The 72,089-nt window shown below is 38.5% G+C and overlaps 3 protein-coding genes and 1 non-coding gene across 4 annotated transcripts; all 4 read right to left on the reverse strand.

Annotated features, from left to right (window-relative positions):
* Window positions 1–8,840: 8,840 nt before the first annotated feature.
* Window positions 8,841–10,103, reverse strand: LOC149389647 (peptidyl-prolyl cis-trans isomerase-like). Its single transcript, XM_089622993.1, has 6 exons — window positions 9,899–10,103; window positions 9,679–9,814; window positions 9,499–9,587; window positions 9,371–9,425; window positions 9,204–9,289; window positions 8,841–9,121 (listed from the first exon to the last, which is right to left on the reverse strand). The coding sequence occupies exons 1-6, from the start codon at window positions 10,019–10,021 to the stop codon at window positions 8,975–8,977; spliced, it is 636 nt and encodes a 211-aa protein (XP_089479119.1). The 5' UTR covers window positions 10,022–10,103; the 3' UTR covers window positions 8,841–8,974.
* A 666-nt stretch (window positions 10,104–10,769) lies between these two features.
* Window positions 10,770–10,987, reverse strand: LOC149389648 (small nucleolar RNA U3). The gene has a single exon (XR_016301101.1). It is a non-coding gene; the product is annotated as a small nucleolar RNA U3 (small nucleolar RNA).
* A 1,138-nt stretch (window positions 10,988–12,125) lies between these two features.
* LOC149389649 (translocase of chloroplast 120, chloroplastic-like) lies at window positions 12,126–16,691 on the reverse strand. The gene is made up of 2 exons (XM_089622992.1): window positions 16,486–16,691; window positions 12,126–16,166 (listed from the first exon to the last, which is right to left on the reverse strand). The coding sequence occupies exon 2, from the start codon at window positions 16,135–16,137 to the stop codon at window positions 12,394–12,396; it is 3,744 nt and encodes a 1,247-aa protein (XP_089479118.1). The 5' UTR covers window positions 16,138–16,166; window positions 16,486–16,691; the 3' UTR covers window positions 12,126–12,393.
* Window positions 16,692–67,415: 50,724 nt separating this feature from the next.
* LOC149389650 (S-adenosylmethionine decarboxylase proenzyme-like) lies at window positions 67,416–68,810 on the reverse strand. Its single transcript, XM_089623467.1, has one exon. The coding sequence runs from the start codon at window positions 68,673–68,675 to the stop codon at window positions 67,593–67,595; it is 1,083 nt and encodes a 360-aa protein (XP_089479593.1). The 5' UTR covers window positions 68,676–68,810; the 3' UTR covers window positions 67,416–67,592.
* Between the last annotated feature and the right edge of the window lie 3,279 nt (window positions 68,811–72,089).

The raw sequence follows: 72,089 nt of genomic DNA on the forward strand, positions 1-72,089 counted from the left end.
CACTTTATATAATGACATCCGCCTCCATAATATCTCAGATATACATTTGTATTGTTTTTTGCTTTTTTCATATTAATTATTTTAGCGCTACGCAAAACAAACTCTTTCAAAACATGAAAAGTGTCTCTGACTTGAAAGCTGAAAATATATTTTGATGCTTCTAGAAATATGTAGTTTTTCGTTTGATATATATATATAATATTTCCTAGCACTTTTATTCTCTGATTTAATATTTAATTCTAATCTTATCAAATTTTTTTATGTAACAAAAAATCATAGATATTTTAGAACAATATATCAACACACATTTGAATATTATATTTAATATGCCTAATAATATTTTATAATTATTATGAATTACATTAAATATAAATCATGACAAATATATTACATCTTTATTTTTGTCAATTCTCGATCTTTTGACATTTTCTATATTCGTATCAATTTTACGATGAACCTGCTTTTACAAAAAATTACAATCATTTTTAAAAATAGTTTATCAAATGATATTATGTATAGAATTGCAGATTGGAAACACTTTTTCCACTAAGTTGTGCATATATATAAGATTTTTGAAAGTTCTTTTTAGGGAAGATTTTAGAAACTGATATTATATAAACTAGCGCGTTATCATATTATGTCGATATATATAATTTTAGTATGTTATAAAACTCTCTCGCTATATAACTGTAATCTAACTATTTTAGATACCTCAATAGACTAAGGCATAGAGGTTCTTCAATTGTGTTGGATCTCTTTGACATAATTAAGTTTGACAAAATAAATTATAACAATTGTTTAAGTTAAAATTGCAAGAAGTTGTTCAAACGAGTTAAAGACTCGTGTTACTTCAGTTACTTTCCTCATGCGCGAATGAAACTAGAATATCTTTTTAATTTCGATTTTTATGGACAGATAAATATCGGATATTTAATTATACTCCAACTTATCAAAATTTGAGAAAGATTAGGGATTGATCGAAAAAAAAAACTCACCTATGATTTATTTCGATAGTTGATTATTGAGATAGTGGATTGCTCTCCACCACACGTATTTGTCCCCCTGAGTAGGTGCTTTATCACCGAACACACTACTACAAATATAGGCATCGGGTGCGACGAAAGTCGCACCCGATACCCAGAATGTCGCACCCGAAAGTTTTTCGGGTGCGACTTTAGAACACATTGTTGCACCCAATAGTCCGTCGCTAAAGGCTTCGGGTGCGACATGTCGCACCTAAAAGTGTTGCATATTAGGTGCGACACTTTTAGGTGCAACCTGTCGCACCCGAAGTCGTACCTATTTGGCTTTAGAAAATATCAATAAACGAGTATTAGGTGCAACATGTCGCACCTAATACGTTATTTTAATTAAATATTTTTACAAATTAGAAGATGGAACCCTGAAACTACGCTGGTCTCAAGCCGCTCCGCCTCCGGGTTCTTCTTCTGGGTCTGGCGTGAAGAGGATGTTGGGGCCGTTCTTCTTCTGGGTCTGGCGTAAATTTTTACACGAAGATGGCTTCCGGTAAGAACTATTTTTTATTCCCGATGTTCATATCATAGTTTCATATTTACAGAGTTTCTTCATTTTCTTAGGAGAATGGTGGGCAATGTTTGGAATTCAAACCCCCACATTGAGAAAGTCGGCGATGAGAATCCTTTATCAGACCGCATCATCATCGGCATGCGAGCGAAATTGGAGCACGTTTGCACTTGTCCACACTGAGCAGCGAAACCGACTGGCGTATAAGAGACTTGAGGAACTCGTCCTTTGTAGCTACAACATGAAGCTGCAATTACGAGATATCCAAAGCGACGCCGTCGACAGGAAGGATCCGTTGGATATGATCCAAAGATCAATGGAGGTAATGGGCGACAATGTCTTGAGCGAAGACGTCGGTCACAGTTCGCGATGAAGACAGGAACCTCGACCCACGCGTCGCCTCACAGGCTCAGACGGAAGGTGTTGATGTCGACACCGTCTTGAGCGAAGACGTCGGTCACAGTTCGCATGGATCATCAAACGATGGACGTGGTCCTAACGACGGTGACGATGGTGGAGACGGTGGTGACTTTGGCGGTTATCCAGCTAGTCAAGACGTTGGTGGTGGTAGCCAACATTACGATCCGTGGACTATGGAGCAAGGTTATCAAGCCACGCAAGATTCTGATCACGGGTCACGACGTCAAAGATCTGACAGGTTAATGTATTCGCATTTATTCATGTCGGAGTTCACAAACAATGTACGTATGATGAATATGGAAAGTAATATATTACATGTTTAATAGACCCGGAGAGTACTTTGACTTTGAGACCAAATCGTATTACGGTGGTGGAACACAGAGAGCGCCCACGCATTACATGTCTTCTTGTAGTGATTACGACGGTGACTTCCAACAAAGATATGAAGCGTACATGTCCTCTGGCAGTGAATACGGCGTCGATCACTTGATGTCGCAGTTCGACACAATGTCATTCACTACGTCAGACACATAGAGTGACGGTTCATATACTTGTCCTTACCGTTATCCTAATCCGATAGGAGTGCCACAGCCACAGGTGAATCCGCAAGGACGTGGACGTCGTATGTACGGTGTACGCGTAGATCGGTTTGGTACCGAGCACATTATAGCATATACACAAGGATGTCCACTAATAAGTGAAGCTGTGGGGTACGATCAATCCGACTACGACAGACATGTTCAAAACTTCCGACAATCGTACCAGGGGAATTTCACTTGGTCTCAGTATTGCGAGCTTCAAGAAAGCCAACCGAGTTTTATCCAACTGTGACGTCCATCGGGATTCTATTGATACATTTATTTTATATTGTAACTATATGTTTGTATAACATTTTTATTTCATGAACAAATGGAACATTTATGCTAGATATGTATGATTTGAAGTGTTTTAAATTTGAACTACATTTAAAATATATATATATATATATATGTATGTGTTTGTTTCGCCACATTATTTCCGTTCGGTTTTCCGTCGGCACATCGGTTTTCCATCGAAAACGGAATTTGAAAACTGCATTTCACTTGCCAGTTTCCACAATTTTTCCGTTTGGTTTTCCATCGGCTTAACGATTTTCCGTAAATCAGGAGGCTCGAAACGATAACGAAAATGACATTTTTTCCCTTGAATCTCCATGTATGCCGTGGGTAATAAAATAATGGAGATAATCAACCTTTGATGACGTTAGTGAGAACTTCAGAGCAAGGAAGCTATTTGAAAACTGTATAGAACTTTTTCAAACTAATGAAAATAATCAAAAGAAAATAAATTAAGTAGACCTATATTAACTCAAGTATTGTTGGAGTTAATTGCTATTCACCAAGATTTCAAATATCAATATCGATACCTATACCGAGATTCTGATTTTACGGATATATCGAGTATTGACGGATATATTGACAGATATTCTATAACAATTTCAATATCGACTACTGATTATATCGATGATATATCGACTACTGACGAATATCGAAAAAAACTTATAACAAATAGATATTTTTAAATAAGAATATATATATATATATATATAAATATAAATCCAAATTATGAAAATACAAAATCAAATACTACAAAGTTCATGACAAGAATTAAACTTATAGTAGACAATACAAAACATAAAATAGTTCTCAAACGCTACTAATTAAAGAAGACTACAAACTTTGAAACGCCGAATCAGTTGTAAGTTGAGCGTCGAGGAGGTTGAAATGTATGAGGTTGCACCAGCTGACCTCGACAGTGTACGAGTCGCGATACGTATAATGAATAGTATTCCATGTAGGTCTTGGTGTGCATTTCGTAGTTGTACTGATCCAGGTCGATGAATAGGTTGATGATAGGAAACTGTTCGTAGTGAGCGTGAATTTTGGAATTTGATGTATTAGCCTCAGATCCCGAGACCAACATTGGATCAAATTGGGAAGAAATTTGATCAATATATTAGTACTCAAAGCACCAGTCATGGGAGATGCATATGTTGGGGAAGCGCCAAAAAAAATGTGGATAATTGATCTAACATGTCATTTGTACCAGTATCACCATCATTCGGCCAAAACCGCTAACATCGTCCGGAGAACCAAATTCTGGTCAGTAAAATAATGATTCTGGAAATTTTTCAACACGCCAGAAAAATAAAGGTCCGCCGTGAAAATGGGTGATAGGTCGCCGAAAAATTGAAAAACTCGTCGGAACTATAAAAATTGGGGATCCGAAAGATAATCAAGTATATCTCAAATATGCAAAAATTTCAATAAACGTGAGTTAAATAAATGTAAAAATGAAAAAAAAAAGTTGAAAAACATCAAAATCATATTTTCGGAGCTCACCATGCGTTCAACGTCGATATATCGGGGGTTATCGTTGTCATTGCATAAGATTTCTTCCACGGTCGGAGATTTCCCACGAAGAAGAAGGTGAAACGAAGAAGATCGCCGATATCGTATAAGAACTTCAACTGGAGCGGCGATTTTTCCTGGTAAGGTTCGAGCGATTTTTTTTTAAAATTTTGTCCGATATTTTGCTATTTAAAACGAAGCAAAATATCGCGATAATTCGAAAAATCGCCAATATATAGGGATTTTAACGATATTTTATAAAATGGTAACGTTTATTGATGATATTTTATCGAGACTTAAAAAAACTATATATATATAAGGAGATATCGTCGATATTTTGAATGTCGCTATAAGCTAAAAGCTACAATAGTTTTTTTTTTTTTTTTTTTTAAACAGTAGAACTTAAGATATTTGTAATATTAAATTGTAAAACGTCAAACGTAAGGAGATGAAATATAAAAGGAAATGGAAATATTGATGTGAAAATTTACAGTTTAGTAATCGAATAAAGATGCTATATGGAAGTTACCATATCAAAGTTTGGTAGTTGCCAATTTTGGAGTGTCCTTGTTTTCTGAAGAGCGTCTGATTTGACAAATTCTTCATTTTACTTAATAAAAAATTGGTTACTCTTTATTTAAACTCAAATGTCCAAACTAAATATTAGTAAGCAATTCATTTGATCACGTTACTTGAGAAACTTTCCATCTGTGTATGGTTGGTCTTTTTATTAGGATCAAAACCAGACTAGTCATGCAAATATTGTATTGACATTAAAAAGAGAAGATTTTATGCGCACATAACAAAATCTTGGTAATGAATGAGATCGGCACAGAATTATGTAGTCGGAAATTACCCAAATTCAGCTACACTTATCTAGGCCAGTGGAAACATAAATAAATCAAAGATCTCAATTTCAAATGAGCAGTGAGGAGATTAAAAAAAAAAAAAAAAAAACAGCGCGACCACCTATATTAAAATAAAGGGAAAATAATATAGATATCCTATGTTTTAGTAAAATGTCGAGTTTAACTTTTAATTTTTAAAAATATCAAGTTCATATCATCTGTTTAACTAAAATGAAGAAATTATACCCTGAAGTTAATAACAGTATCACAAATCTCCATTTCATTGATATTAATTCTTATATAAGAAAAACCGAATCAAGTCCAAATCAGTACCCTAACTTTCAAATTCCCAATTTTAAAATAAAAATAAACTTAAATTGAAATTAAATAATAAAATTCATCACATTCTCTTTTATGTATGTCCGGTATCTATCTGCCAAGAGATGACTTCATTCCGTGTTCGAATTGCAACTCTAAATCCTGGATTCTCTGTTCGAATATGTGATTTTGATGATTATCAACTATCGATTTTTACCCATTTCTCTTTTTGTGTTCTTCATGATTAAGAGACTGTTGTTTATCTTTTAGTTTTTAAATAAATTACATCTATGGTACGAATGAATAAAGATAATTTGTGTTTACATATAAATATTATAATCAACGTCAATGAAAAATCAATAAAAATTCAATAAAATAAGATTCGTGGTATTGTTTTCTATTTCAGGGTATAATTTCGTCATTTTAGTTAAACAGAGGGTATGAACTCAAATTTTTTGAAAATCAAAGGTTAAAACTCGACATTTCACTAAAACATAATGTATATATATATATATATATATATATATATCATTTTCTCTAAAATACAATCTCATCATCATCATCATCTCTCTCTCTCTCTCTATCTCTCTCCAAATCTATTCTTAGCAATTGAAGCGTCGTTTTTATCATAGAAAAACAAAGGTATAACATTAACCCACCGGTTTCACGTGCGACTTGTCATGCAGGAAATTTTGTAATCTTGTTGGCGCTCTTTCTTTCGCTTCCATTTAATCTGTATCTAGACCATTTATGTGTTCGTCTGGACCACGATGAGTCTGGTTTGAGCAATATGTGGTCGTGCTCCCGTGGACCGTGGACCACGAAAAAATTGACTTTGAGCTATTTTAAGGTCGTTGGAGTTTATTGACAAACATAATAAAGAAATGACAAGTCATAATTTTAACATAATAAAAGAAATGACACGTCATAATAAATCATGAAAAAAATATAATAAAATAAATGACAAGTCATAATTTTAGAATAAACAAGATTTTTATTGGGATTTCATTATATTTTAACAAGCAATACAAATATAAATAAATAAATGGGCTTATTACGTTTTGTTTCAAGTTCAAAAATTACCCAAATCTAGCTATATCTAAGCCATGGGGAAAAAAAAAAAGGAAACTAATAACAATAATCGTAATAAAATCAAAATATTGAATAGGTCAACAAATCTATACCGAGCTCTACTCCTGATCTCTCTACAAATCTATTATTCACCCACAACAGCAACACCGATGGCTCGTCGCTGCCTTTCAACCATCGTCATTGTTTTAATCTGCTCCCTCGGTCTGAGGGAGGCCGAGGCCAAGGTATATCCGGCCAAGGCAGGCTCAGCGCTTGCCACGTGGATCCCGGGCTCGTCACCATGCGAGTCCGGCTGGGACGGGGTGACGTGCATTAACGGCGTCATAACGGGACTCGACCTCACCGAGTTGGGCTTCGACACCGACGCCCTCCTCCAAATCCGGAAACTCCTTCTCCAGAGAGATCCAGCCACGGTCGCTCTGGCCGTGAAGGAGATCAAGAGCTATGATTTTAACTCAATGATGATACTGCTCGGCTTTTGTAGCCTGATTCTCCTTATTGTCACGCTCAAGGTTATCTCTAACAAATGTGCTCAAAGAAGCACCAGTAAGCGAGTCCATGACGTCGGCCAACACGAGGTTATTAGCGCTTAACTCTTCTTAAGCCTGTTAACCCTTGCTTAGTTTTTAAAATTTAATATATTGTCTTTTGGAACCTTGTTAATAAAGTGGTTTTTTTTTTTTTTTTTTTTTTTTTTTTTATACAGTGGAATTGTTTATGTTTGACTGTTGCTATTATAGTCATAGATAGCAAGCCCTTTTGACTATTTTGAATACGAGAGAATACACGAGAGTTCTTTTCCTCTGTTTTCCCTTCCTTCCAAACTTCTTTTTTCTTGTTTATCATCACATAATCAAGATTCAGAAATTCTCTATGGCCTGATCAATCCTGTCCCTTCGTCGCCATGGAAACTCAAGCAAAGCCACAAACAAATTGTCGCGTCAACTCCGGCGATAAAGATGTCCGATCAGTGATCCGATGAACGCCTATTACCCTCATCACAACGACTATCCAGGTGCCTTCCTTGTGTCAATTAGGGTTCATCGATGGTTCGATCCCTAAACCTTCGTCGGAGGACATGATCCTGTGTCGAATGCGTAAAAGAATAAAACAAACTAACACAGCTAATATAACTTAGCGTATATTACAAGTAAACAAATAATTCAATAAGTAAGCTAATCTGACTAAGCCCTAAACTCCATTAATATATTATCAATGATACTGCCTAATGCTTAAAAGAAAGTACACTGTACAGCGGCCGGTTCTGGGGGACACCGCCGTACATGTCGCCTGAGTCGATGATGGGGCGGTGCCCGTTTCAGCGAATCGGAAGAAGTCAGAGTTGCGTTGTCGAGCAACTTAACCATGTACTGGTCGAAAATCTCCCAAAAAGATTGAAAAAAACAATATTCTGCTTTCCAATCTCAACCATGTACCAGTTTTTTTATGTTCACTACCAGAAACTTCCCAGATTTTCGGTTTTCAAATTGAAACTGTAAATGGCATTTGTTATACATAAAATTGTATGAATAAATTAAGTAATTAATAAATGAAATAGTATCACTAAAAATTAATGCTCTACAAACATTAAGGAAAATTATTATCTTTTATGGGATTAAAACTTTTGGTTGAATATGAGGAATTAAGTTTGGAAAGCTTGTATGTCATGTAATTTCTTGTTTATCCTAGGTCCTACCTTGAAACAGAGAAGCAGCCCTTGCCTCAAAGAGATGAGGAAGAATTTCTAAGGAACGTTTATGTGCGAGCGAGAGAGAAGAAGCCATGGCAATTGCATCGAATTAGGAGAAGAAGAAGAAGAATTGTCATTATTGAATGCGCATGTTAGTTAGGAATCTCTATTACAAACAACTTTCATTACTTAGAGCTCCAATGCAAGCAACTAAAATTACTTTACGCATCATAAAAAATAATATTGTTTATTTATTTTTATCCACATCAATATTTGTGGTATCTTACATAAAAACACTTCAATGATGGTAACACCAAAAGTTGTTAAAAGTGGGTCTCACTCTATTCAAGACATTGATGTGTTTAGTATTTTATTATTTTTTTATATTAAAAAATAGTTGGTATTGGTGCCAAAATTGGCTACTTTGCCATAATCATTACAACTCATAATATTAATATGCAAAAATAAAAATGACATGGTATTGCCAAATAAGCAATAAAACAATTTTAGTTGCTTGCATTGGGGATGTTCTTATGCAGATGAACCAACCAGCACACCCACCTCCTCAACATACTTTTTATTAAAAGAAAAAAAAATCGGCATCATGTTATTAGAGTTGTGATTGCAATTGATACATTGAGATACAAAAATCAGAAAGAAGAATGATGAAATCAAGGCAGCTCGCCGCAGTTGAGGATACAGCAAGCCTTGCGTGGAGCGGCGGATCCGCTGGTCTCGGTGCCTTCCAGCTCGCGCACCACGTCCATTCCCTCCACAACTTGCCCGAACACAACGTGCTTGTTGTCCAACCACGGTGTCTGCATTATATAATATCATCATTTGAAAATAAAAAGAGATTAAAGTGATTAATTAACATTGGATAGGGACAGCGAGAGAGACCTTGACAGTGCAGATGAAGAACTGGCTGCCATTGGTATTAGGCCCAGCATTAGCCATGCTCAACACTCCTGGCCCCACATGCTTCACTGCCAAATTTATCATATCATCATTGACCACCACACCTAATAATCTCTCACTAATCACCCTTCTACTTTAGCACTACTTACAGTCGAAGTTCTCGTCCTCGAACTTGGAACCATAGATGCTCACTCCCCCAGTGCCCTGCCAGCCAACAGCAACACAAATAGTTTCATACACACTCATTATATCTATAGTTTCATAGACAGAGACGCACGTTTCCCTCGGTGAAATCGCCTCCTTGGATCATGAAATCCTTGATAATGCGGTGGAAATAGGATCCCTTGTAACCGTACCCTTTCGCCCCTGTGTTTGTACATAGCACATACATATGTATGTTGGTTTCATTTCATCTGTAAAATATTACATGTAAAACAGTGAGTGAGTGAGAGGAGACCAGTGCAGAGGATGCGGAAATTCTCGGTGGTCTTGGGGACCACATCGCCGTAGAGGCCGAATACGATGCGGCCGGCCTGCTTGCCACCGATGTCCACGTCGAAGAAGCACTTACTCGTCACCGTGGCTTGCAAATCCTGCTCAGAAGTTGATTACATAACAGGACATAAAACATAGATAAGAAGAAGAATGTGATGTAAATGTAATGAGAGTAATAGTACTTGATTGGCCGCACAGCATGAGACATTGCCGAAGATGACTCTACTCTTCCTTCCGCAACTCCGAGAAGGCAAGCGGAGGCCAGGGAATGTGGCAGTGGAGGCGGAGAGTGAGAGAGTCTGCATTCTTTTTTTTCCCTTTCTTAATTATCACACAACAAAAAATAAACCAAAGATATCTGAGTCTGCACCACCACCACCACCCTTATCATCATCTCCTCTCTTACTTTTGGGCTGGGCCGCCCTTATCTACTTTTGGGCCCACCCTTCAACGTGAATGGCTATTATCACCCGCCAAACATGGATGTAATAAATAGACTATCGGTAGGAAGTTATTGGCGCACATTGTCATGCATGTACAAACAGAATTTCAAGACTTTCTTCACATCATCTTTTTTTAAAGCTTTATTAATATTTTGAAACATAGTGTTTTTTTTTTTTTTTTTTTTTTTTTTTTTTTTATATATATATATATATTCAAACATATTGTGCATCATTGAAAACAATGAAGAATTACGTAATAAAAGTGTAACTCACGATTTTAATCAGAGTTCCAGAAGGATGAATTTCCACAATATTATAATGAAATGGTAACAAGAAATTTAATTTGATGGAAAAAAAAGGGAAGAGAAAAAAATGGGAGTATTATCAAATATCAAGGAAGTACCACTGTCAAAGGGGGAAAAAAAAAAAACCATCATGATGTGAAAAAGAACGAAATTATAAATTTAATTTGAGAAGAAAGAATAAGAAAACAAAAGAGCTATGAAGAAAGTCAAAACAAGGATTTACGCTGTCAAGAAAAAAAGAAAAAAGATATCATAACTTGCTAGCAAGTAAAATAAATTAGCAAAGGAAAAAGACTTGGGTTTTGCACCTGTCAGACAACCGTACGACCACCCCAGCCGAGCAGTTCGCTTGGCTGAGAACGATCCTCTACAGCACACGACCACCATGGTGGTCGTGAAGCCGTTAATCACGCTCTGATCGGACGGTGATGGTTCATCCACCAGGTTTGGGTTTCTGTCTCCTTAGAAATCAAGGATTCAGAGGTACGAGCCTATAGAACAGATCCTGTTCAAGTAAGGTCGTGCCCATTTGTGTTCACAATGACACTTATAAACACTCTCATATCTTACCACTTCATCAATGTGGGACTTTTTCAGCCATAATATAATATAATTTAGTATTGACGTTAGCTAAGCCAACACACGGTAATGAGTTTTACTACGGCAATAAATACAATAAAGTAATCGACTAAAAAGAGGCTATATTTTAATGGAATTGAAACCCCATATGATTTACAAGTACCACACGGAAATCAAAATTAGGACAAAAGCATTATCAAATTTCATACAGAGAGAACAAACACAATGGTAAAAACATGTAAATATATAAACTAAACTACTTATTATACGTTGGAAATAAGTGGAGGTCTATGGTTTCTGGTGATGAGAAGGTGAACGTGAATTCCTCTTTACAGTTAAAAAAAAAAAAAAAGGCTACAAGAGACACAAACTCTAAATTTACTAGTGCTTTACTTTGCAAAAGTGAGATTTGATTCTGCATTTGTAAGAAGCTTGTCATAGTAAACAATGAAGCTATGTGACAAATTAAAAATCTGGGGGCAATACGAGATAAGGCATAAGTGGAAGAGGGACAGGGTGTAGTTAATCAAAGTTTAATTTGAGTGAGATGGCTGCCTTTAGTTTTCCGGTTTCCCTTGAATTTTTTTTTTTTTTTTTTTTTTTTTTTTTTTTTTTCATATCCTCTCATTTGCACCTCGTAATTTGTTTAGGTCGTTCTTTTTATTACTATTATTATTTCGTCCACTATATTTTCTTTTAACAACAGTTCACTACTTCAGTCCCATAGCGAATTATTACTCAAGTCCCTGAACTTCTGATTTTCCAGAGTTTTATTTTTTACAAATTTATATTTGATTAGGGGTTATTCGTAATAAGCTTATTGTCCTAAATAGATATAACATGCTTCCACGGAAATATATGAGGCATTCAAATTGTAGTTGCAATCTGAGATAGGGACAATAGTTCTTCAAGGGTAACTTCACTCGAGTGAGATGATGGCCTTTATTTGCCATTTTCCCTCGATTTTAACTAAAGACTGTTCTTTTACTACCTTTCGGGAAGCACATAAATCAACATCATTTTCCAAAGTATCTATTTTATACTAAACAATGGCAGGTATTAAGAAATGCAAAAGAAATATATTTGATCCAAGGAGGAAATATATTTATATTAAAAAGGAAGAACCAACGTTGTAATTTAAGGCAAAGTAACCAATGTTGCAATATGAAACGGTTTCACCATGCAAGTGAGAAAGAAAAGGCCTAGTCGAACAAAATAGAAAGACCAAAACTTGGTTCAGTAGTTTACAGAAACAACAAAAAAAAAATCACCAAATGCAAAACTATTTGATAATCAGAAAATCTAAAAAATGACTAACAAATGAAAAACAAGTTCTTATAGCGAAGAACATTATTGGCCGAACTGTAGTTGTTGAGGATAAGCAAGCAGCCGTCTGATGAGAGGAAACAGAGCGACTAAAGCAATCTGCAACTGCTCGGAACTGTTCAGCCGGACGCTGACTTGCCCGGATCCTCGGTTGTTCAGATTGGCACGAGCGATCAAGTTTGTGTGACGTCCGATCGGGATCTGAGACTGAACATTGCATCCGACGGCCAGATCGCCGTGCCAGTCCATCACCGACAGCCCCAGAGTCGACAGCGACCGCCCGAACGGGTGGTCTCTGTCCCTCAGCGTCGCCTCGAGGCTCCCGCCGTAAGCCACCTCGCCGCGGCCCGTCATCGCGCCACCTGTCACCACGACCTGAAACCGCTTGTTGGCGATCAGCTTGTCCTCGACTTTGATCCCGCCGGAGAGAGCGTCTCCGAGGAGAGTGACACTGACTCCAGCGGTGGCCTTGTTCCTCCTGAAGTTGCTGAACCGGGTCTCGCTCCGCAGAGTGTAGGCCAAGTCCTTCCCGACGGTCTGGAGATCGAACCCGAACGAGGTGGCTTTTCCCTCGCCGTGCTTCAACGAGGTCGCCACTTCCATCTGGAGATTTGCGTCCTTCTTGTCCTTTGTGACCTGACCGGACACTGAGAGCGGTATCTTGTTTTTCACTGCAAACATTCGATCGACGTTTATTCCCTCGTAACCGACATCGTGATCCCATCCGTGAGTCTCCAGGACCGGCCTCACGAGCCACCTGTTGGAAGAGTCGAGGCAGCGGTATCGGTGTGTGGGATTGTCGGAGTCGAACGAAACGGGCAAGGACAGATCCGGCATGGGAACCATCGGAACCGACGGCTGGTTCTCTTCTCCTTCTTCTTCGGTGTAGTCACTAGGCATGTCCTTTGACTCGGCTGCCATTTTCTTCATCATCTTCCTCCGCCTCCTCTCCTCCTTCAACTGTTTGCTCATGAAAGCCTTTTCCCTGAACTCTATCTCGTCGAAATACGCCTTCCTCTGGGCTCTAGAAAGCTTTCCCACCTGGGCCTTGGTCAAGGGAGTGAACGGCGGCAACTCATCATACTCCGATTCCTCATCAGAATCCGATGATCCGTCGAGATCCTCCTCCAAACCATCATCGTCGCCATACTGCTCTTCGGGGAGTTTCACCTGTGGTCTCGACTGAAGCAGTGACGAGAGGAGATAGGGCAAAGGAGGAGCTCTAGACCGAGTTGTGAAAGGCTTGCCTGGTGGACTATCTTGCAGCTTCAGCAGCGCATTCGCTTCAGCCAAGATTTTCGACGCGAAAGAGAGCAGCAGCAAATGAGGCTTCCAGACCTGACCATTGGGCAGTACCCTCTGCCCCGCCCTATTGGTCCGACATGCAGAGTGATTCTCCACCAACGAGACTGGATTCATGAGCCTCATATCCGCAGCAGCTTGACGGATCGCTTGCTGAACAACATGAGAACGTTGAGTCACAAACATGTCGTAACTCGAGGCAGTCCCGTTCGGGCCATCGGGCGGCGCGGAAGCAGCGTGGGTGAGCACAACGATCGCGTTGCACCATATCGAAGGGCCAAAAATCTCTGTTATGGTTCGCAGCAACGGCATATCGCTGAAATCCCGACTCTGCATGTCCAGCCTGTCGAGGTACAACACGATATCCGGAGGAGTCTTGGAGATGAACTGCTTCACAGACTGTAGAATCTTTTCATTGTGGCGTTGGTCCGACCACGAAGGCAAGAGACCCGGCGTGTCGATAACCCGCACTTTGATCCCCTGGACTGTCCCCACGACATCCTGAACCTTCTTCGTGCCCATCTGAAAAGCGTCCGTGTTGAACTTCACTTCGTCGAATATCGAGTTGATGGTGGCACTTTTACCGACCCCAGTCTTGCCAAGGACCATGATAGTGCAAGAGAAATCGAGGGGTTCCTGCCCCGACGCCTCGAGCTGCTCTGCCTTGGCACTCGCGCGGTCGAAGCTAAATGCCCCAACTCGGCCCCCGTTTCTACCACGCAGTTGCTCCGCCAAACCAAGTCTGTACAGAACTTGAGCCACGACGACGTTGTGTGGTGTCTGCCCAAGTCTATGCGCAAGCCTCAAGAATTTCACCCTTATATTCTGGAGCTTTTCGCGAGTTTCATCGTACTCCTCTGAGTCTGCATTGACAGGCTCGTCGATCTGCTGGTTCTGCGCATGTGATGCAGAACCGTTGACTCGAGGCTGTTGAGTCAACCGAGAGACGGGTTCCAATAACGGGGCACCACGCCCCAGGCCAGCTGGACGAGCAGGGGAGGGGTTGGGAGCAGAAGCAGGAGTGGGAGCAGGGTTGTTGGTTGATTTTTCTGGAGATGGGGCCGGGTTGCTAGATTTTGTCAAAGAAGGTGCAGATTTGGAAGATTTTTGCGGAAACAGAGGAGGATTGATGGCTTTTGCTGGAGAGGGAGCGGGAACAGGGTTGGTTGGTTTTACGGGTAACGGGCTGTGTCCTTGAGCCAGCTGATTGTCTGCTCTAGTTATTTCCTGTGGTATCTCTTCTTTCTTTTCTGGAACGTTAGTTGTGCCATTATTTAAAACCACGTGTACATCCCTGACTTGTTCAGGTCGACTCTCGGTTCTTGACTCACTTGAACTAGCCTGGATCACCTCTTTCTCTATCGTAGCTTTATCAGCAAAGGGTGGTTTTACAGCTTCTGAAGTTACCTCCTTATCCTCTGAAGCTGTTTGTATATCTGCTAAACTTTTCATTGGCTCGGGAATTTCTTCACCACGCTCCGAAGGCACTTCAGCAGATAAGTCTTCCAAAGCATTTACTTCTGTTTGTACAAGAGAAACTTGAGGCTCAATCGCATCCTTAACATGATCAGAATCAGCATTACCAGTACCATTTTTTTGGTCGATAATATCTGGCCCCCGATATTCAATTTCCGTATTTTTTACATCCAATTGCACGTCTTCGCCACCCTGAAATGTCAAAGTCGGTCCATCAAAATAATTTCCAGAGCTGAAATTTTGATCTTCAGCGACCAAGCCATTCTCATCACTGACATCTTGAACTTCAGAAACCAAGATATCTTCAGTGCTTCTGTTCTTCTCTTCAGCACTCGGAATGGTCTCCTCAGACAATGGGCTATTACTGTCTTCAGTTAAAATCTCCTTACTGGACTCAGCTTCACGCCGAAACTCATCGGAGGCATCTGCATCTCCCAAGTTTTCAACAGCAATTAGTGACTCCTGACTCACGCCGTAATCTTTTTCAGCACTATCCTTTTCTATTACCACGCGAGATTTGTTCTCAGAAACAGCAACGGAAGCTTTAGACTCTGTCTCTCCGCGAACAACCACCTCGGAGATCACCTTCACACCCTCTTCTCGATCAGGCTTCCCGTTCTCTTCAACGCCCAAATCTTTCCCGACAAAACCCCCTTCTTTCTCTTCTTCAGCTATCACCGCCACATCCTTCTCGACCGGAACCCCAATCGCCTCTTCGAATTTCTCGACCTCATCTCCGCCATTACAAACCTCCTCAATCCCGACTCTACTGGCTTCACTGATCGTCACATCCCGATCCTCGGAAGCATCTTCAATTCCCGACTTGGCCAAATGCTCTTGCGAATGAATCGCCTCCAAAATAACATCTTCCGTGTTCGGTTCATTCAATTCCTCAGAACCCAACACAGCCTTCTCCTCAGAAACCTCAGCTCCTCCAACCTTTTCCTCTACCACTGAAGCATCGCCGACAATCTGAGTCCCATTTTCCATTTTGATTCCAGAAATGTCGCTTCAAAACCCTAGATTCACCAAAATCCCACACACCAACACACACAAAACAGAACAACAACCATTAAACCAACAATCTAGTAGACTTACAACAAGCCATACCGTTGTCAACCATACCAAAAACTAACAAAATCAAAGTAAGTCACACTATCCACAATCCAAAATCTAAAAACTAAATAACATAAATTCAGACAACGTAACTATCAGATCCTGAGCCACGGTGAATGGTTACTGCTAGGGTTTTTCACAAAGGGAAAAAAATGAAACGTAATGAAACGAAATGAAAGGCATTGATATACGATAAAACAAAAGCAGAGAAACCTTGTTTACCTGGCTCGAGGAATTCTAGGGAGAGAAAGAATACGCCTTTTGACCTGAGTCGTTCGAGTTACGGAGAGAGAAGATCGATTTTGGCTTCGTAATCGTATGCTTCGCTTCTTGTTTCGTTTGCCATATCTACTTCCTTTACCAGTCTGATAGACTCAAAGGATAAGAGATTATCGACGGTCAGTAATCTCTCTCGCGGTCTCGTTGAACGGTGGATATTGGTGCATCGGTGTATCGCAAAAAACGCCAATCATGTGACGTGGACATGTTAAAGTGGAAAAGAAGAGAAAGAGGCTTACATGTTTTTTAGTTTTACCACACATGTGATTGTATTTCTCACTTGTCACGTGCGCGAGTAGTGTAGAGTCTGTAGACCAATCTTGACCGTCCGTTTTGTTGATAGTAGAGAAAAAAAAATATCAGAAAGATACGTAATTTTGCCCAAAACACTATCAAGAAAAAAAAAGATACGCTTTAGATATAATATATATGCTACTTGAGAACAATAAAACCTATGATGATTTCGTTTAGGTGGTGACAAAAGACTTTTTGCGAGAGGGCGACGTAAAAGAATATTTCATGTTCAAACTTATAGTTATTCAGTGTTTAAATATTTAATATAATTGATATAATGTAAGATTCAAAATATTAAATAAATAAAAAAAAGCTCCTTTGTAAGTGGAGTAACGTTATTGAGACTTTCGTAAATAGAAATTCCGTATAATGTTTAAAAATCCAGTGAATCTAATAGCTATCACCAATAATTTACAACTCATTATCCCGTTCAAATATTGATTTTAAATGTGATTATTAAACTTTTAAAAGAAAGAAAAAGACAGAATAAGAGTTAAAAAAAGATATTGAGCGCAAAATAGAGATGAGAAATAAAAATTAAGTCTTGAGGTCAGTAAATTAAATTAACTAAAATAGTTAATTTGATTTACTTCGATCAGGTCGAAGTACATTAAATTAACTAAAACAGTTAATTTAATTATTTCGGCCTGCTGGACTATTTTCTCAATAAAATGAAATTTTGACAATTTTTTAAAAAGATGGTGAGCTATTGAGCTATCAGCTTAACTGTTCCATGAGTATTTAGTTCTAAAATTTAAAGAAAATCAATTGTTGTAATTGAAATATTACTAATTCTTAATTTGAATTTTGATATGCTAATGGGTCTATTGAATTTTCCTTCATATATTAGCAATAATATATTGTAAAATTCATCGAATTGTTAAACGTAAATTATAAAGTATTTTAAAAGGAAATAAAAAAAATATATGTGGGTGGGTATTTAAAAGATTATTTAATCACTCGAAAAAAAATTAATTAGAAAAATGTTTGGATAAAGTGAAAAAATTATAGCTGACCTAAGTTTTAATTACATATGTGTAGGGCGTTTTCCCTAGGATATATTAAAAATAAATAAAGAATTCGGTGGTTGAGAATTTAAAATAACTACATTATTATTAGGGTTATTAAGTTACATAGCCACACGGATATAGTGGATTGAGATATAGCCCACCTTTGGTTAATTTATTGTAAATAGCCAAGTAAACTTATTAACAAATTAATAAAAGTCTTATTTAACACAACCAAGCATATATTTTAGGTAGTTAATTGGCTGCCACGTATGCAAGTTGGCTATTTACAAATTATTTACCAAAGGTTGACTAATTTACAATTCCTATAGTTTAGGTGGTTTACGTAACCAATTTTTTGTTATTATTATATGTACGAAATGGTATGGAATCATTCATCAAACATTATCCATTCTTCAAAAAAAATATCATCAAAGATTATCTAATTGGTATGCAAAATGAGTAAAAGAAGTCGAGTTCTTTTATTTATAATATATATTGAACAATTAGATCAATAATTTATCATCTTTTTTAAAAATAATAAAGTTTATTTTAATAAAAAATTAATTATTTTATTTTAATTAAATTAACTATTTTATTTTATTTAATTTATTTCGGTTTGGTAGACTATTTTCTTAATAAAATGAAATTTTAGTCAGAATTGAAAAAAAATTAGAAGATTGATTAATTGAAACAAATTATATATATATATATATATATTGGCATGAAAAATGAGAAAAATAAGTCGAGTTTTAAAAGTGGAATGGTGCGTTATTAGGAGAGATTACTCGGTAAACTCACTTAAACAAAACAAAAAAACATTTACTTATTTTTCAAAAAACAAATTTGAATAAATAGTGCATTCATGTATTATTGGCCTTGTCTCAATTCTCATGCAGCTCTTTCTTTGGAGTCTTGTATGGAACCATTTCAAGCGGACAAATTTGATACATAGCGACTATAATAAACTATTTATGTCATGCCAACTAGTAAAATCAACATGTCGAGTATTATTTATAATTTGATAAATAATATATATATATATATATATATTTAGAATATGATCAACCATTGAATTTTCTATTTGGAGAAAAAAAAAGATACTTTCTTCCCTATTGGAATTATCTAAATAGAGCTATATGTAATAACGTGATTCATTTGTTGGGTGATACTGAAATTGGCTTAGCTTTTTTGGAACATATTGGGTCCCCTGTGATATGGTATATTGCTCGTGTTCTATTGTGTAAGAACTATAAGACAACAAAGAAAATAAAAACGTGATATACAATAATACCAATATATGAGATGTTGGAAGTTTTGGACAAAGTTTCGTTCCAATCCTTCTTGATGGTTTTTCAAATTATCCTAGCCTAAAAATCTCCTGACCATACACACTACTACAAATAACACATTTAAAAGTTACAAAAGTCGCTTCTAAATATTAAAAACTCGCTTCTATTTAATATTTAAAAGAGACTTTATAAATGACGGATAGGTATCTAGCTCAAACAATCTTTATTTTAAAATTATAGCCAAACTATTCATATTTAAAAAATTAGTCAATTTATTATAAGAACATTTAAGTATTCCAATAATACCCTTAAAAGTTGTTATTATTAACTGTCAGAGTAAATAATATTAACAGTAACAAGAGAAATAGTAAATTTCATTAATCAAGAACAATAGTAAATCTTATTAACCGTAACAAGAACAATAATAAATCTTATTAACTGTCATCTTCGCTGTCTCCGGCGCCGGAATCCGAGTTTTCATCAAAGTTTCAAACGGCGAAATCTCAACCCTAGCTTCCTATCCGAACGCGGAGGACACATCGGAGGGAGTCGTCGGCGCTGACGAGGCAAAGGCGGAGGAGGGCGTTTGGGAGGTGAGCTCGGAATCGGCGTCGTCGTAGAAGATGTTGCATTGGATTAGGGTTTGGAAGTGAAATGGTGAGAGGAGAGATGAGAGTTTCTGGTGCGAGGTTTAGGAGACAGAGCTTCACTTCCACCTCCATTCTGCTCTGTCTTTGCTCTCTCCACCCAAATTATAATTAGGCGCTGATATAATTTGCTATTTTAGGGACTTTGGTCTAATATTTGGTATATCCCTAAATAAATACATAGTTTGACCATTATTTTAATATCCCCTATAAAAAAAAAGACTAGTTATTAACAAATCTCCCTTAAAAACGACAAAATCGGTTCTTAAACCCACTTTTAAAAATAAGTCGCTTCTAATATTTCATACAAATTGGTTTGATTATAAAATAAATACACAAATCTCAAGCATCTTTTATTTGTCAAGAGTTCTATAGTTATATAAAAATTTTAAATTTGCATAATAGTAAACGGTTGGTTGATTATAATTAATTAATCGCTAATTTTATTTACAACAATTAATTGACAATTTTACCTAAATAAATCTCTCTCATTGACAATTAATGGTGGTAATTATTTGGGCAAAATTACCTATTAACTATTGTTAATAGAATTAGTGGCTAATAAACTATAATTAGTCAAACATTGACTATTTGACAAATAATAAGTTTGATGTGGCTTCATTGCTTATAGATTTCTTATGTTAATGACTTCAAAACGTCGTATGAATTGTTATTAAAAATTGTATGATATAATTAAATAGTTGCCATCAATTAAAATTATAATTTAATTACTCAAATATTAAACAAATAGTTCAATTCATGTTTACATCTTCATAATATGGTTTATCTATCTTATTTAATTTCCAACAAGTTTAACCATGCATTTTTTTTTTTTTTTTTTTTTTTGCAAATTTACCAAATGCTTTCATAAAAAAGTGAGCATTTTAATTTATCTGAATTGCTCCTAATCTAGTTGACTTATGCAAGATAAGAGTAGGTATTCTTAAAAAAAAAAAAAAAAAAAAAAAAAAAAGCTTATCTATAATAAGTCGAGTATATTTTTAATAAAAGAAGGAAATAGAGTAATTGGATTTATTAATCATTCTTTGGTAATTTCATAAAGAAAAAAAAAATATCAATGGAAATGGAGCACATAAATTATGGGAAACTTGAGTTTCCAAGCTTCGTGTAAGATCAAATTTGAAAACCAAGTTATATTTTAGTCTCTTTAGGAAAACCAAACATTTTGGACCCTTGAATTTTCCAAATTGCCCTTAAATTAAAATTATCTTATTTCTCTTTTTTTTTTATTCTCTTTTTCGACTTCACGCTCTTCTCCCTACTTTTTCACGCACAAAAATAAGAAACCAACGCCCTTTACTCACGAACAACGTCTAGCCAAACCCACGCCATTCATCGTCGCACACCATTCGCCGTCGCACACCATTCACCGTCGCACGTCATCGTCTTGTCTCCATCTTTCATTTTCCTCAAAACTCAAGTTTGAACTTATCGGACCTCCTATGTTGTTGGGCACTTAAGAGTAGGAAAATGGCTAAGTTTCATTCACTTACGTTTTAAATTTATAAGAATAGAGTTTATTTTTTTGGAATCCACAAATTTGTGTTAGTCAGATATTTTCCAAAAAAAAACTTCGAAGTTTCGATCTGTAACTTCGAAGATTTTAGTATTAATCTCAAACATTTCGAACTTTTAACTTTAAACTTTTAACTCCTTAATAGTCGCAAACATTTTAAACATTTTAAACTCAATATCTTATAATTTTGAACTTTTTAATATCATTTCAAACTTGTATCCTATCTTGCACGGATTTGACATTTTTTTTATCCATCTTATATTTTTCTAATTTCTTAACATGTTCAAGCGTTAATATATGCTATTTAATTGATGGTACTTCAGTGAACAAATGTACAAAATGGGAATACGCTAATGAATCACGATTCGAACTACGTTCACTATCGAAGAGGAAGCCCCCAAGACGTCAACCACGGTGGCAGCCCCCCGAGACGACAACTACCGTGGCAGACCCCAATGCGCGCTTCGGATGACGACGATGACTTTGTTGAGCCTCTATCGAAAACAGACCATCCGACGAAGGAAAAACTTATTTTGGTCTATGGTAAGTTCATTTTTGTTCCGCAGTTTTTGACCACATGGTGATAATTGTTCCGACGAATTTGACCACATGGTTTGAATTGTTTCGAAGTTTGTAATTATTTTCAGGTTGTGACTTCTACTGATTTGATGTTGTTGGATTTTTCAGCGAAGATATGGACAAAGCGGCTTAGAAAATTTGATGATTACACTCCATTCAACAAACAAAGCTGAAGTCTATGAACGCACTTAGAAAATCATAGTCGTATTTGGATTTCTGTGACTCTGATCTTGCAGGGACCTCTATTTTTTTGGGATGTCTTTTTAATTTTCGTACAGGTTTTGTTGTAGTTTTTAAGACAATTGTGTAGTTTTTGAATTTGTTTCAAGGGGATTTTATATAATGATTTCAATGGGACTTTTCGTAATTTTTGCACAAGTGCTTGTTTTTTTATTCAAAATAAAACAGCTAAGCACTTTAAAATTCAGTAAACAAAACCACTAAAAAGTATGAAACTCTGTTTACAAAATAGTTAAAAACTCTGAAATTCCGAAAACAAAACCACTAAAAAAATGAAACTATGTTTACAAAACAACAAAAACTCCGAAATTCAGTAAACAAAACCACTAAAAAGTTTGAAAGTTTGTTTACGAAACAACAAAGTACTTCTTAATTTTATAAAATCAAGTCTGGAATTTAGTAAATTAAACAACTAAAAATTCGGAAATTAAATATATTAAACAACTAAAAAGTTTGAAATGCAATACTCTGGCGTCCGATGCGAAAATGAGAAGAGGCATCGGTCTTTCAGTCCATACATATGCAGCTTCAAGTTTCAAATCGTATAATTAATCATCGGCACATAAAGCTTTGTACATAACGGTTAATAGCTTCGCCCGAGTTATGTGTTTCGATAGTGTACGAAATTCGAATCGCAATTCATTAGCATATTCTCATTTTGTACCTTTGTTCACCCAAATACCGTAAGATAAACAACATATACTAACACTTGAACCTGTTAAGAAGTTAGAAAATATAAGCTGTATAAAACAAAATGTCAAATCCGTGTAAGCCAGAATACAAGTTCGAAATGATATTCAAAAGTTCGAAATTATAACATATTATGTTTAAAATGTTCGAAATGTTTACAACTATTTCTTATTTTTGGCCAATGGCGAGGGACGAAGAATGGCGTGTGACGGCAAATGAAACTATGATGATTAAAAAAATAGTCCATCAGACTGAAGTAAATTAAATTCATTAAAATAATTAATTTAATTTATTTTGATTTGGTGGATTATTTTTTTTTTAATAAAGTGAAACTATGATGATTAAAAAAAAAAAAAGACTATTGAACTACTAAACTTAATCGTCCCTAAAATCAAACAAACTCCTAAACATACATGCTTAATATTGTCATTCTTTGTAATGTTTGACGACGTTTTATATAATTTGGAGACACTTCGTGCAACCCTATTTCCAATAACATTTTTTTTAGAGCTTTCGACGTTTAACGCTTTTCTATGCCATGAAGTTTATTCAAGTCAATTATTGTGGCTGTTCAAGTGGCCATGTTAGGCGTTGGATCCATGTAATTCAACCACTTGAAGTGGTACTTTCTAAATAGCTTTTTATTCCATAGATGTCTAGATATTTGAGAAAAGTTTATATTACGCGGAAAGTCCAAGCAAAAAAAAAAAAGTATTGCGCGGAAAGTTCATTCACTTTCTAAATAAACACCTTATTCAGATCAGCTGCACGTGTAATTCAAATAAGGAGAAATGACATTTTGGCCCCTCAACATTGTCATCTTTAACAATTTGATCTCCGAAAAAAAAAAACTGCATTTTCACTCTTTCATGATAGACACAGTTTGATATTTAGTCTTTCAGTTAGAAAATCCGTTAAAATAGCCGTGAAAGGGGTCATATGCTTATCATGTGACTTTTAAATGAGGACAAAATTGTAATTCGATAATAGATTAAAAAACAAATTAAAATTAATAAAAGAAATAATGCTTAAAAAAATCTCATATCTCTCTCTCGCACGCAATAACCTCCTTTGGATCATCCTCCCATTGAAATCGAATCACAATGCCGAAATCGAAAATGTGTGGCGATTCTCCGAGTTAATGTTGTCCGGTGAATTTTCTCCACACCACAACTACCAATCGCGGTGTCTCAAGATAAATTGGTGGCGATTATGTACTCGTCGGGGATGATGGGGTTGAGCAAAGGCGTGGTGATGAGTCACCGGAGCTTCATCACGACGTCTCTAATGATGGCGCTTATGATTAGGACCGGTTCGGCGACCCATGGAACGAGTTACTTTACTTCCTTCCCATGTTTCACATCTTTGGACTGTTGGTGATCGTTTACTCGCAGCTCTGAGGGCCGTGGTCTCGATGGCAAATTTTTAGGTCAAGGTGGCTCTGAGGGCCGTGGTCTCGATGGCTTCACAGTGGGGTGATGTTTGAAGATATCTGAAACCCAAAAATAAAAATGAAAATCTCATCTGGGCATCGTCGATTCCCACATTTTCTAGGAAGAAAAGGTGTCTGATACAGCCTCCCACTAGAGCTTGATGATTGGTGGGGCTAGGGTAGAAGTTTGACTCGAGAAGAGTTTGCCAAAGAAATTTGAGACCGAAGAACCTCATCCATGGTTTCTGAGTTTGCACAAAAAAAAAAAAAAATCCTTCCTCTTTTTTTTTGCTTGAAATTTCTTCCCTTATGTTTACGTTTGGTAGTTATTTATTTATTTACTTATATCTAAACGCACGAGCATGAGATTTTTGCTGATAATCTTGTGTACATTTGGTACTTTGTTACCTTAAAAAATTGCTGATAATATTGCGTCTGTGCCCATGTAGGTACTGCCAAAGAAGAAGGGAGATAGATATTTTTTTTTTTACTTATTTATTTATATATAATAACAAGGAAGGGTACTAGTTAAGTGCATTTTAATTATTTCACACTTTGACTTACACGTGGTATTTTTTGTTCATTTCACAATCATTTTAACGGATTTTCTAACAGGATGACTAAATGTCAAACTGTGTTTATCATGAAAGACTGAAAATGCAGTTTTTTTTTTTGTTCGGAGATCCAGTTGTTAAAGGTGACAATATTGAGGGACTAAAAATGTCATTTCTCCAACAAATAAAGCTAATATCTAGGCTCCGACAATCTACCATAATCTAATTCATGTTGAGTTTCACTTATATCATTATTATTGAAATAAAATCAAATATATAATTATATTGGGTCAACCCCATAATATATGAAAGGAATAATTCGAAATATATGATCGTTTATAAATGTTTTGACCAAATTCTATTTATTATTTTTATTATTAAAAAAACAACGAGCATAATATAAATGAGATATTTTTTTTACCAATATCTCCTTCATAATCAATCCTCTCTCTCTCTCTCTCTCTCTCTCTCTCTCTCTCTCTCTCTCTCTCTCTCACACACACACACACACACACACACACACACACACACACACACAGAGGGAGATGCAAAAATTAGGTTCATTTTAGTTTTTAATATTTATTTGTTCTTCACTTTCATTCTTCATTTTTTTTTATTGTTGTAATGTTTAGGGTTTAGAGCTTGACATTAATATAGGTTTTATGTGAAATCAAGTGTTGTGTGAAATTAAAAATATGATTTAGATGTGTTTTTATGTTAAAAAAAATTCAAATTTGATATTTTTTTTTTTGTCTTTAAAGATTTATTGACTTGTTTGTTAATAATTTCTTAAATGTCAATAAATTTTTAGATGTCAATAAATCAGCAAACAATCTATAATTTTTCTTTGAAGATTTATTGATATGTTTGTCAATAAATTTATGGATGTCAATAGGTCCAGTAGTTTTGGAAATTTACCGAATTAACATTCCAAGATTTTTTTTTTTTTTTTTTTGTTGAAAATGGGTTTGATTTAATGAGGAGAGATGTATATGAAATGAGATAAAAGAAGGAAAATAATAATAAGATTAAAACATAATCATACAAAATAAGTATTCATAATTTTGGAATAAAAAAGGTAGTCATAATTTTGGAATAAAAAAATTATTAATGGATCTTCGCCTAATGTTTTTAAACAATTATAATTTTGGTATTATCATTGGGAAATGGTCTCAACTAGTATTGAGTTCAATAATTTGGACCAAAATATGACCTATTATATTTTTGGACACATTTAGTAGTAGGCTATGTGAGCAAATACATATTTACCCTTAACTTTAATTTTTTGTTTTAAATACCCACTTACAAATTTCCCTCTCAAAACTTTAAACATAAATAATAAATTAAAAAATAAAACAAGACATAATGCAAGCTCCGACTTTTCATTTCTCATTTTCATTTAATTTATGTGTCTCTCTCTCATCTCTCTTCTCTCTCTAAACTAATCGGCGATAACAACGAAACTTTCGCCCACAACAAAACCGTCCCGCACAACCGTCGCCCACGGGTATATTGTTCGCATTCTCTCTCCTCTTTTCTGGTTTTTTTTTTCATCTCAAACAAAACCTTAACCCAAGGTCGCCCCTCTTTATTCTCCATTCTTTTTCTGGAACCCTAAATCGCAGGATGAGGAAGCCCGAAAAGAGCGCACCGGTTCGGAGGAGTCCAAGGATGAAGACGAGTCCTGTTGCGTCGTCGTTCTTGAAAAATGGTGAAATTCTGATTAGACGCACAGACAAGATGTCGCACACAATGTGTTGACAATGTGTCCGACAACTTACTTAAGCACAGATTATGGATAAACAACAAAACATCGCAGTAAACAAAGTACACACGATATGGTTACCCAGTTCGGTGAAACACACCTACATCTGGGGGCACGCTGCCAGTGGAAAGGTTTTTCACTATCTTGTAGTCAATAGTACACACAAGGTTTATATCTTATTACAATCAACAAATCAATAAAACCTAGAGACTATTACCACCAGTGATGACCTAGTCAGGGACTCCCCCTGAATTTGAGCTCCGTCTCAATTCCACCCTTCGAGCAACCTCCTGGCTCGGATGACCTTTAGTCTTCAGATGTACGTGAACCTTCAATCACGAGAACACAAAACCCAACTCTCATAGACACTCAATCTTTGTGGAATAGTGTTTGAGAGAAAACACCGTTTATCACCAAAACACACAGCCTCCCAGTCTGCCGGTCTTGCACGTCTAAGAGCTCTGAGTGTTTGATAAAAAATGTCAAGGCTGCTAAGGGGGAGCGCATGGCTTTTATAGCAGCTGAACAATCCTGGAAGGTATCTCGGGTTTCCTTACCCGGCCTCAAGCGAATATCACAAAGTAAAGATTCCAGCGAGGCGAATATCGTGCAATGAAGACAACATCGAGAGATATCTTGAAATGAAGGCACCAGCAAGGCAAATATCTCGTAATGAAGACAGCAGCGAGGCAATAACGAAGCAATCTGTCAAAGACTGGAAACTTGCCTGAAAAAGAGTCTACACACTGGAGGAAAGATGTCATACCAGAAGATGAAACATAACAACCGACATCTTTCCACACATCTTGCACTAAAAAATAAAGCCAATAAATAACGAATCAACAATCTCCCCCTTTGGCTATTTTTTAGGCAAGCACTTCCGGGACCAGTTCTCATACCAGCGTCATGACCAGAGAAGAGAGTCAAAATAAATGACCTCATGACGCCTCTCCCCCTGATTGCCTCAAAATAATACCAAAGGCAAGGATAGACCAACACAGAGGGAGGAACAACAGCCTGTAAAGGAATGAGAACTAGAACACAAGCATATCATAAACCAGCAAAAGTACGATGAAGCTGTCTTACAAAACATCAAGAACACTCGGTCTGAAACACAAGCAACAGTAGCGAAGAAAACCAACAAAAAGATGTCTAAGAGGTAGTTAGATGTTACAGACCAGAACAAAAAAACATCAACTAGAGGGATTAGAAACATCGTTGGCGTGACCTTCAGGACCCTGAGAGTCGCTACTGACATCATCCTCTGTATTTTCATCATCATGACAAACAGAAGGACTCGGCTGAGAGGTAGTAGCACCGTCAGCGGTGGTGGAGGGAGTCATGACAGAGATAAGACGCTCACAAGCGGCCTTCCTTCGAGTAGAGATGTCAATGATTTCCTTGAGAGCAGCAACTTCTTCCAACAGGCCTTTGAGAATATCGCTCTTGGCATTTTCCGTCAGGGGAGCAACTTTGATGGTACGATCAAGAGAGACAGAAGTTGCGACAGAAGGCATAACAAGATCTCTGGCATGTTTCCCTTCAAATAACTTAGGACTGAAGGAGAGTTCACTGCGAGGTTTACCTGCAATGTCATCAGCCCTTAGCAGATCTCTCTTCTGAGCCACCAGCATACCTGACAGGAGAGAGGGGAAGCCAATAGGAAGCTTCACAACATAGGACTTAGCATGCTTGGCCAGGTGGTTGAATACAAACTCCCCAAAGTCGAAAGACGCTCGGGTGCCAATCTGATAAATGAGGCATGCCAGGTCTGACTTGATGCTTGAACCGTGAGAGGAAGGGGCCCAATTTGCAATACCAATTCTGTACAGAACCGAGTATTTCGCCGAGAGGTCTGAGGAAGGCAAAGAACCCTTAGAAGGCCAGGTCTTCTTCTTATCGATAGTGAGCTCTTTGGCAATCACATCCAAGGAGGGGAACCGATCGACAGTGACAATTTTTCCTCTTCCCAGATACTCGTTGATGGTAGTGGAGGAGACATCAAAGCATTGGCCATGCACGTAGACTTTCCCAAACTCAGGGTGATGAGGCTGATCAACTTCAGAGGACAAATTGACTATGCACTCTTTCACCAGTTTAGGATAATAGGGCCCGATTCCAGAGACAGTTTTGCCGAGTTGAGCATCGGACAAAAGTTCCATGATCACATCAATCTTCAGGGCTTCCTTAGCCAGTTCCTTTTCCGGAAAAATAGATCTGTGATAGATATACCTCCATTTTCTGACGCGGTCTTCCTCATGAAAGGAGACATTATCCAGAGGGGCGGCGGGAACATCCTTGGGAAGCTTTTGACCTCCAACAGACTTCCTGGAGATGTGGGACACAAACTCAGGACGGGTATCTTCCTCTTCCTCCTCAATATCCTTCAGAACATCTGGAATTGGCTCCTCAACAGTTTTTCCCTTCAGCTTTTTCTTGTTCAAACCCATCTTCACCGGTTTCTTCATCTTCTTCTTAGCAAGGATGGAAGTGGCGGCATCACTTTCTTCCACCACCTTTCTTTTCTTCTTTCTCTTCTCCGACAGAAGAGTGGCAAGGCACACGTCGTCATCTTTCTGAACCTTCTCTTTCAGAGAAGCAATAATATCATTTTCAACATCCTGGACTTGTTTAGTCGTTCCTTCTTGCCCCGGAGAAGATGTTGGCACATCTTTCGCGACCTCTTGACTCAAACCCAACATGCCTCCAACGGCATCCACATGAATAGGCTCTTGAGCATGGGGAAGCGAATCCCTATCCCTAGGAATATCAGTAGGGGTGACAGAGGCTACAAGATTACCTTGAACAATCTGGTGAGGGCTTTCGATGGGAGATCCACCGGTGAGGGTTTCTCCTTCTGGAGCATCATCATCTTTTCTTCCTTCATCAGACGAACTGCTGGAGCTTACATCTCCTGTAATGTCGGTGATCGAGAGAGCGGCTTTCTTGAGCATGGCGCTTCTGACGGCGGAGAGTGATGGATTCTGAGGGGGAACTGATGACCCAGCGATTGCACCTCCGGCCTGACCATCGGCGCGTTCACTGGGGCGCAGTCCCCGTACCCTAACCCTGTGCATGTTGCTTTCAGCGCCCGGTTTCCTTGTCGCGACATTTTTCTTTTTCATTGTGGCTTTCACTTTCTCTGATGGAGTGGTTGTGTTGATCCCGCTTCTGGTGCCAACCATTTTGAATAGAATTTTTAGAAAACTGTCACACAGGTAACCGTCGAAAAGGGTAAGCGAGCAAATATGGGAATCAAGGTTCAAGAACAGCGAAGAAAAATAGAAAATTTCAAAATTCGAACACGAGGTAACTTCCATTTCTTTCTCGAGAATGGAACCGTCTGCATGAATGAGAGCAAGGCACGGAGGAAAACGACGTCGTGATATAAAGTGGGCCTTGATCAATCTTAGGCCCAGAGAAACAACACTTGGCACTTTAGCCCTGCAAAACAGTCGAATGGGCCAACAAGATAAATGGGCCCATGAGAGAACTTTCACAAAAGGAATGTGAACAAGAATCAGAGAGGGGTCAGCACAGATGATAAGACCAAAACTCCCTCCGATAAATAGTAATTTCTATTGATCAATAACGCATAGACCAAGAGAGGATCTGAGACTTTCAAACCGGTTAGCATCCAAAGCCTTGGTGAAAAAATCTGCAAGCTGTTTTTCGGTGTGAATGTATTCGAGTTTGATCTTCTTTTCTTCTACAAGATCTCGAATGAAATGATGTCTGATCTCTATATGCTTGGTCTTACTGTGTTGAACAGAATTCTTTGAGATGTTGATTGCGCTAATGTTGTCGCAGAACAATGTCATGACATCTTGTCCAACATTATATTCAGTTAGCATCTGCTTCATCCAGAGAAGCTGAGTGCAACTACTCCCAGCGTCGATGTATTCAGCTTCAGCTGTGGACAAGGAAACACAGTTCTGCTTCTTGCTGAACCAGGAGATGAGATTGTTTCCAAGGTAGAAACATCCACCAGAGGTAGTTTTTCTATCGACCGTGCTTTCTGCCCAGTCAGCATCACAGTATCCCACAAGCGTGGAGGAAGTATCATAAGTATATAAGAGGCCAAAATTGGCAGTTCCTGAGATGTACCTTATGATTCGCTTGGCTTGAGCCAGATGACTAGCTTTGGGATTGGCTTGATATCGCGCACACACACCTACAGAGTAGGCTATGTCTGGTCGGCTGGCAGTAAGGTAAAGAAGACTGCCAATAATACTCCTGTAGAGGCTTTGATCAACAGATTCTCCATGCTCATCCTTAGAGAGTTTGATGTGAGTAGTGGCAAGGGTCCGCTTGTGAGAAGAATTTTCCAAACCAAACTTCTTCACTAAGTTTTTGGCATACTTACTTTGAGAGATAAAGATACCATCATTCAGGTGGGTTTCTTTTCCTCTCTGGTGGATGGTACGTCTCCTCGTATTTTCTTTGCATAAGGTGCGGTGTACACCCTAGCTTCCTTAGGACTTGATCATAAGTCTCTAGGCATGTCAGATTTTCACGTCTAAGAATTTTGTCACCCGAAACCCTGAAGCTTATCGAGCGTCGAGGTAATTCGTCGGTTCTTGTATGTTTAGTCGTCAAGGGGCGTAGTCTTTTGACGATGCCTTTGCTCAAACTATGGTGGGTTGCGAGTCTTTTTGGACATAGTGTTTTGACGCTATCCATCCAAGGTTTGTTAGTTGAACCTTGGCGACCTAATCTAGTGCACACAGGTTGTGAGCCCAATTTGTGCTTAAGACGTTTCAGCGCCTTTCTTTCAGTGATCAGCCCGGTGTGCGTAGGTTGTGAGCCTTGTTTGCGCTTAGAACGTTTTGGTGCCTTTCTTGATCAGCCCATTGCGCATAGGTTGTTAACCTTGTACACTTTGGATGTTTTGATCGTTTTTTTGTGACCAGCCCACTGTGCATAGGTTATTAATCTTGTATGGTTTGGATGTTTTAATCGCTTTTTGTGATCAGCCCGGTGTGCATAGATTGTTAACCTTGTAAGCTTTAGGTGTTTTAGCCATTTTATCGCGCTATGCGGCATATAATGTTAGAGATATCAGAATGATTTCTTCTTACTATGTCAAAATTTGCTTACATTTTGTTTGAAAGCGTAGACTATTGTTAGTAATGGCGGAGATGCTCAGCCTGGTGAGTGAATTCAACTCCTACCATATTTTCTAGCTTGTAGGTCTCGTTATGGATGACTTTGCGAACTCGATATGGGACTTCTCAGTTAGGTCATAGTGCACCTGCTCCGGGGATTTGAGTGTTTTGGAACACCCTTCGCAAGAGCAGGCTCCCTTCTGCGAACTTTTGGAGCTTCACCTTTGAGTTGTAGTGCCGCTCTACGATTCGCTTCTATGCTGTGAGATGAGTGAAGGCTCGTGTTTGCTTCTCCTCTATTACATCCAGCTCGGCTCGGAGTGCTTCGTCATTGGCTGTCGCGTCGAAATTTTTCACATGGTACGAATGGACTTTGACCTCGATCATTATCACCGCCTTGAATCCATATGTGAAAGAAAAATGAGTTTCTCTAGTGGCGGACCGAGCCGTGGTTCGGTAGGCTATCAAAACAAAAGGAAATTCATTGGCCCATGCTCCTTTGTTGGCTTCGAGCTTCTGCCTTAAGAAATTCTTTATTGTCTTGTTTACGGCTTTAACCTGTCCGTTCGCCTGGGGATGGTGTGGTGAAGAGAATGTCTTGCTTATCCCGTATTGACGGCATATCTCTCTGATGCGATGGTTGTCGAATTGGGAACCATTGTCGGTGATGATCGAGGCGGGGATGCCATGCCGGAAGATGATTAACCTCCATGTGAAATTGGTCGTATTTTCCTCCGTTCTCTTTGAGAGAGGGTTCTTCCACCCATTTCGTGAAGTATTCGATCGCCACAATGATGAAAACTCGGCCGCCTGGTGCGGTTGGAAGCTTTCCGATGATGTCGACTCCTCATTTCGCGAACTATCGCGCCACTATGATTGGACATAATGGAGCCGAAGGATGTTTGGGCATGTTCGCAAATCAGTGACCAATTTTGTCATTTTTGCGCCCAATCTTGTGTATTTTCTCTTATGTCGGTCAGAAGTACCCTTGCTTGAGGATCTTGTTCATTAATGCTTGCCTTACCGTATGATTTCCGCAGATCCCTTCGTGGACTTACCTCATGACGTGTCTTGCCATTTCTTCGAGGAGGCACCTTAGAAGTGGTGCGAAGTACCCCTTCTTGTACAGGTGGTCTCCTAGCAGTGTGTACCAGGAAACTAAAGCTTTTAGCTTGACCGTATTTCCTCAGTTAGTAGGCAAGGTTCCGCTTCTCGGGTAATCTATGATCGGGGTCATCCAAGTCGGCCTGGTTTCTTCTTCAACATTGCGGACCTCCTCATTGTCGATGGACGTTGTTTCAAGCAGCTCGATCGGCACCTTCCCTATGTGTTCACGATCCATTATGGAAGCCAATCTGCCAAGGCATCCATTTCAGAATTTTGCTATCGTGGGATTTGTTGGATCTCGTACCAAGACATGACGTCTAAGAGCTTTCCAGGAGCGGCGAGATATGAGAGCATGTTCTCCTCTTTAGCCGAGTATGCGCCCATTATTTGGTTGCCGATCAGCTGCGAGTCACACCTTACCCGAAGATTTCTTGCTTTGAGTTTCTTAGCCAAGTTTAGGCTAGCCACGAGAGATTCGTATTTTGCCTCTTTGTTAGAGGTTTGGAGCTTGAAGCTGAGGGTATATTTGTGCTTTCCCCCGTCGGGATTCGTCAAGACGACCCAGACACCCGAGCAATGGGCATTTGATGGCCCGTCGATGTGGAACGTCCAAATGGGCCCGTCTGGGTCAGCCATTTGTTTCTTTATCGGGGTTAGAGGCCCGTCTTTGCTTTCATCATCCTTGATTCCATCTGTTGGACAAGTGAATTCGGAAATGAAATAAGAGACAACTTGTCCTTTCATGGTCATCCTTGGGTGGAATTCGATTCCGTATTCCCCAATTTCTTGGGACCATATTGCGATCCTCGTTGATGTGCTCTTTTGGAGTGCCTTCTCCGTCCTTACGACTATTTGATGAGCCAGAAAGTATAGGCGCAGCTTAAGAGCGGCGTTATTAGCGCCAGGGCCATCTTTTCAATAGTAGGATATCGAGTTTATGTGTCAAGAAAGACCTTGCTCATGTAGTAGATCCACCACTGTCCTCCGTCTTTCTCTCGCATGAGTACCGTGTTGGGAATATTGTCCACTTGAAGATAATGAATAAATGATTGCTAAATTCGATAATAAGATTACTTTATTAGCATTATATGATTAGTGGATTGAGTTCTAAACAATTAGAATCAATAACAACTATCTTCCATAGCCCTCCGTATCTAACTGAGTCACGTGCTGGGCACCTGAGTTCGGGCGGTGTGCTAAAACATGGTCGATGACTGATATACGCCTGGAAAGCTATATCTAAAGTCATATATGTGGAACACATAGGTGAAGGCTGATCACTATGTGGGAGCATTCTACACTTGTGGTAAGTGTACGACTTGGACAGGTCTTGGTGTAGATGTGTCGTTTAAGGACCGTTACGACACACTAACCGAGGCCACTATGATGGTCACAGTGAGACTTGATCTAAATCATGAAGTGATCATGGACACTGGGTTATGTTACTGAGCTCTTTGACTCATTCGCTAAAAGGCTATTCATTCTAATCACAGCTTATGTCTTGGGAGTTTTCTTAGAGCATGATTCGAGTGGGAAGTGATTTACAGATACGGAATCCAGCCTTCCTGAAAGAAGGTTAATGTTCACTCACCTAAGGGTTGATTCCAGAACCGATAGATTTCTAGCACTTTCGAAGTAAGTAACGTTCGTAAGAATCTTTCGCTGGGGAAGCAACAATGCTTAGGGCTGATATGTATCAAGAGAAGTATAACGGATAAATTGACTTCTCTCGACACGGGTTGAACCTGGAGGATCTTGATCACGAACTGACTATATCAGTGGACACTCGTCACGATGAGTAAATATAATTCTAGTATAAAGGAGAGTTCAGTCTTGGCTTACAAGGTGGAGTACTTGACCAAGATTAGACGAACCGATGGAAAAAGAGAAAGGACTATTTCGTCTTTTTCATCGGATTTGTTAAGCTTCTATTACTAGGTCCATAGTCCCCGATTCGGCTCTGATAAAGGCGGATAAGAACTTTCTTATAATAATGTTTATCATTATTGATCTCACTTGCTGTAATTGTGATTGACAGCATTAATTCTGGAAAATGGGTATTCGCAGAATTAAATAAATATTTATGGTAGAATTGTTTATTTATTGTTTGATCAAGTAAATAAACAATTATTAATTATTTGTTTATTGTTGGACCAAGTAAATAAATAATTAATTGGGTTTTAAGCAATTGGGCCTTGTACAAAATATGAAAGTCGGATTTAGGGTTTTGGCACTAGGGTTTGCGCAAATCCCCTTGGCCGTGTGCCTAAAAACCGATTTTTATAATATTGGTATTTACCAATATTTTCTCTTTAGTTCCTTAAATAAAGGAGAGAAATTAATATAAGATATTGTCCTATATTTTCTCCTTATTTATAGGAAATTATTTAGGAGAATATATGAGAATATATTTAAAGGGAAATAATATATTCCCCTTTATTCTCTCACTAAATAAAATATTCTCTATTTAAATAGAGAATAATATCCCATAGATATTGATCTGATGGATGAGAGAAAAAGTAGGATTCACTTGTTGAGATCCAATGGCCTAGATTTAATCCACCAATGTGAACACAATAAAAGGAAATAAAATATTCTGGATGATTCCATGAATATCTCATTTTTACTACTATAAATAGAGGTTCATGAGAAGGCAAAATATAAGCAATTTTTGGTGAAAATTTCGTGCTCCCTAGCCTACCTTGGCCGAGCACTTCTGCCTCTCTTCCCCTCGGAAATTCGTTTCCATTCTTAGTAAAATAAGAGCGAGATCTCGAAACACCTAGTTTCGTGATCTAGTGAGATAAAGACTGTGCCCACTCATCTTTCTTATTCGTCTCGGAGATTACGTATCGGAAGACTAATGTGTCATCACATCGAGTCCTTGAAGGAGGAATTCCTTATTTGATCGTGTGGAAGCTTGTACGTTCAAGACGAAGACGGATTGTGAAAGCTTTCAGTTCGTGAGCCAAAAACTGTAAGTATTCGTTTTTCGATCTAATCGGTTGCTTGATAAATATGCTCTCGTGAATTAAATTAATTAAACATAACTAGATCTTGTTAATTATAACCATAATTTAATTAGCTTATGATCAGCGTAATTAATTATTTTTCCGCATTAATATGGTTATATGGTGGAATCATCTCAAACGAGTCGCATCGGAGCGATCGTTTGTGTCCGATGCGAGCTCGATCCACCGACAAGTGGTATCAGAGCGATTGTTCGTGTCTGATACCCACTTGATTCCCCAACAAGTGGTATCACAGCTAGATGTTATGATTAATTAATCGATTCGTTCTTGTAATTAATTTAAATATGGTTTGAATGAAATTATATATGGATGTGAATTTCATGCAATTCAATATATGATATGTGGATTGTGATTCGTGGTTTGATCGTAGAATATTTGATTCTCGATTTTCTAGATTTTTTGTAAACCCGAAATTCAAAGGGTATAGGTTTTATGTAATTATTATTATTATTATTGTTGTAATCCGATGGTGCGACGTTCTTGATCACGACGATCGGCGAGAGACGGACACACAACGAAGAAGCATGACGGACGAAGAAAGCCTCCACGACTACGACACAAGAAAACTTGTCACAAAATTTTGTGACAAGTTTCGGTCGTCCTTTTTTGTGCCGGGCTGCGCCCTCGTGGCGGCGGCGGTCTGGTGCAGCCTCAAGTCTAATCTTGACCTAGGTCAAGATTAGAGGATTCGTCCGGGCCTCAGCCCGGAAACCCTAGTGGGCCCACGGGCCCACTCATTAAAAAAAAAAATTACCGAAAAAAATTAAGTTTTTAAATGTTTTATTTAATTAATTATATGGGCTGAGCCCTAATGATTTTTATTTAAAACATTACAAAATAAATGATTATGATATCGATTTATTTTAATGGGACATTGGAATGGGCCCTTACTTAATTAATTTTTTCGATAAAAAATTAGAAAAATTAAATAATTTGATATTGATTTATTTTTTTAAGGGACATAAGAATGGGCCCAATTGAATCCATGGGCCAATATGATTGGGCTCATCTTGATTTAATTTATAGAATCAAATAGGAAACGATCAATCCGAATCAAACCATTCTTGCATGTTCTTGCTTGTTTATTTAATTACTATGCCATGCTTGTATGCTATAACTTAGATCATGTATCGTATGTTAATGGTTGTCATGGGCTTTCATTCATTAAAATTGTCTAATTGGAGTAGGATAGTTAATTAATGAATGAGTTGAACGGATCGGAGAGCTTTGTCACCAAGCCGATAAGAGGCTAAGCTGAGAGGTACTTAAGAAGACCTAGTGTCTCACCTTCTCTACTGGGAGCTTTTCCGTGATGGAATACTTTTAGGATAATCAAGACTAGATGTCACGAATTCCTAATCACTAAGCTATATCGAAACATCTGTTTTTAAGGGTAGCTTAGAAACACTCGAGTTTTTAATATGACTTAGTTAACTCGAGTGGAACACCTAGATTAAAGTTAATGCTAGGAAAATTAAAATACTGAAAGTATATTGAGTCGTAGGTCTCCAACATTGACACAACACCGTGAGGATGAAAGATCCCCTCGTGACCGGCGGTTTTCTAAACATGGTGGTCAGTTCCATTCGGAAGGGCTTTTCTGATTCCAATACCAAGGTTATGTCTCTGACGATAGGTGGGAGGGTTGATCTCTGCGTGTACTAGTTACGCTAGTGCGTATGAGCTAGATTTCTTTCACTGAAATGTTGGGTTGACTCATGCATGAACCAACCGGTGGTTGCTCATGTGGCCAAAGATTCCTATAAAATTGGTAGTTAGTGAGCATAGTTATGAAGGTGCATGTACTATGATTGCTCACTAATCTGAGATGGTTCTCATTTTCACTAGGTGCACTCCGTTACGTCACCAGAGTGAAACGGACTGTGGCTATTAGTCGAATTACCTTGGAATATAAAAACTGGGTTCTTTTGTTTAGTATTTTATCCTGTGCATGTTTGCATTATAGTTTTTATTTCCTAAATTATATTGATAGTTGTTTCTTTTCATATTGTTAATAAACGTACTTTTATGTTTTTAGTAATCATGTCGAACCCTATTATGGCCCTATTGTCGAAAGACGTCCTGACTGGAGATAACTTCCCTAAGTGGAAGTCGAATCTCAACATTGTGCTTGTGAGTGAAAGCATTCGTTTTATCCTCACTGAAGACAGACCTCCTCTTCCTGCTCATGGTGCCTCCAAGAACTTGAGGGAGGACTATGACAAGTGGACTACTGCCAATAACAAGGCGGTGGCCTACATGCTCGCAAGCATATCTGATGCGTTGCGAACTAAGATGGAAGGGAAGGAGACCGCTGTGGAGATCCTTGACTCGTTGCAACAAATGTTTGGGATGCAAAGCGAGCAAGCCCGCATTGAGCTCACCCGTAAGTGCACTAGCACTAGGATGACTGCGGGAACTCCGGTGAGGGATCATGTCATGAAGATGACTAACTACTTCACCGAAGCTGAACTCCATGGGGCACAAATGGATGAGGTTACTCAGGTGGGAATAATCCTGAATTCCCTTTCGAGTGACTTAATACAGTTTACGTCCAACTACATCATGAACAAGTTGATGTATGGACTGTCTCAGTTGTTGAATGAACTACAGACTTTTGAGTCTATCACTCGACATGGGAAGAACAAAGGGTCAGCTCTCTATGCTGACAAGAGTTCTTCGCCTAAAACCAAGAAGATGTTGACTTCTGGTGCTGAGTCATCTAAGGCACGTCCGAATACTTCAAAGGGGAAAGGTACCGCTAAAAAGGAAATGAAGAACTTCAAGAGAAGTGGAAAAGGAAAAGAAAAGAAGCGAGAAAGCATTGGTAAATGCAACCACTGCAACACTGAAGGCCATTGGAAGAGGCATTGTCCTTTGTACTTGGCTGAGCTTGAGAAAAACAAGAAGAATGCTGGTATTGTACCTTAAAATTCATGATTAAAGATATCCTAAAAATGTTTTGAGGATAATTATTCATGAGCATACTTCTTTGCTTGTTGCAGAGCAGATCTGATGGAGCACACATGTGTAGACGAGCTTGCTGAGCAATGTCGGATTCAAGCCCGAATTGTAGAGAAGCTGATGCTCCGTTTGAAGATCTAATTTCCCGCTAGTTTTATTACTTTCATCTTTGGATTTATTTTTGAACATGGGATGTGTCATTTAATAATCCGAGGTTTTCTGGACTGTAGCTTTTATGGTTATTCCAGAAAGGATGAATCTTTCTTTCTTTATGTTTTATTACATTATTTATTAACACATGGTTGTGTCTTTAAATATTTCCTTCTATAATTGAATGCCTTAATTGCTTTTATGATATTTGAATATGCATGAATGCTTATGTCCTTATGAAAAAGATATAGAATATGAAGGTCACGTTTTTCCGTTCATATGCTATATAGAAGCACAATAAATAAATATAAATATTTTCTAAGTTATTACCTCTGTTAGAATTTAATTAACTTTTATTGCTTCATTAAATTCTTATGTTAAATATGTTTTATTGTTTAAGAACTATTTAGAGCTTTGAAAGCGTCTAAATAAACATTACCATTATTCGACAATGACTTGTGCGAATAATAAATAATAAAGGAGACACAACTAAGAGTTAGTGTTGATGATGAATTAAATTAGTGGGAGCTTCCTTAATTGGAACCTAGTCACTAATATTCGTATTGATTGAGTGGGAGCATCCTTGAATGGAACCTAGCCACTCTAGATTTATTGATTGAGTGGGAGCATCCTTAATTGGAACCTAGCCAGTCTAAAATTCAATAATCGAGTAAGAGCATCCTTAGCTGGAACCTAGCTACTCTTATTCATTGACTTAGTGGGAGCATCCATAAATGGAACCTAGCCACTAAATAACCAATATTATTGAGTGTGAGTATCCTTAATTGGATTCTAGTCACTATTGTTCAATAAAATAGTGGGAGCTTTCTTTAATGAAATCTAGCCATTTGTTGTTCAATAAATAGCAACATCCTTCATAGGATTAAACCCATCATTGAAGATGGCATCCTTAACCGGAATGTATATGCTATTATTCAATAATTAAAGTGGAAGAGTAATCAATGATTACCTTGCCACATAAATTAATGAATTGAAAGGAATGATAATTTTGAATTATCTTGTCGTTAAAATCAATAACCTAGTGAGAGCATCCTAGAATGGATCCTTGTCACTCTCATCAACAATAAACTTTCCTTAAATGGAAAGACATGATCTTGAGATATCACTCTCGATCATACTAACTTGTCTGAAAGTTATTAGCCCATATTTAATAGATCTACCTGTTAAGCTATTAGCTTAAAGGAATATAGAGACCTATAAAAGGATTAATGAAATGGTTTAAGTTTTAATAAGCTATAAGGTAAGGGATTGAGCCCTTAAGGAGAGACATTATCATCAATGATACTCTTCTTTCTGATACCACAAACCACTTCATTTGGGATTTTCAAAATATAAGATGAACTGTCCTTTGAGGATGAAGTTCCAATAACATAAAGACATGGATCGAAGTAGTTATACTACTAAACCTTTTGAAATATGAAAGGTAGATCCTAAGTACTTAACAAACTAATCATGATTGTACATGGATGTTTGTTATAATCGATATTTTGAGAATGATCGATAAGTATAGCTCCTAAACAAGTGTCATGAATAAAGTCATTACTATTATAGTTCTAGACCTCATTATGACACAAGTAAATTGACTGAGCTAACTGTTTCTAAAATTAAATTTAGAAACGATATGCTCGTTCCATAATGTCTCAAACATACTTATTGATATAAGGTATGAGCTCAATATTGAGGCTATTGACATTATCTTTAAAAGGACTAATAATTAGATCTTAGACAATGTCGTATTTCCGAGAATAACTACATGTGTTGTAAACACTGTAATTTATGGAAATAGTGAGATACTTAGTTATTTAAATATAGTAAATCCTTAAAGTCCTGTGTATATATTGAATATGAACACGACAAACAAGGATGAACTATAAATAACCAAGTAATGGAAATAGGTCAATAAAGTTCTTATTTAAACACGTTCAATAAATCACACTATAGTAAGTGGTGATGAGATCAAACCATGCAATGGTGCAACCTGTTTTGGCACCAAAGGGATGTACACCTTGATAGGGAGACTTGTTATCTTTAGATATAAAGTCTGGTGTATAATCTAAAGGTATGCGAGATGTTAATTTGTTCTAAAGTAAATTTATTTACTATGAACAATTTGTCTTGACCTTAAATGGTAAGTCAAAGATCACTTGCAAAAATGCATGAACTAGAATAATATGAAAATGGGACATATGTCAGATCGACATAAATGATAGAGTATAGACATATGATGGGAATCTCAATCCTGGGTCAAGGTCTAAACCGTCTAGAATGATGGCAAAGAATTAAATTGACTGAAGGAAACTTATCTTCTCTGGTCAAAGTTGGAGATTGTTGGGAATATTGCCCACTTGAAGATAATGAATAAATGATTGCTAAATTCGATAATAAGATTACTTTATTAGCATTATATGATTAGTGGGTTGAGTTCTAAACAATTAGAATCAATAACAACTATCTTCCATAGCCTCCGTATCTAACTGAGTCACGTGCTGGGCAACGGAGTTCGGGCGGTGTGCTAAAACATGGTCGATGAATGATATACGCCTGGAAAGCTATATCTAAAGTCATATATGTGGAACACATAGGTGAAGGCTGATCACTATGTGGGAGCATTCTACACTTGTGGTAAGTGTACGACTTGGACAGGTCTTGGTGTAGATGTGTCGTTTAAGGACCGTTACGACACACTAACCGAGGCCACTATGATGGTCACAGTGAGACTTGATCTAAATCATGAAGTGATCATGGACACTGGGTTATGTTACTGAGCTCTTTGACTCATTCGCTAAAAGGTTATTCATGCTAATCACAGCTTATGTCTTGGGAGTTTTCTTAGAGCATGATTCGAGTGGGAAGTGATTTACAGATACGGAATCCAGCCTTCCTGAAAGAAGGTTAATGTTCACTCACCTAAGGGTTGATTCCAGAACCGATAGATTTCTAGCACTTTCGAAGTAAGTAACGTTCGTAAGAATCTTTCGCTGGGGAAGCAACAATGCTTAGGGCTGATATGTATCAAGAGAAGTATAACGGATAAATTGACTTCTCTCGACACAGGTTGAACCTGGAGGATCTTGATCACGAACTGACTATATCAGTGGACACTCGTCACAATGAGTAAATATAATTCTAGTATAAAGGAGAGTTCAGTCTTGGCTTACAAGGTGGAGTACTTGACCAAGATTAGACGAATCGATAGAAAAAGAGAAAGGACTATTTCGTCTTTTTCATCGGATTTGTTAAGCTTCTATTACTAGGTCCATAGTCCCCGATTCGGCTCTGATAAAGGCGGATAAGAACTTTCTTATAATAATGTTTATCATTATTGATCTCACTTGCTGTAATTGTGATTGACAGCATTAATTCTGGAAAATGGGTATTCACAGAATTAAATAAATATTTATGGTAGAATTGTTTATTTATTGTTTGATCAAGTAAATAAACAATTATTAATTATTTGTTTATTGTTGGACCAAGTAAATAAATAATTAATTGGGTTTTAAACAATTGGGCCTTGCACAAAATATGAAAGTCGGATTTAGGGTTTTGGCACTAGGGTTTGCGCAAATCCCCTTGGCCGTGTGCCTAAAAACCGATTTTTATAATATTGGTATTTACCAATATTTTCTCTTTAGTTCCTTAAATAAAGGAGAGAAATTAATATAAGATATTGTCCTATATTTTCTCCTTATTTATAGGAAAGTATTTAGGAGAATATATGAGAATATATTTAAAGGGAAATAATATATTCCCCTTTATTCTCTCACTAAATAAAATATTCTCTATTTAAATAGAGAATAATATCCCATAGATATTGATCTGATGGATGAGAGAAAAAGTAGGATTCACTTGTTGAGATCCAATGGCCTAGATTTAATCCACCAATGTGAACACAATAAAAGGAAATAAAATATTCTGGATGATTCCATGAATATCTCCTTTTTGCTACTATAAATAGGGGTTCATGAGAAGGCAAAAGATAAGCAATTTTTGGTGAAAATTTCGTGCTCCCTAGCCTACCTTGGCCGAGCACTTCTGCCTCTCTTCCCCTCGGAAATTCGTTTCCATTCTTAGTAAAATAAGAGCGAGATCTCGAAACACCTAGTTTCGTGATCTAGTGAGATAAAGACTGTGCCCACTCATCTTTCTTATTCATCTCGGAGATTACGTCTCGGAAGACTAAGGTGTCATCACATCGAGTCCTTGAAGGAGGAATTCCTTATTTGATCGTGTGGAAGCTTGTACGTTCAAGACGAAGACGGATTGTGAAAGCTTTCAGTTCGTGAGCCAAAAACTGTAAGTATTCGTTTTTCGCTCTAATCGGTTGCTTGATAAATATGCTCTCGTGAATTAAATTAATTAAACATAACTAGATCTTGTTAATTATAACCATAATTTAATTAGCTTATGATCAGCGTAATTAATTATTTTTCCGCATTAATATGGTTATATGGTGGAATCATCTCAAACGAGTCGCATCGGAGCGATCGTTCGTGTCCGATGCGAGCTCGATCCACCGACAAGTGGTATCAAAGCGATTGTTTGTGTATGATACCCACTTGATTCCCCAACATACCACACAAACTATCCTTACAAAGACAGGCAAGTATAAGTAGAGGCTTTTTCTAGGAAGGCTGCTTCGCATTCGTCATTCCACTCAAACTCATTCCCTTTCTTCAGAGCCTGGAGAAAGGTAGGCATTCAGTGGCTCGTGAGACGAATCGACTGATAGCGGTGATTCTCTCTGTCAGGCTTTGCACTTCTTTGGTCTTGCAAGGGGACTTCATCTATGGAAGGGCCTTGATCTTTTTGGGATTGGCCTCGATTCCCCTCTGGTTGATGATGTACCTCAGAAACCTTCTCTAATCAATGCCGAATGCGTATTTGTTAGGATTCAGTTTCATTTTGTATCATCGGAGAAGAATGAACATCTCCGTCAAGTTGTGGACATGGTCTCCGGCTTTGAGGCTTTTTACGAGCATATCATCCACGTACACCTCCATGGTTTTCTCCATGAGCTTGGCGAACATACGGTTGACTTTGTAGCATATAGCCCCTGGTTGGTTACGAAGGTGGTCTTGATCTGATCTGGCTCGTGCATTTGTATTTGATTATACCCCTAGTATGCGTCGACAAGCTGGTCGATTCGAGGGAGTGGAAAGCAATCTTTGGGGCATGCCTTGTTGAGGTCCGAGTAATCGATGCAGATTTTCCACTTCCCGTTTGGCTTCTTCATCGTGACTACGTTTGCCATCCACTTTGGCAGCTTCGCTTCTTTGATGAAGTCGGCGGCCAACAACTTCTCGACTTCTTTGTTGATGGCGACTTCTCGACTTCCGTTCATGATCCCGTGAGTCTAGCTCGCCAAATGGTTGGGCATTCTCGCCGGCAGAGGCGTATTCGTCGTTCATTTGGTAGATGATGGCTACCTGTCGATGGGAATGTCCTTCAAGATGTCATCTTCGGGACATTTCCTGGTCTCCCCTCATGATTGTGGTTCTTTGTAAGAGGGGGAATTTTATGAGGAGATTGTAGGAGGATATGATAGGCTGGACACCATTGAGCATCGGTTGGCCAATGATCACAGTGTATGGCGAAGGTACGCCCACGATTGTGAACTTAATCTCATAACTCATCACTCGCTCGTCTTCTGTCTCGAAGGTGATTGGCGATCAGATGGTTCCAATGGAGATCACCTCCTCGCCAGAGAATTCGCAGAGGAGGACTTTTCCTGGAATTATTTCGGCTTCGTATAGTACCATAAGGTCGAGCATCTTTTTGAGTCGGATGTCCGCCGCACTCCCATTATCTATTAAAAAATTCTATTAGCGCGTGCCTCCCGGACACGACGATGGAAACAATCACGTCGTTATGGGGGTGCATGATCCTCATAGCTTTTTTTTTTGCGTGAATCGGATGTGCTCGGGAAGGTCTGCCAAGAGGTTGTCCACTTCCTCGAGACGATTTTCCTTCCTTCGGCCTCCGTTTTCTGAGGGCCGGGTTTGGGCCCGGATCCTTTGAGCTGGTGAGCGCTTGTGTTAGCGACCGCTTTCTCCTAGGGTTATCGTCGTCTTCCCCTAAGAGGTGATGGATAACTAGATTCTCGCTATGTACAGCGAGGAACATCCTCATTATCCGGGCGAACTAGTCCTCAGCTTGGGTGATTCTCGCGTCAGAGACATCTAGCAGCGGTGGGGCCACCGCCCGTCGGGGGATATTATGGCGCTTGGGATCGACTTGGTTATCGTCGAGTCCCCGTCGGATGAGACGCCTTGAGATACCCTCAGCTCGGCCTGAGACGCTCCTTCGGGGGATGCCGCGGGGTGGTACCATTATCAGGGCTTAACCCTTGAGAAAGGACGGAGTCTCGTAGAGAGACTTGGTCATCAAGAGGGTGCGAGGTCTCAGTGGGAGGCCTCTCGTATGTGGTTCTTTTTGGTGAGAGCACGTGACATTTTTCGAGCCCCCGCATTCTAGCGCCAAAATGTTAACGCTCAGAATCGGGTCAACACTGAAGAGCCGTCGGCGGTTCAGTCCAGTGCCCTGTACGTAGGCTGGGTGTCACCAAAAGCCTAAGATCCCCGACCTCCGAGGGATGGTCAGAGGTTTATCTATTCGTCTCATGTGAGAGGAAACAAACGTGAACTAGAGGGACCGAAATATTTCCCTTCGGCGAGTACTCCAACGCTCAACATTAGTATTGGTGTAATGTAAACGTGTATGGAGCGAACGACCTCGAAGCTCGAAAGCGTACTGGAGCAGTTTTGGTGATATAAAGTGAAGATCCCAGAGTATGGGCGTGGTTAGATTATGAATGGCTTACATATTGTGAGGCGAGTACTCGGTGTGAATGCACGGACTGGGCCGTGAGGAGAAAGCCCGCGGAGAGCCCGTGGTTGGCATCGCGCGGGGCCTTATCGGTCTAGGCAGGACTTGTGCGACCGTCGGCGAGGGCTGCGGGGCCGTGGCGTGAAGTTGGTGGGGCGTTGGAATCCTAGGCGGGGCGTAGGTGCTCTGGGCGGAACCCCCGTGTCTGTTCTCCGATTCGGTCCACGAGGCTTGCCAGATGTGGGCTGGGCTTCGCTGAAAGATGTGCAAACCCCTTATGCTTTACCCTAACCGTCCGCGGAGCCTGCTCCTTGAGATATGGCTCCGTGCGTCCCCTTTGCCGAGGCTTTTGGGCCTCGCTGGAAGCCTACGGCCTGCCTTCATAGGCGGAGCCTTGCTTTAGGCTTGCGGGGTCCGCTCGGACCCTTGGTGATGCCGTTTGGTCGTCCGGGCCTCACAGGAAGCCCGCGAAGTTTGCCTCGTGAGGGTTGGGCTTCGTTTGTGGCTCGCGAGGTCCACCTAGGGTTTGGGCGGACTTGGGTTAGGTTTCTTCGTATTTTGCTTCTTTTTTTTTGGAGTTGATTTTGACCATATAACACAATGATGACATTGTATGACGACTCCTGATCAACCACTAAGAATGAGATTATATGAATGACTTCTATGTTCCCGGGAGTCTCGACGGTAGCTGTTAATGTTGATGATTAAATAACCAATTAAATACGGAAAAAAATAATTACGCTTACAAGAGCTAATTATTAACATGGTTATTAAACAAGATCTAGATTACTTAATTAATTAATCATAAGAAACTTCATAAAGCAACCATATCATATAAAAGACGAGTTTAAGAAAACTTACAGTTTTAGGCTCACGAACCAAAAGCTTTCACAATCCGTCTTCGTCTTGAACGTACAAGCCTCCACATGATCAGATCTGGAACTCCTCCTTCAAGGACTCGATGTGATGACAGCAAAGTCTTCCGAAACGTAATCTTCGAGGAAGATAAGACAAAAGAGTGGGCTTCGTTATATCTCACTAGATCTGGAAACGGAGTGTTTCCGATCTTTCTCTCTTATTTCTAAGAATGGAATTGAAGCAATTCCGAGGGGAAGGAGTAGAGGAATTAGGTCGGCACACTCATAGAAGAGAGGCCACGAAATTCCTTGGCAATTAGGTTAAATTTTGCTTCACATCAGCCATCTATTTATAGTAGTTTAAAAGGTATCTTTATAGAATATTCCCGAATATTCTAAAAGACATTATTTACTTTTATTGTCTTCACACTAGTGGATTAAATCTCAGCGATTGGATCTCAACAAGTGAATCCTATTTTTTTTCTCATCCGTCAGATTAGTATCTAGGATTTTATTTTATACAGCAGTATAAAATATAGGAAATTATATTCTCCTAGATATTCTCCTAAATATCCTCCTACTATTTAGCTTAAATATTAGGAGAGAATATAGGAAAATATATCTCTTATTTATTCTCCTATATTTTAAGAACTATAAAAACAAAAAAAAAATACTGGTTACCACACCAGTGCAAAAAACGTCCAACACCGTAGTGGGGTAGGCAATTTTTTTGCCTTTTCAAGGCCCAATAGATTTAAGGCCATTAAACACTTATTTACTTGTCCAATAATAAATAATAAGTTTATTTACTTGATCTAGCAATAAATAAACAACTTTACTATAAATATTTATTTAATTACCAAAATACCCTTTTTGGAATTTAATGTTCTCAATCACTATGCCGAATCGGGACGATGGACCTAGCAGTAGAAGCTTAACACATCCGATCAAAAAGATGAAAAAAGTCATTTCTCTTTTTCGTTCGATTCGTCTAATTTTAGTTAATACTCCACCGTGTAAACTAAGACTGAACTCTCATTTAATACTAGAATTATATTTACTCATCGTAACGAGTGTCCACTGATTTAGTCAGTACGTGATCATGACCCACCAGGTTCTGCCCGTATCGAGATAGGTCAATTTGTTCCATTGTACCTTTCTCGTTACATATAAGCCCTAAGCATCTTTGCTTCCCCAACGAAAGATTCAACCGAACGTAAGCCAACTTCGGAAGTGTGCACAATCAATTGGTTTTGGAATCAACCCTTAGGTGAGAGAACATTAACCTTCTTTCAGGAAGGCTGGATTCCGTATCTGTAAACCATTTTCTTCTACAATCATGTCCCGAGTTCCCAAAACATCTATTTATTCAACCTTCATTGGCCTTTAACGTGATGAATCAAAGAACCCAGTAACACGACCTAGAAGTCTATGATAACTTCAAGATTAAGATCAAGCGTCACTGTGACCATCATTTATGACCCTGACTAGTGTGTCGTAACGGTCCTTAAACGACACATCTACATGCAAGGTCTGTCCGGGTCGTACACTTACCACAAGTGCAGAATGCTCCCACTAAGTGATCAACCTTCACTTGTGTTCCACATATATGACTTTAGATAAGGCTTTCCAGGCACATATCGGTCATCGACCAAGTTTTAGTTCACCGCCCGATTTCCGATGCCCAGCATGCGATTCAGTTTGATACGGAGACTATGGATGATAATTGTTATTGATTCTGAATGTTATCAGACCTCAACCCAAAATCATATGATGCTAATAAAGTAACTTCTTATCTTATTTAGTAATCATCATCTTCTAGTGGGCAATATTCCTAACAATCTCCCACTTTGACCAGAGAAGATAAGTTACCATGAGCCAATTTATTCGTAGCCATCGTAAAGATAGTTTCAGAAGTTTTGACCCAGGATTGAGATTCTCATGGATTCTCAATTTATCCTACTCCACAAGTTATGTCGATTCGACTTATATCCCAAATATATATCCACAGTCCATGCTAACATGCAAGTATTCTTGACTTACCTCTTAAGGTCAAGTCATTTTGTTCTTAGTAAATCAATTTACTTTAGAACATTCTAACACTTTGCATGTTTCAGACTATATACCAGACTTCATATCTAAAGATACGAAGTTACCCTATTCGTTGGTGTACATCTATTGGTGCCTTCAACTATATTTGCACCGTTGCATGCTCAAATCTCATCACCACTAACCGTAGTGTGATTAAATATGTTTCAATAAAAACTTTATTGACTTCTTCCATTACTTAGTTATTTATTGTGCATCCTTGTTGGTCAAGTCATATTCAATATACATGACTTTAATGATTTACAATTAAATAATTAAGTATCTCACTATTTCCGGAATATTACAGTGTTTTAAAACGCTCGTTAGTATTCTCGGAAATTTGACGTTGTCAAAAGGGCTAATTTACAATCCACTTATTGACAATGTCCTTAGCCTCAACTTTGAGCTCATACCTTATCACAATAAGTATGTTTGAGACATTTATGGAGCGAGCTTGTCGTTTCTAAACCTTAAGTTTCTGAAATTGTTTTAGCTCAGTCAATCGTGTCATCATTAAGTCTATTACACAACGGTAATAACTTTCTCAATGACACGTGTATAATAATAACACATATCGATCATTCCAAGAATATCGATTATAACAAAAAACCAAGAGTCATCATGATTATTTGTTCGTTTTTAAAGATCTACCTTTTTTTTTTTATAAAAGGTAGAGTAGTATCTAACTACTTAGATCCGAAGTCAACAGAACATGTTCCTCAAAGGACAGTTCATCTTATTTTAAATAAGATCCCAAATGAACTTGTTCGTGGTATCAGAGAGAAGAGCAACATCGTTGTCAATTTCTCTTCTCAAGGGCTAATCCCTTAAGTACCAATCCGCTTGTTCGAACATTTTCATTGTTTAATTTATAGATCTCTCAAATACTTCAAGCTAGAAGCTTGACAGGTTGATCTACTAAATAAGGGTTTATTGACTTAAAACAAGTTAGCTTGATCTTCATTATTAAAGATCAATACTTTCATTTAATGAAAGATTCTGTTGACGATTAAAGACAAGGATCCATTAATGAATGCTTTCTACTTAATGGCAAGTAATGCATACTTCCATTTATTGCACGATTTAATAGCTTATTAGATTCATTTAAGAATCTCATCATAAATGATGCATAAAATCCTGTGAAGGATTAAGCTATTTTAAATTCGTTCAATAGCGGCAAGATTCTAATTAAAGATGCTCTCACTTATTAATAAATTATTTATGGCAAGTCAATAATTAATTACACTTCTATTAAAATTATTGTCATGATAGCAATATTAATCCATATTAAAGGATTCCATAAAAAAATGATGGTAACAGTCCTGTGAAGGACATTGCTTTCATTATATTGTTCAATAATGGCAAGATTCTTTTAAAGATGCTCCCATTAAATTCAATGAACAATCGTGGCTAGAATTCTCTCCCACTCAATAATATGATTCTAATGACCAGGATCCAATAAATGAGAAGGTCCCACTCAATAATATGATTCTAGTCAATTCTAGTGAGTAGGTTCCATTCAATCCTCCCACTCAATCAATGTATCATCAACACTAACTTTAAAGTTGTGTTATTTTATTATCTCTTAATCACACAAATCATTTGTCGATATGAGATAATTATTTAGACAATGCCAGAGTTCTAAATAGTTCTTATTATTTCATACAACATTTATAATAGCAATTTTAACAAAGAAATAAAAGCTAATTAAAATTATAACAGAGATTATTAACTCGGATAATATAATATTATGCACCTATATAGTTAATGAACGGAAACACGGTCCTTCATATTCTATATTTAATTAAGGCTTAAGCATTTATGCATATTCAAATATCATGAAGGCAATTCATAAATGAGTAGAGAAATATTTAATGACACATTCATATGTTCATAAATAATGTAATAAAACATAAAGAAAGAAAAGATTCATCCTATCTGGAATAGTCATAAAAGACTACAGTCCAGAAAACCTCGGATTATTTGTGATGCAACTCTTATGTTAAAAAATAAATCCAAAAATGAAAGTAATAAAACTAGCGGGAAATTTTAGATCTTGAGCTGGAGCATGAGGTTCTCAATAATTCGGGCTTGAATCCGACATTGTTCAGCAAGCTTACCAACACCATCATGTTCTTGTAGATCTATTCTACAACAAGAATATAAGTATGCTCATGAATAATTATCCTAAAAAACAATTTTAGGATATCATGAATTTTTCGGTACATTACCAGCATTCTTCTTGTTCTATTCAAACTCGGCTATGTATAAAGGACAGTTCCTCTTCCAATGGCCTTCAGTGTTACAGTGGTAGCATTTGCCCACCATTTCACGCGCCTTCTCTTTTCCTTTTCCACTTCTCTTGAAGTTTCTCCTTTCCTTGTTAGCAGGAGCTTTCCCCTTCGAAGTACTAGGACGTGCCTTTGATGACCCAGCTCCAGAAGACATGTTCTTCTTGGATTTTGGTAAAGAACTTTTGTCAGCATACAGAGCCGATCCTTTGTTCTTTCCTTGACGTGTGAAAGACTCGAAAGTCTGTAACTCATTCAATAACTGAGGCAGTCCATACGTCGACATATTCATGATATAGTTCGACGTGAACTATATGAAATCACTCGAAAGGGAATTCATGATAATTTCCACCTGAGTGACCTCATCCATCAAAGCCCCATGGGGTTTAGCTTCTGTGAAGTAATTAGTCATTTTCATGACATCATCCCTCACAAGAGTTCCCGCAATCATCGTAGTGCTAGTGCACTTACGGGTGAGTTCAATACGAGCTTGCTCGCTCTGCATCCCAAACATTTCCTGTAGCGAGTCAAGGATATCCACAACAGTCTCCTTACCTTCCAAATTTGTTCGCACGCATCAGATATGCTTGCGAGCATGTAGGCTATGGCTTTTTTGTTAGCCACAGTCCATCTGTCAAAATCATCCTTCTGCGCGCGGGATGAATTTGATGTCGGAAAATGAGGTATCTCTTCAGTGAGGATAAAGCGAATGCTTTCACTCACCAGCACAATATTCAGGTTAGACTTCCATTTCGAGAAGTTCTCACTAGTCAGGACGTCTTTTGACAACAGGGCCATGATAGGGTTCGACATGATTACTAAAATATAAAAGCACATATATTTTAGCAATATGAAAAGAAACAAGCTATCAATATGATTTAGGAAAATAAAAACATAATGCAACCAAGCACGGGATAAAATACTAAAGAAAAGAACCCAATTTTTATATTCCATGGTAATCCACCAATAGCCACAGTCCATCCCACTATGGTGACGTAACGGAGTGCACCTCGTGAAAATCGAGAACCATCTCAAATTAGTGAACAATCGTGGTTCATGACACTTCATAACTATGTTCACTAACTACCAATTGATTAGGAATCTTTGACCACGTGAGCAACCACCGGTTGGATTCACGCATGAGTCAACCCTATATTTCAGCAGAAAGAGTATCACCCGAACGCACTGACTTAGCCAGTACACGCCGAACTCAACTCCCCACCTATCGCTAGAGACACAACCTTGTTATTGGAATCAGAAAAGCCTGTCCTTAGGAGCAGATCACCATGTCTAAAAGACCGTCGATCAAGCAGGGATCTTTCATCCTCACAGTTTTGTGGCAATGTTGGAGGTCTACGACTCAATATACTTTCAGTATTATTATTTTATCTCCTAGCATTAACTTTAATCTAGGTGATCCACTCGAGTTATCTAGTCATATTAAAAACTCAAGTGTTTCTAAGCTACCCTTACAAACATTTAAGTTTCGATATAGCTTAGTGATTAGGAGTATCGTGACATCCAGTCTTGATTATCCTAATAGCGTTCCTTCACAGAAAAAGCTTCCAACGAGGAGGGAAGACATAGTCTTTTAATAACCCCCAAGCTTAGCATCTTATCGGCTTGGTGACAAAGCTTCTCCAATCCGTTCAACTCATTTATTAAAAACTATCCTAATCATATTAGATAAGTTACAAATAATAAATGAAAGCCCATGATAACCCACAAAACAATTTTTCAAGATATATCATACATGGCAATGCAATTAATTAAACAAGCATGACAAAACATATATGGTTTTGATTCCGATTGATCGTATCCTAATTGATTCTTATAAATCTAACTTGATGACCTCAATCACATTAGTTCATGGATTCTTGTTGAGCACATTCTATGTCTCAAGTGAAAAATAAATCAATGTCAAAGATGATTTATTTTTGCATAGTTGTCAAAAAATAATTTAATGATTAAGGCTCAATACAATTGGCCTTTGAAAAATAAATCGATGTCCTTGATCATTTATTTTTCATGTTTTAAATAAAATTTATTCAGCCCATATACTTAATTTAAATAAAACATCAAAAAATTAATTTTTTTTTATAGAAATCGGTTTGGGCCTCTTGGGCCCAACCGGGCTAACGGGCTTTGACCCGGTCGAATCCTTGAGCCCACTTGCCAAGCTAGGGCTTAACAAGCTCGCTTGAATCAAGAGCCAAGGGGGCAAAAAATCCGAGACTCCTATCTAAGGGGTAGGCGGAATTTTGTGACTAGGATGTCACAAAATTCGTCTTCTTCATCAAAGGTGGATCTCTGGAACTCCGATGGGGCTGTGCTTCGGACCGTAATCGGACGATCGGATTACAGCAAGTATTTTAAATAAAATTACAAAAATCCTATACCCTTTGAATTTCGGGTTTAACAACAATTCTAGAAAAGCGAGAATAAAAAATCTACGATCAAACACGAACCACAATTCACATATCATATCATAATGAATTGAATGAATAAAATATCATAATATAAATTCATAAAAACCATATTAAAATCAATTACTAGAACGAATCGATTAATTAAGTAATCAACCTGGCTCTAATACCACTTGTTGGTGATTAATGCACCTTAAATAACCAATTAAATGAGGAAAAGAATAATTACGCTTACTAGAATTGATTATTAACATGGTTATTAAACAAGATCTAGATTACTTAATCAATTAATCATAATAAACTTCATCAAGCAACAATATCATATGAAAGACGGTTTAAGAATACTTACTGATGAATGCGTTTTATACGTACAAATCGCTCGTTCCCGGAGTTGAATCAAAGCGAATCCTTAAGTGTTTTTGATATATTTTGTGTTTTTTTATTTTTTATTATAGGTTTTCATGATCTAAAAGTGTTTTGAGGGCAATAGAGCAACTTTGGGATGATTTGAAGATTTTTCGAACGAGTTAGAGCTAATAAAAAAACATGGTGTCTTCTACTGCATGATTTGAGATTCTGAAGTGACGATTCTGGTTAAATTCTTTACATCATTGGATAGAGCTATCTCTTAGCTTTCCAACACATATTTATTTGTTAAAATCGTACATCGGAGCAAGAAGATACGGCCGATACAAAACAGTGCGCGCGTCCAGAAGAATCCTCACGCCGCGAAGAAAAAAGTGCGCCGCGAGGATCTCCAAACTTCCAGTGTGCGCCGCGAAGAAAAAAGTGCGCCGCGAGGATCTTCAAACTTCCAGTGCGCGCCGCGAGCATTCATTCTTCTTTCTTCTATTCTTTTATTTATTTTATTGCTCTAAATTATTGTTGAACATCAATTTTATTTCATATGAATTCTATTTTGGTTCCAATCTTTATTTTATTGCTTTTAATTATTCAGTTATGTTTAGCGTTCATTATGAACACCATTAGAGGCTAAGTTTCTATGGGGTTGCGATGTAGTCAGGATTGATAATGGTTGGGGGGTTCGTTAGGGTTAGATAATTATTGTTTGCTTCATTATTATGGATTGCTTGATATGAATTGTTCCTTATGCTTTCTAATGCTTGATCACCATTAGAGTTGTTATCTAGGATTGTTTAGCTACTCGAGAGAGAGTAAATAATCGTGCTTTTGTTCATGTCTTCATAGTTGATCCTAGGTTAGTAGAAAATGTAGGCAATTTATGTAATCGTTTGAACTCTTGTTTCATTGCGTGTGATTGTTTTAATAGGATTAGATGCCGAGAGGATAATAATCCGTCAATTACATAGGTTTGCTAGAACACTCGAGAGAGGCTAGTGAATAATTTTGATAGAGTGAGATTAGCATCCTTAGGAGTAGATTTTGTTGTTCAAACCCGAAACCCCCAACCTAGTTAGTTCCGGTGAAATCACGACCCATACTTTCTCTTCTTGCAAAACTCGTATTTAACTCTCTGCTTTAGTTTTATTATTACTCTTACTACAAACATCTTCTTAATTTTATTTGGAGTTAATTAGCGTCAAGTTTTAGGAAATCGCTGTTTCACTAGTCTCTGTGGGTACAATACTCGAATTTATATTCTATATTACTTGAGCGACACACGTACGCTTGCGTGCGCGAGTTAGTTTCGCAACAAGTTTTTGGCGCCGTTGCGGGGACTAGTCTACAATAGCGATTGAATTTACTTTCTCTTGCTATTTAATTTCTTTAATTTTGTTTTATAACTTTTTATATCTATTTCTTGCTTTTGAAGGTGTACGCGAAAAGATGGGTCATCAGCTCTCGTTCCAATCAATTCCGAGATCGAAATTTTTTGCAAGAGAAATCGAAAAGAATCAAAGGAACGAGCAATGCAAGAAAACAGGAACAACGCCGAGGAGCCCAAGACCCTATTCCAATACAGGTTACCACCGACCGATGCCACATAATCGACCATTGTTCTTCCGGCTCTTGCGGGTAATTAGAATTTTGAAATCAAGACTGGCGTGATCCATATGGTGCAATAATCCCAATTTTTGGGATCACCGGCCGAAGACCCGCAATACCATCTCACCAACTTTGTCGAGATCAGTAACACGTTCAAGCTCAACAACATCTCTGACGAAGCAATCCATCTTTGTCTTTTCCCGTTCTCTCTGCGGGATCGAGCCAAAACTTGGCTAAACTCGCTCCCTCCTGGCTCCATCACTTCGTGGGCGGACTTGCGCATGAAGCTCATCTCGAAGTTCTTCCCATTCGAGAAGATGCATAAGAGGCGTAACGAAATTCATTCGTTCTCCTGGTTCGATGGTGAGTCTTTATTTGAAGCTTAGGGGCGCTTCAAGGAGCTATAGCGGAAGTGTCCTAACCATGGAATCCAAGGGTGGATGATGGTGCAAATCTTTTACGGTGGCCTCTCTCCTTCATCGTGCACCCTCGTTAACACCGCCGCGAGAGGATCCTTCTTCCAAAAGACCGAGGAAGAAGCTCATGCCATCCTCGACGAGCTCGCGTACAACAACGACTAATGCCTTTCCGAGTGAAGGATTCAGACGCACGAGCCAGTCACGCTCGAGATGGAACCGATAAAAGCTCTCGCGGCACAGGTGGCCAACCTCACCAAAACGCTCCACGAGTAGAAAGCCACCGTTCAGGCTGTCCAAGCCCCTACTCCCGAGCCGTGCTTCTGGTGTGTCGGCCCTCATTCTAGCGACAAGTGCGTGCAAGGAGACAATGGCCAACAAGCAAATTTTGTCAACAAGGCCACCCAACCAGAATTATAACAACTTCAATCAAGGCCCAAGGAGCAACTATCAGAATGTGGGATGGTGCGGTCCTCATAATAACATGCCGATGCAATCCGCACCGCAGGCTCAGCCTCGACCGCCTCAGAATCAGTCCCGACCACCGCCATATCAAGCCCCACCATTGCGAGCTTACAAGAACGAGACCATTCTGGAGGAGCTCATAGCTAATCTGGCCACGTCGACGACCGCCTTCATGAATCCTACCACCGATTTCATGAACAATACGAAGACGACACTCTCGAACCAATCGGCTCAGATCCCAAATCCCCACAAATCGGTAAGTGGGGCAACTCACCACCGCCATCCACACACGACCCCGAGGCACACTTCCAAGCACCTCCGAAGTAAATCCAAGGGAGCATTGCAATGTCATTTCACATCAACACGTTGCAGTCATCGAGAGCCCGAAGAGAGAAGAAGAAGAGGCTTCCCCGGTCACCAAAGCACCTAAGCCACCCTCGTCGGTCCATATCTATGAGATGCCACTTCCGTTCCCGCAAAGGCTCACGGTGGCGCTTTCCACCGAGTGTAGCGCACCTCTAAAACACGAGCTCCCACCAAAGTTAGAAGACCCGGGCAAGTTCAAATTGCCGTGCACTATTAAAGACATCTTTATCGAGAACGCTTTGTGTGATCTAGGTTCGGGCATCAACCTCATGCCTTCGGCCGTCTTCAATAAACTCGGGGTGGGTGAACTAAAGTCCACGCGCACCACTCTCCAACTGGCAGATCGGACCGTAAGGCATCCGCGCGGCTTCGTAGAAGACCTCCTCGTTAAAGTCGGAAAATTCACTTTTCCGACCGATTTCTACGTCATCGACATGGACGAGGATCGTGATATCCCCATTCTCTTTGGAAGGGCTTTCTTAGCCACTTGTGGTGTTCGCATAGACGTGCAAAAAGGCAAGCTGATGACGCGCATGAATAACGAGGAAGAGACGTTCAGGATCTATAAAACCCAAAAGTGCAAGAAGGAAAAAGAAGAAGTCTACGTCGTCGAGATTGACGAAGTCACTACTCCGCCGCCCGCACCACTGCCACGTGCTCCTCCCCCACAAAACCACGAAGGGTACGAGAAAGGGTGCGACACCAAAGTCTCCATTCAAGCCATGGCGAGGACATTGGCCGAAACCGTTCAAAAAGGTATGGAGGAAGAAAGAGCGCGTAAAAGAAGATCCACCGCTGCCTGAGTGCGGGGGCGACAAGTAGGGGAGTTATACCAGCCCCGCGAGGTAAGTTCTCTGTCTCCCGTGTTTTTTATGGATCTACATTGAGGACAATGTAGAGATTAAGTTTGGGGGGATGAACTACTTTGTGGAGGATTTCTGTTAGATTAGGTTGTTTTTATTCAATTTTTATTTTCTTAATTTTGTTTGGTGATTTCTTATAAGTGATAATATTAGAGAGTTTTCTCTCGTTATTTGCCAATGATACCATGTTTTTCGAAGAAATCCAAGTTTGAGTCAATTTTTTTTTGTGCTTCATTGAGATACTAGCTGTTTGAGTAGCGCAATTTCGGTTGATTTTTTTTCCAATTACGCACACACGTCCGTCCCGGATTTTGTGTAGTCTCTTAGAGGTTCGATCACATCTTTAAATTTCTTTTAGCTCACGAACACTAAGAACCGCTCTAGCCCTCTTCGAGGCAAAATGACCTGACACGAACCTAGGAAAAATGACATAGGCCTTCATTTGGACCGATCAGAGCCAAAAAGCCAACCCGTAATACTTCCTTGAGTACCCTTTCAAAAAATGCCGAACGATTAATCCTTTCTCGATACTTAGTCAGAAAAAGCCGAGCCAATAATATTTCAAATCCCACAAAGAACCCCGTTAACTTAGCGACTCTTGAGTGAATTCTTTTGATTTTGTGACATGTTTTTCGACTAGTCTCTATGAGTTTTATAATTCATTATCTAAAAGTGTTTTGAGGGCAATAGAGCAACATTGGGATGATTTGAAGATTTTTCGAACGAGATAGAGCTAATAAAAAAACATGGCGTCTTCTACTGCATGATTTGAGATTCTGAAGTGACGATTCTCGTTAAATTATTTACATCATTGGATAGAGCTATATCTTAGCTTTCCAACGCATAATTATTTGTGAAAATCGGACATCGGAGCAAGAAGATACGGCTGATACAAAAACAGTGCGCGTCCAGAAACATCCTCGCGCCGCGAGGATCTCCAGACTGCCAGTGCGCGGCGCGAGCATTCGACACGCGCGCCGCGCGTTCCTTCGGGTTTTGACGGACTTTCTTTCCGTTTTTGATGTTTTTGGGGCATTTTAACCTTTCCAAAGGCCCAATATGCTCCGAAAATCACCCCATTACCTATATACTCGACTTTAAGCTCTCAAAAACACATATTCCCATTTGTTTAAGTTTCTCTTTTATTGTTTGGATGTTCTTGAGAGCTTTTGAAAGAGGAAAAATGCGTTCTTCAACGGAATTGACAACCCGACGAGTTCTCCTTCTCCGAATTCATTCGTTCTTCTTTCTTCTATTCTTTTATTTATTTTATTGCTCTAAATTATTGTTGAACATCAATTTTATTTAATATGAATTCTATTTTGGTTCCAATCTTTATTTTATTGCTTTTAATTATTCAGTTATGTTTAGCGTTGATTATGAACACCATTAGAGGCTAAGTTTCTATAAGGTTGCGATGTAGCCAGGATTGATAATGGTTGGGGGGTTCGTTAGGGTTAGATAATTATTATTTGCTTCATTATTATGGATTGCTTGATATGAATTGTTCCTTATGCTTTCTAATGCTTGATCACCATTAGAGTTGTTATCTAGGATTGTTTAGCTACTCGAGAGAGAGTAAATAATCGTGCTTTTGTTCATGTCTTCATAGTTGATACTAGGTTAGTAGAAACTATAGGCAATTTATGTAATCGTTTGAACTCTTATTTCATTGCGTGTGATTGTTTTAATAGGATTAGATGCCGAGAGGATAATAATCCGTCAATTACATAGGTTTGCTAGAACACTCGAGAGAGGCTAGTGAATAATTTTTATAGAGTGAGATTAGCATCCATAGGAGTAGATTTTGTTGTTCAAACCCGAAACCCCCAACCTACTTAGTTCCGGTGAAATCGCGACCCCTACTTTCTCTTCTTGCAAAACTCGTATTTAACTCTCTGCTTTAGATTTATTATTACTCTTGCTACAAACATCTTCTTAATTTCATTTGGAGTTAATTAGCGTCAAGTTTTAGGAAATCGTTGTTTCACTAGTCTATGTGGGTACAATACTCGAATTTACATTCTATATTACTTGAGCGACACACGTACGCTTGCGTGCGCGAGTTATTTTCGCAACACTTACAGTTTTAGGCTCACGAACCGAAAGCTTTCACAATCCGTCTTCGTCTTGAACGTACAAGCCTCCACACGATCGGATCTGGAACTCGTCCTTCAAGGACTCGATGTGATGACACAAAAGTCTTCCGAAACGTAATCTTCGAGGTTAGATAAGACAAAAAAGTGGGCTTCGTTATATCTCACTAGATCAGGAAACGGGGTGTTTCTGATCTTTCTCTCTTATTTCTAAGAATGGAAATTCCAAGGGAAGGAGTAGAGGAATCAGGTCGGCACATTGATAGAAGAGAGGCCACGAAATTCCTTGGCAATTAGGTTAAATTTTGCTTCACATCAGCCATCTATTTATAGTAGTTTAAAAGGTATATTTATATAATATTCTGGAATATTCTAAAAGACATTATTTCCTTTTATTGTGTTCACACTAGTGGATTAAATCTCAGCCATTGGATCTCAACAAGGGAATTCTATTTTTTCTCTCATCCGTCAGATCAGTATCTAGGATTATATTTTATACGGCAGTATAAAATATTTGCTATTGAGAAAATCAAGGAAATTATATTCTCCTAGATGTTCTCCAAAATATCCTTCTAATATATAGCCTAAATATTAGGAGAGAATATTGATAAATATATATCCTATTTATTCTCCTATATTTTAGGAACATAAAAACAGAAAAAATACTGTTATCAAACCAGTGCAAAAAAACGTCCAACACCATAGGGGGGTAGGCGATTTTTTTTGCTTTTTCAAGGACCAATTGATTTTAAGGCCATTAACCACTTATTTACTTGTCCAACAATAAATAATAAGTTTATTTACTTGATCTAGCAATAAATAAACAGCTTTACTATAAATATTTATTTAATTTCCAAAATACCTTTATTGGAATTTAATGTTGTCAATCACTATTACAGCAAGTAAGATTATAATAATAATACATACTATTATATTGACGTTCTTATCCGCCTTTATCAAAGTTGAATCGGGGACGATGGACCTAGTAGTAGAAGCTTAACAAATCAGATAAAAAAGACGAAAAAAGTCCTTTCTCTTTTTCGATCGATTCGTCTAATCTTAGTCAATACTCCACCGTGTAAGCCAAGACTGAACTCTCCTTTAATACTAGAATTATATTTACTCATCGTAACGAGTGTCCACTGATTTAGTCAGTACGTGATCATGACCCTCCAGGTTCTTTCCCTATTTAGATAGGTCAATTTGTTCCGTTATACATTTCTCGTTACATATAAGCCCTAAGCATCGTTGCTTCCCCAGCAAAAGAATCAACCGAACGTAAGCCAACTTCGGAAGTGTGCATAATCAATCGGTTCTGAAATCAACCATTAGGTGAGAGAACATTAACCTTCTTTCAGGAAGGCTGGATTCCGTATCTGTAAACCACTTTCTTCACAATCATGTCCTGAGTTCCCAAAACATCCACTTATTCAACCTACATTGGCCTTTAACATGATGAATCAAAGAACCCATTAACACGACCTAGAAGTCCATGATCACTTCAGGATAAAGATCAAGCGTCACTGTGACCATCATTTGTGACCATGGCTAGTGTGTCGTAACGGTCCTTAAATAACACATCTACAGGCAAAGTCTATCCGGGTCGTACACTTACCACAAGTGCAGAATGCTCCCATTAAGTGATCAACATTCAATTGTGTTCCACATATATGACTTTAGATCAGGCTTTCCAGGCACATATCAGTGATCGACCAAGTTTTAGTTCATCGTTCGATCTCGGATGCCCAGCATGCGATTCAGTTTGATACGGAGACTATAGATGATAGTTGTTATTGATTCTGAATGTTATTAGACCTCAACCCACTAATCATATGATGCTATTAAAGTAACTTCTTATCTTATTTAGTAATCATCATCTTGTAGTGGGCAATATTTCTAACAGTTAAGTCAATGGTGCATTCGATCGTGACCCTCTCTCAAGTGAACCCGAATATTGGTGTCTTGAAAATTATGTCGGCTGTGCTGCCGTTGTCGATGAGAACTCTCTTCACCATTGGAATTGATCTAACACGTGTTCTTGTTTGTTGTTGGCAATAGGAGCAAGGTGGATATTGGGCTTATTATCTTTGATCGGATTGTTGTTCATGCCACATCAGATAAAGTGAATCACCCCATCAGATTTCCTTATCTCATTTATGATGCATTTTTTTTGTGTCTTTGCGTTCTAATGCAGATCTCAAGTTGTTCACAGAGAAGCATAAGAACGACATTGAGGGGGAGCATAGTGCTACAATTGTTCAGGAAGATGTTCCACCATCTTTATCATGTGAAGAATGCATATTTCCTTGCTTTTACATGATTTAAAATATCGGGTTGAAGACGTCCCAGCTGAAGATGAAGAAGAAGAAGACTGAGATAAAACCACCGCGTGAAGAATTATGTATTTTTTTTATTTCTCAGTTTTTTCAGCACTTTTACTATCAACTTATATTGTTATATTTCTCTGCCTTGTCTTTTTGTGCAGAAAATGGGGAGTATTTTGGGTTGTTATTTATTGTTGAATTCGCTACATATGTTATAGATGTTTCGTTTGCTCGAAGCACTATGCGTAGTGTCTTTTGTTTGTTTTGCCAAAAATACCAAAGGGAGATTGTTGGATCCTTTGTGACATAAGTTTTAGTTTGGAAAAACAAATTGTAACAGTTGCTTAAGTCGAAGCTGCAAGAACTTGTTCAACCAAGTTCAAGACCCAGGTTACTTTCGTCAATTTTCTCCAGCTCGAGCTAAACTAAAAATATTGCGTTTTTAGTTCCGAAAATCATGGAGATACAATCAAATTTGGTTTCTAGCACTACTACAAATTTAGTTTTCTAATGCGCATGACCATCAGATGCAACTAGTCGCACCTAAAAGTCGCATCTAAATGACTTTCAGGGCGCGACTAGTCGCACCAGATTGTCAACGAGAAGTCAAAAAAATTTCGTTAAAATTGTTTTTTCTTTTGAGTATCAAGTGCGACTTTTCGTACCAGATAGTTAAAAAAACTTTCAGGTGCGACAATGTCGCACGTGATTGTTTAAAATTTTAAACGGGCCAATTCTCCCCCTCATTTTTTCATTCAGTTATGACGTGACAGTCTGATTTAATTTTTTTTAGATGTCATCCGATACGACTATTCGCAACTGATAAGTTATCAGGTGCGACTAATCGCATCGGAAAGATCCTTCAGATGCGACAAAGTCACATCTGTAATTTAGATTTTTCTCTAAAATCAAATCTTCTGCACTTCGTCTTGTTCAGTAGTTTCGCCGAATTCCTTAAAAGAAACTTCTCTCTTGTTCTGCTACTCTGTTCCGGCCTCTCCACCAATATAAACCACTACAACGACGTCCACAACCACTAACGCCTCTCCATAGCCATTAAAGCCACCCCAAAACCACTCTGACAGCTCTCTTTCTCTCTGCCTCACTGAGACCACCACCTCCGCCGCGCGTCAGAGTCCTCTCCGTCGTCGCTCCTTCTGCGACCTCTCCACCGGTATCTCTCTCTCACTCACTGAATTTGGTCTCGCTTAAACTCAGTATTTCTCTCTCTCTCTCTCTCTCTCTCTCTCTATCTCTCTCTCTCTCTCTCTCTCTCTCTCGTCCCGAGCCTCCGAACCTCGCCGTGCGCTCAGTTCCACTGTCGAGTCTCTGCAGCGCCGCTGTCCCCGAGGAGTCCCTGTCCTCCGAGTCCCTGCCTCCGAGCCGCTGTCCCCGAGGAGTCCCCGTCCTCGACGAGTCGTGTGTCCCTGTCCTTTGTCAGGTTAGTTAATATAAGTTAGCGTTAGTTAAAAAAAAAATTAGTTTAGTTATATAATCTGTTAGTTTATTAGTTAGTTTATAAGTTAGGTTATATAATGTGTTAGATAATTAGTAATATGTTTAGGTTGTTTAATTTAATTTTGCTTAGTTTATGTTAATTGTAATTGTAATTAAATGGTAATTAATTTGATAACATATTTATGTTTAGTAATATGTTTAGGTTAGTGGTTAGTTTAAATTTGTTTTGTTTTAATTAGTTTTAATTTATTGTAATTTATCAATTAGAAATTGTATTTAGTATAATAATTACATGAATAGGTTGTTTAGTTTAAAATTAGTTAATGAAATTAAAATTGTAATTGTAAGATGCTACTTTGAAATTGATTAGTAATTGTAATTGATAATTTCACATGTTTAATAATTTGATTAGTTTAGGTTTAAAATTAATTTTTAATTGTGTTTTGTGACATGTTTTGATAGTTTGTGACATGTTTAGTCTAAAATTAAGTTTAGGTTAAAATTAAGTTGATGAATTTGTGATTAGTTTTGTTTATTTCGGTTTTTTATTTATAAAATGTTATGACTGAACCACGGAGGTTCGGTTTAGGGCTGAACTTATTTAAATAATTTTGTAGGTTTTTGGTTTGTCAGTATAATAAGGGAAACTCTGCCGAAATTTCGGTAGAGTTTCGAATCAATTAGTCTAAAAACTCCCAATTTATTCAATCCGACTTCAAAATAACATACAATTCATAATCTCTCTTTCATTTTGTTCTCCGTCCTTTATCAATAACTCTCCACAACTTTCATTTTTCGCTCTCATTCAGCGAAATGTCTAATCCAAGTAGAGATTGGATCACGGAGAATAATCGGGTGACATTGCAGTACAAAACCGGGGTTAACGAGTTTATTCGCGCTGCTAGAAGATTCTCTAATGAAAATGACAAATATCGGTGTCCTTGCAAGCCTTGCAACAACGTAAGATGGCACGACATCAGGGTTGTTAGGAATCATATGCTGAACAAGGGGTTTACCCCAGGCTACACAAAATGGTATCAGCACGGCGAGCTCGAGCATGTCGTCCTTCCTCATGAAAAAGATTCCATGAGAATTGCACGGTGCTGTGGAGGATATCAGGGATCACGAGGATTTTGACGATGCTACGGAGCCGACCCAGAGCGAGGTGCGTGCAGAGGAGCAAGTGGAAGACCTCTTCGCCGAGTTGGAAGTGGAATTGTACCCTGGATGCAAAGAGTTTTCTTCTTTTTCCTTCTTGGTTTCGTTGATGCACATCAAAGTCACGAACCATTGGACGAACAAGTCGTTCACAGAACTCTTGCAGCTCTTGAGGAAGTCTCATCCAACTGCTAATCGAATTCCGGAGAAGCATTACGAGGCAAAGGCAAAGCTGAAGCGTTTTGGCATGGGATACGAGATGATTGACGCGTGCATTAACGACTGTGTCCTATTTGAAAAAGATCTCGTGGAAGCCGACGTGTGCCCAGTACGCAACGATAGCAGATGGAAGCCAACTAGGAAAATCATACCGCAAAAGATCTTGCGATATTTTCCCCCTGAAAGATCGATTGAAGCGATTGTACGCATCTCGACACACGTCGCTTCTGATGCAGTGGCATGAAAGAGATCGCGTCAGGGAAGTCGGTGTTCTGCGACATCCTGCAGATGGTACGACGTGAAAAAACCTGGACGATAGATACCCAGGCTTTGCTGTAGAGCCTCAAAACATGCGGCTTGGACTAGCTGCGGATGGATTCAATCCGTATGGAGAAATGAGTCTATCGTACAGCATGTGGCCTGTGGTACTAACTGCGTACAACTTGCCGCCTTGGTTGTGCATGAAGAAAGAGTACCTGATGCTGACGCTTTTGATCCCAGGGCCTCACTCACCAGGAAAAGACATGGACGTGTTCTTGCAGCCAGTTGTTGAAGAGTTGAAAGAACTATGGGAGACTGGATTCCGCGTTCGAGATGGCCGCACAACAGGTCGCGATGGAAGAGATGAGGCGTGAGCAACGAGCTCATATGGAGGCCTTTCAGCAACAGTTCTTTACCTACACACATTAGCATCTGTCTCCCATGCAGACATCCCCCGCGATGCCGCACCTTCGGATGACGTCGCCATCAGCTTCAATGCTGAATGCTCGGATGCCGCCATCAGCTTCAATGCCGAATGCTCAGACGCCGCCATCAGCTTCAATGTCGAATGCTCAGACGCCACATTCAGTAGAGTTTCAGTGGTAGCGTCCGAGCGGCAGCGCACCAGGACGTCAAGGGGCACGGGGAAGATCTGGCGGAAGAGGAGGTCGTGCATTGAAGAATTGGAACCCTCCGAGAGAAAAAGGGAAACGAAAGGAATATGTTGTAATTTTTTTAATTTATTGAACGTAAATTATCAAATTTATATTTGTTAATATTAGAATTTCTATTAAATGATCTATATAATTATTATATGAATCAATATATATATATATATATATATATATTGATTCATATAATAAGCATATGAAAATTTTTTATAATTAATGATCTATATTTAATTAATTTTATAAAAAAAAATTATATGCTGATTCTAATAGAATCAGCATATGAAAATTATATGCTGATTCTATTAGAATAAGCATTTAATAATAAAAAAAAGCTAGAGAGAATCAGATGCGACTAGTCACATCCGAAACTTTAGCGTCAAAGGTATCAGATGCGACTAGTCGCATCTGATACTCTTGTATCCCGCCAAAATATTAGGCGGGAAGGAGTATCAGATGCGATTAGTCGCATCTGATACCTTTGGCGCTAAAGTTTCGAATGCGATTAGTTACATCTGATACTCTATATCCCACCTTAATATATTGTTTTGGAGTAAATTTTGGTGCGAATTTTGGTGCAAACAGTCGCACCTAAATTTATCGCACCTAATAGTAATGACTTTCAGGTGCGGACTTTCGCACCTAAAGTCGCATCTGAAAGTGTCATCAGGTGCGACTGTTGCACTTTCAGGTGCGAAAAAAGTCGCACCTGATGTTATATTTTGTACTAGTGTAGATTGTTCTAATTCGCGGAGATTCTGTTTTTGACCTCTACAAAACCTCCCCTAGGGTTTTATTGGGTCGATTGACACTTTTAGGTCAATATACGCCGGCATTAACCTTGAACCAGCCTCTGTATCAGGAGATCTCCATCGACAACTGGTTCAATGAACTTGCAGATGCTGTGTTTTATTTGTACAGATTTTTGTGAATGAATGTTTTACGTTGATAAGCTGAGAAGATCATCGTGAAAGAATCTTACGATCTACGGGAAGAAAAGTAACGTGAAAAAGAAAATGAGTCTATGATCTGAGGGGAGCGCAGATTGCCATCCATTGGAAAAATATAAAAGCTAAGCGGTTGAGAGATAGTCTACAAACCTAAGTCCAGTACTTTTGATTATTTGGGTAGTGGATCACTTTTCACAATCGGCCATATTAATCCACCTGAATAAATTGTTATACCGAACACGGTTACCAATTTCATACGTCTTTTTTTATTATTCTCTGTTTCAGTGATTGTTAATTATCAATTTAATTAATTCTGATAAAATCAATCAGTTGTGTTAATAAAATCAATCAATTATTCCCATATAGTTGAGCAATTTTCTCAAAACACGTTAAGTTATTACAGCTTTTATTGCTCCATTTCTTTTCTGTGTCCAATTTTCGGTATCATCATTGTTTCTAGATTAAACAAAAACAGTGAATGCGTGGTTTTAAAAGATTGGCTAACAATGAATAGAACCAACATTATTGCGAATCCCTGTAATATTTTGAAAGGATATGGAATTCGGATTTATAGGAAGCCATGATGACTTGATATCAGTCCAATGCTTTGCTTGCTTTCCACGAAATTTCCTCATCCTAGTTCACGTTTAGATATTGATTCAAAATTTAATGTAACATTCAAGTGGATATTAATGGCGCCTAATAAATACTAGGGAAGTAAGGTGTCGAACTCAGAGAGAACGAGTAAAGAAATATCAATCTCAAAATGGCATTTATTTCAATGGTCCCAGCAGCACAGCAAGGTGGAAAATAGTTCCACCGGAACTGACAGGAGAGACAACACAAACTATAGATAGAAACACTCGGAATAAACGAACAAATCTTTTTCTGGGTAAGAATATGGACAGAATATAAGTCTCCCTCGAGATTAGCTACTTATCTTCTTCACCTTCGTCCTCACTCCAGCAATTGTTCTTCAGAGTTGATCGTGGTGTCAAAATCTCGCTAGTCATTCTCACAAAGCTGTAGTACGACTGAGTCCCACCCACACCGAGCGACTCGGTGTTTATTTCCTCGACTGAATACCCCTTCATATGCACCGGGAACTTTGAGGGAAGATCTTCTCTGGCTACAGACGAGTGCAGAGCCACCGAGAATTCGCTCGGCTCGAAGCAGGCCAAGACCCTCTTAAGCAGCTGGCTCAGACTGACCTCTCCGAGCTCATAGCCCATGGCTTCAAAGCTCGCGTAGCTGAAACCCTCTTCCGGGGTCACGTGAATAGTTGATATCGCCTCTCCCTCGATGGAGTTCATCGAGTACCCGCACGGGTCAAACTCGAAATCGCAGATCTCCGACCGGGGTAGAATCTCTCTGATGCCGGAATCCTCGGTGATTGAGGCGGCGCCGCCACTCTCCGGCGTCTTGAAGAACACCGAGGCTCTTTCTCTGTCCAACCCGGTCATGCACATTTCGAGAGTGAGGACCGCCGACTCGCTCGAGACCTCTGCATGGGCAGAGTAAACATGCCACTTCTGTTGCTGCCCTGGGCCGCCCATCATGTATGCCTTGCTGGCAAGGCCGAGTTTGCCGAAATGGCCGTCGAGGACCGCCACTTCCTCGCCAAAGCTCCGATGCGGATAAGACTGAGCGCCGGGGAATATGAAGCTCCCGCGGGTGTACCTCACTGACCTCACGGTGAGGGACAGCGAGTCGGCCAGCTTAAGAATGGCTGGGATCGAGAGGAGGAGCTTTGTCGTGCCACAGGTCTTTATGATGAGCTTGTAGGGGTAGACAAAGAAGCTCGACTCCGAGAGGACGTACGAGTCGAGATCGTCGTTGGAGAGAGAGGAAACGATGGTGCACTCGGCCGGGTTTAGAATCTCATCCAATTGAGATCTCGAAAGGGAGCGGAGGCCGAGCCCCAAAGGGTCAGTGAGGAGTCCGGGCTCGAAGAGAGAGACTTCGAGCCTCTTTTCATAGCCTTCGAAGCCAATTGCAGAGACTGGGACGGCCATTTCGAAGAAATACAAGGAAATAATCGACTTGCAGATTGCAAGGACAGGGGTGACTAGATAATCGAACAAAACAGAATTCTACGAAAGTGGTGAAATGTTTCTAAACTGCACGGGAGTTAATCAAGATGGCTTCCTCACGCACTGCAGAACGAATAAAGTGAGATAATATTAGAGAGGTTATTTAGAAATAAAAATGATAGAAGTATGCACCAATTGACATAATCGAAACAAGAACTCACGTTCGAGTAAGCAGCGGATTTGAATTTCTTGATTCCACCGGCGGGTCGAACGTCTTCAATGCTGTAATCGAGGGGAGCTTCGTACCATAAAGATTCCTTCTTTCCACCTTCTGACTCCATTAGCTCATTCAATCTTGAAAACAGAGAATCATATAGTCAGTAGACCGAAGCTAATTAAGGTTTGGATACAAGTGGCTCTAAAAGTTCTAACATTACCAACACTCAAATCATAACGTTAACATATCAGAGCCTTCTGATGAATTAAATAGCAGAACTCTCAAATGTTAAAGAAAATAGAACAGCGATGACAACATAAGAAGCATTTATCGTCGTGTGATTCTATATTACAAGCTCCAAAGAACATCAAACGTAACAGTAATACATTAATAATTAAAATAAGAATAAAAGAGGAATCCTCAACATTAACAATTCACCACTATATACCAACAAAGAATCCCATTCATCTCCAAAACCTAACAATGTATACGAGTTTTCTAAACATCAAGCTATAAATCATAATAAAACTTACATATAGCATCAGGCAAACCAGATCTAGACCATAACTTTCAAATATATAAGAACTAGGCTCTGAAACCCGAAATCCATAGATATAGATTATGAATGTTCGTTGCATAGGCGAGGAATCCTCCAATAATTCGTTTTTTAACGTCTAAAACCAAACCCTAGAGTACTAAAACCGAAATTTCAAGAATCGTAAAACAGAAAAAAAATAAAAAAAAATAAAAAATAAAAAACGAAGAACAATGCACCACGAACGCCAACAAGTATGAAAATAAAACGAAATATACAAAATTCTAACCAGTCAAAAGACGATCGACAATAAGATCAAATCTGAAGAAATGGTAATCACCGTGAACGAATTTAGAGAGCAAAATTTGGGGTTTCCTTTACAAAACAAAGTATGCGGTTTAGAAGATGCTTAAAAATTGTAAAACGAAACTGCTGCTTTATAGAGACAGGAGAGAGAACTTCCATAATCTATGTTGCCACGTGGCTTAATAAATTAACAACACGTGGCATGGACCTACGTTCACCACGAAAAATATTCGCTTTTGTTGGAAAAGCGAATAAATAGTACCTTTTTAGTCACGCATCTGGTGTTAGGATTATCAGCCAAGCATTAAGGAAAGTTTTTTTTTTTTTTTGTGGGAGCATTAAGGAAAGTTAATACCACGCTTGTTGTAAGATCTACTTTCGCATGTGCTACACGTGTTAATAGTACCACGCTTGGTTATTCGATGACCAAGCGAATCTCTTACGTGGTCATGAGTAACGCATATGGCAACTCTTATGTTATTTTTATCTGAGAAAAAAAAAAACTCTATTATTTTAAAAGGTTATTATGTGAGGATTAAAATACCGCTTTATCTTATCCCTCTCATGCATTTGAAGTTTTTATGATAAAGTTTATGCATAAATGTCTTATGATGTGGATGTTATAGATTATGAGAGATTTAGTATTCTGTTCATACACTATTAGTGAGCGTTATGATGTTCTATTAGCTATATTTCTGTAGAAATTTAATTAGCATTTGATTACTTTATTTCTTATAATTGAATATGTTTGTATATTTAAGAATTCTTTAGAGCTCTGAGAGCGTCTAAATAAATGTTACCTTGTTTCGATAATGACTTGTGTGAATAAGAGGTAATAAAGAAACAAAAAAAAAAATAGTGTTGATATAATGAGTTAGTGGGAGCATCTTTGATCCTATCCACTAATACTTCATTAAACGAGTGAGAGCTTCCTTAATTGGAACCTAACTACTCTAGTTCTCTAAATGAGTGTGAGTTTTCTTAATGGGAACCTAGCTACTCTAGTTCACTAAATAAGTGGGAGCATCCTTTAAAGTATCCTACAACTATGTTTTCAAATTATTAAGTGGGAGCATCCTTAATTGGATACTAGTCACTGTTGTTCGTCGATTAAGTAGGAGGTTCCGAATCCCGCCACTTGTTGTTCAATGCATAGTAACATTCTTCACAGGATCAAGTTCATCAAATGATGACGTTTTGCTATCATTAAATAATTTGACTGAAAGGTAATTGAAAATTACCTTACCACATGGATCGATAAATCGATAAATATAACTTAAGAAAAAATGACACTTTCCTTATTAACAGAGTTAATGGAATAATGGGAGCATCCTTGCAAGGATCGTCGTCACCTCACTATCATCAACAATATCTTTCACTCAATGAAAGATATGATCATGAAGATCATAATAACTTAAAAGATGCCATAAACCCAATTTAGTAGATCTGCCAGTTAAGTTTTTGACTTAATGTATTAGAATGGATCTATAAAAGGTTAATGAAAGCATTCAAGCTTAAATAAGCTTAATGGTGTTAATGGGTTTTGAGCCCTTGATTAAAGACATTGGCAACGATGATGCTCTTCTGATACCACTAACCAATTCATTGGGTTTTCCAATTGGAAGTTATTGAACTGTCCTTATGGATAAAGTTCTTAAAAACTTATGACATGGATGAAAGTAGTGTAACTACTAAAACAATCACAAAGGTTGATCCAAGAATTAAATAAACTAAGTACGATTGTACTTAAGAGTTTATTGAATAAAATTGATATTACAAGAATGATCGATAAGTGTAACTCCTTAAACACGTGTCAACGATTGACACAAGGAAATTGACTGAGCTGGTCGTTTCTATAACCTAAGTTTTAGAAACAACTAACTCTTTCCATAATATCTCAAGTATACTTATTGATATAAGGTATATAGCTCGACTGACGAGGCTGAAGACATTGTCATTATAAGGGCTAACCATTAGTCCTTTGACAAATGCTCAATTTCCGAGAAATCTAGCAAATGTTTAAAACACGATGATTTCTGGAAATAGTGAGATACGTAATCATTATAGATATATTAGAACCTTGAGTCATGTGTATATTGAATATGAACACGACCAATAAGGATCGACTAGTAATAACCAAATAATGGAAACAGGTCAATAAAAGTTCTTAAAAATATGTTCAATGATATCACACTATAGTTAGTGGTGATGAGATTGAAACATGCCGTGATACAACTAGTCTTGGTGCCAAAGAGATGTACACCAGTGATAGGGGACTTATTATCAAGAAGATATAAAGTCTGGTGTATGATCTGACCGTATGCGAAGTGTTAATATG

Source organism: Urtica dioica, chromosome 8 (assembly GCF_054948205.1).
Source record: "Urtica dioica subsp. dioica isolate 48M chromosome 8, U.dioica_male_clone48M_v1_H2, whole genome shotgun sequence".
NCBI classification, from domain to species: Eukaryota; Viridiplantae; Streptophyta; class Magnoliopsida; order Rosales; family Urticaceae; genus Urtica; species Urtica dioica.

Coding starts and splice junctions, on each gene's coding strand:
- LOC149389649 (XM_089622992.1), bottom strand. CDS start 16,137: ATGGAAAATGGGACTCAGATTGTCGGCGATGCTTCAGTGGTAGAGGAA.
- LOC149389650 (XM_089623467.1), bottom strand. CDS start 68,675: ATGGCCGTCCCAGTCTCTGCAATTGGCTTCGAAGGCTATGAAAAGAGG.
- LOC149389647 (XM_089622993.1), bottom strand. CDS start 10,021: ATGCAGACTCTCTCACTCTCCGCCTCCACTGCCACATTCCCTGGCCTC. Junction 9,588..9,678: donor TTTCCGCATCCTCTGCACTG/GTCTCCTCTCAC, acceptor GTACAAACACAG/GGGCGAAAGGGTACGGTTAC. Junction 9,290..9,370: donor CGAGGACGAGAACTTCGACT/GTAAGTAGTGCT, acceptor TAAATTTGGCAG/TGAAGCATGTGGGGCCAGGA.